General features: G+C 37.2%; 2 long non-coding RNA genes across 2 annotated transcripts; both read right to left on the bottom strand.

Moving 5' to 3' along the window:
* Positions 1-34,975: 34,975 nt before the first annotated feature.
* LOC142057904 (uncharacterized) lies at positions 34,976-48,773 on the bottom strand. The gene is made up of 3 exons (XR_012660800.1): positions 48,699-48,773; positions 47,515-47,578; positions 34,976-37,628 (listed from the first exon to the last, which is right to left on the bottom strand). It is a non-coding gene; the product is annotated as an uncharacterized LOC142057904 (long non-coding RNA).
* Positions 48,774-51,689: 2,916 nt separating this feature from the next.
* LOC142057127 (uncharacterized) lies at positions 51,690-61,633 on the bottom strand. Its single transcript, XR_012660553.1, has 3 exons — positions 61,569-61,633; positions 55,300-55,466; positions 51,690-52,365 (listed from the first exon to the last, which is right to left on the bottom strand). It is a non-coding gene; the product is annotated as an uncharacterized LOC142057127 (long non-coding RNA).
* Between the last annotated feature and the right edge of the window lie 10,456 nt (positions 61,634-72,089).

The following is a 72,089-nucleotide window of genomic DNA, read 5'->3' as shown; positions in this document are numbered from 1 at the left end:
AGGTTTTTTACCTACTTGTGAGGCTGCTTATTCATCCCACCTACCTAACTTTAGTCATTTAACTAAAGCACCAATGTTAGGGATGCAGTCCGAGTTAGACTATCTTCTGCAAGATGTATTTGCAATGCTACAAACACCAAAAGTGCTAAAAGAAAGCATATCTTTAAGCCTGTTCCACTGGACGGTGTACACTTACAACTCTCACTGAAACTAAATGTCTGAGATAAGCCATGCAAATTATAATGCAGCTTCCTCTTTCCATCCCGTGAAAAAAAATTACTATTTTCATTTTGCAGGTCTTGTGATTAAAAGCCATGCTTGAATCTTCTTCCTTGCAGACAGGGCAGACATGTAGAATGCCTGGGGGAATGCAGAGGTCTTCTCTGCATGCTGGGTTATTCCTGGAGGTAAAAGAAATATTTCTGCCTTCGGATATCCATGCATAGCTCGGCCTCTTCTGTGCTTCTGCTTGAGTCTCCTCATATATCAGACTCCTACTATTTCTGGACTCTGCTTGGTTTGACTGAGCCCCTTTTTGATTGTCTCTATAGGCCACAGTGAGCATAGTTCATACATTACTCTTGTAAATTAATTATATTAACAGACAAAGGGTGGAACCAGATCAAAAAGTGTGCATGTACCTCTCTGAAATCACCTAAGCCAAAAGACTCTTTCCTTATACAAATAGGGTCTCTGTTTCTGAGAAAGCCTGAGGCAAGACCTGCAAGACTGCTGCAGATACATCCCATTGGCTTCCTTGTTCATTAAGTCAGTCGAGAAATAGTGGCAGCTCTGTAGCGTTGGGAACACCCCATATAGTCTTTTTTTTTTTTACCCTGCAGCTTCTGGTTCTGCTGTCAGTGTTAATGTTGTTGTTCTCTGTTCCTGCTTTTTTCCTGCTCCCTCTTCTCTACTGACATCACTAATCAGTACAGGCCAGAGCAGAGCATTTATTTCAAAATCCTTTCAAACCCTACTCACCTTGTAACAAATAATCCTGCTCTAGTCATTGAATAGCCACACTGTTCCTTGTCTATATGTGACCAGGCAAAGTGACTGGATTACCTCAGCCATCAGATGCTCAGCTGTGCTAAATCTGTGAGATTGCATCTGGTCAATCCATTTCTGCCAACCCCAGCATTTGCCATATGTAACTACTGTTTTAAGGGGCACTCCACAACATAGCTCCTGAAATTTAGTATTCTACTTTTTCCAGATACAAGGGTTTCCTTCATAAAATGTACCATTTCAAATGCACTTCACTTTCAAGCCAGACTCCTGTGTAGCTTACCTCTGAAACAGCACTTTTTCTGCATGCCAGGGAAATAAAGCAGAAAGGATAAGAAAGCTTGTGTAACTAATAAAAGAAGTAACAATAGTGTAGCCTAATTTATCTCCTTTGATAGGAGAAAGCATCAGGAGAGATTTAATTCTTGGTGAGTGGTGACTGTTTTGCCTCCATCCTAAGGTTTTTCTTACATTGCAAGAGATTTTTACAAGATTAGAATGAATCTTTAGTTGAACATTAACTACAGGGCATCAAACTACAAGCTGAGGGAAATGGAGAAACAACATGACAACACTGCCAATTCTTCTTGCAAGAGACCTGCAGCATCCCACTGTAAATGAGATGTCAATCCTGTAATTAGCAATTCAGTCAGTATTAATTGTGTGTATGTTACTTCACATCAATCACTGTCATTTCCATGTAGTCAGGATGTTTTACAGAACCTAATTTGTAAACAATATGCAAAAGTTTAACCTACTTTAAATTAAAATTGTCAAACATCTAGCATAACCTTCAGCGAATACAGATAACTCTGTGCTATTGTGTTTTGGTTCCTAAGTAGGAAAAGGGAACGTTTTAGCTATTTGTTTCTATAAATAGACTTTTAAAATCCTAGTAGGTCCTAAGGGAAAAGCAAGCATGCATTAAAGGTCATTAGTCCACATCTGAAACCATTGTAACCAACCTGTAACACTTACTTTCTCATCAAGAGTAACACAAAAATGAAAAAGCAGGGGTACAAACTTGAGAGTCAAAGGCAAAAATCACCCAACAATTCATATTTTATGAAGCAATATCTATTCTTGATTTAAGATGTGTCCAGGGAAGCATAATCCATGGCTTCCCTGGCAAATGGGGGTCAAATTGTTAAAAAAATATTTACTCTCCTGATTCTTAATTTCAAACATCAAAACTTGTTTTATTTTCATCTCATAGATGTCAGAAATCCCTCTATAGGAAAATAATATTTCTCTTATATTATGAGAACACTCACATACCATGAGAACATATAAATTACATTTCTCATATAATGACTACTTTCACCTTAAATTTAATAGATTAAGTAGACTGAGCTCCTGGAACTCTTCCTCTTTAATACAATTTTTCCTATGCTTTAATTATTCCACTGGCTTTTCTCTCTGGTGATCAACAATCTTCCTGAATTGTGAACATTAGTATTCCACTGGGAGACCCCTGAAAGTGCCAAATAAAACAAAACTTCTACTTAATATTCTCAGGATTACATTAAAACCTTTACTTCAAATGACATTCTTTCTCTCCCACAGCATAACTACTTCTGACTCAAAATTAATTGCTCATCCATTGCTTCTGAGCCATTCTAGATCTTGTGCTTAATATGGGCAGTAGGTTCCTTAGCTATGTTTCTCACTGTGAGATTCATAAATACTGAAGCACAACAAGCATCAGAAAATTTTTCATGTGGCTAAAGGAATGTCATGAAATTAAATGAATCACAAACTGTGACCCTGTCTTCGGTCTGTCTCCTCTGGAGAGCTCAGCCCAGACCACGAACTGTAACTCTTGTGTGAAGCTGCCAAAAATGCAAATTCCAAACTGGCTACCAGCTTTCCTTTCACTTAAAACCAAACTTAATCTAAAAAGCATATATGTTGTACATCTTAGACATGGTTTGCACAGTTTTCAGGTCGACTACCTATTTACAAGTCAAACTTTTTAAAAATCTGTTACTTTTGTGACAGAAAATATCTACATATAGAAGTTGCCAGAAACAGAGGGGCATCTTTTCATATGTGGTATCACTTTTCAATACCTTGTGCCCTTTCCTTACCCCCAGTTTGGGACCCACAAGCCATCAGGCCAGAAACACTGCCTAGAAATACCCACACCTCATTGTCTTCAAAGACAGAATGAAGTTGATACGATTTGCTGGTCCTTTAAAACTTGGGACTTGTGTATTAGCAGGTATGCATTTCCTTTTGAAAAGCTAGCAGATATGCAAAGACTGCAAGATGAGCTCTATCTGCTTAAAGAATAATGGATGTACAGTATTCACGAACATGATTGGCATTATGGCTAATAGGAAGGAGACTACATACCCCAAGGATGTAGTTCAGTGTTCAGAAGTTTTCAGCACAGGCCTAAACTCTGAATTCTTTATGTGCAAATACAATGTTCTCTTGATTAAATTATTAGCACTGTACAAATGAAATTAATGTAAATCTGAAATTAGGAAACAGATCGAGGCACATGGCACAAAGTTAGAATAAAGGTACACTGAATATGCTTGTAAAAACAAAGCTAAGATTTGAAGGCGGGTGACAACAATCAAAGTATCCAGCTCCCACTATGACTGATGACTTTCTCTGTTTCCTGCATCTGGAATATATATGCATTTCACATCTACACAAGTGGTTCTGTGGTGTTTCTGCAAAGAAGTTGTTCTTTACAGAGCAAAGCATCTACTCAATCATGCACATAACTAATGGATGAAAAGGGATAGGAAGAGCCTTCTGCCAAAGGATACAAACAAACCACTCTGACATCTTAAGTTATATTCACATACATTCTAGGACAAAAGATACAGAAAATAAAACTTAGTATGAGGTGAATAAAAGGTTTACTTACCTTCCCAACTAACTGATAGGGACATATTCATTTTACTTATGTCTTCTGTATTCTAATAGGCATATATATTTTACACCATTTTTTACAGTTACCTATAAATAACATGATTTATCTATAAAACACCCTTATAAGCTTTGAAATCTACTTTAAAATATCAATAAAATATGGAGGAGATGGCTGTACAGAGGAATAAAGTCAAAAAGGCTAACAAAGTTTCAATGTTTAGGGGACTTGTGGACAGCATTCATGGGAAGCAACAAGATTTACAAGATTAGTAATTTACTGTCCGTATGCTTTTCCACTGGAGGCACTACAGCAAAACAAAAGGGCCCCAAGGAAGCCTGAGCCAATGTTGTTCTAGGTTCTAGAGTTGCTGTTTAGGAAGATACTTAATCATGTTGGTGGCTTCCAGCATGATTAATCTTATGACTTTCAGCTGAACTTTTCACATGCTTCAATTAGACTTCCTGAGAGTAGGTTTACACAAAGTAATAGGAGAAAAAAAAATCACAGCCTTCCAGAGCACCAATTGTTCACAAAACTAGTATTTTGCAGTTACAGCTTCTGCAATTGGCTGGCCAATACAGCAATCTCATCCCCCAAGCTTAAAGCAAACTATCATCAGTCCTTTTATTTTTCACAAAACTTTTTGGATCCATTATGACTGAATTACTTGCATATACCCTACTTTTCACTTTGCCTTCTTTCATTTAGAGGATATATTTCCCCTGAGACTTAGCCTTCTCACAATTCTGATGCAGTAGGAGACATTTTACAGGGACACAGGACAGCCTTTTCAGAAAATACAATATTTATTAACTGCTTAGAATACAGTACCTTAAGGTCCCTAGGTCAGACTGGAAAAGCAAAGAGTACACTCATGTCAGTACCTGGAAGCATTAATTGCTCTTTTGCTGAAGAACAGTTTGAGATTTGGTGTCTCAGTGTGCTTGCCAGTCAACTCAGCTTGGCATTTCTGCCTGCTCTTGTAGAGTTTTCTTTTGTTTTGTGTCCCTTATAAGCAAACATCCAGTCATGGCGTATCTGTTGTACCTTCATGGTAACATTGCTCATTTCAACATAGTTCTTGGAAGTTCCACTCAGATTTGCCTTTCTAACATCTCAAGAGAGAAATTACTACCTTCGGTCCTACTGAGACACAATGCAAAACTAAATGAGTAATATTTACTCAGGTACATTTTACATAAAAAAGAATACAGAGATTGACTGTTCCCTGTACAGCTGTCATTTCCCCTTCAAGTAATTTCAATTTATTTGAAAATATAGCAGAATTCTGCCCCTCTGAAATTATGGGCACTTTAAAGCAGTCAAAACTTTACGCAGATTTGTTCCCTCCACCCCCATACATTGACGCCTGGCCATGCATATGTTACTAAGTGAAAAGTCTGGTACACACCTGGTTTTTGCTCTGGTACACCATGATCCACCAGCAGAACTGTGATATCACCTCCGGATATCACCTCTATGCTTCCACCTCCTCCTCCCAAATTAGGAAAGCAGTTTTTCTTCTTTTGTGGTTTAGAACTCATGCTATTCCACAAGTGACAAAAATAATGCCTCCAAATTGCTCATCTCAGAAAGGAATATTAGAAATCCACTGGGCCAAATTCTTCCTTGAGTTCAGATTAAATTCGACAAGATAGAAATATTGACATTCTGCTCAAAGTGTAAAGACAGCTTTCCAACGAACTAGAGGACTCACCGAGAACATAATAAAGTGGACAATAAGCTATGAAAATGCCCCCAAAATTTGTAGCAACTACTTCACATGGATGCTGTGAAATTAATAATCCAGTCTTGCATATTCAGTTGAGCAATGTTCCAGACTGCTTTGCAACATTTCTGCTTCAACAACTTCGTCTGCATAAGCTAATGTTGACATGGGAGCTAACAAAAAACTCCTTTAAAGCAGAGGTTTGTGATTAGCTTCTGTATCCAGTTGCACACACGAATACAATAACAGATGGAAGATTACTAAAGAGTAGAAGAGAATGAATTTTTGATGTCATTATCTTTCAGACATGAGAAGTACAAAACAACACCTATTCTATTACGTCTGGCACAATGGGCTTCTGTCTTTGGGACAGATGTGATCTGCTTTTTAAAGGAAAGTGGAAATCTAATTAGAACATACTGTGAAGAGACTAACCTTACACTCATCTGTGTTTTCATTAAAGTAGCTATATAAAGCACTTGATATGTTGCAGGCTGCAGCTGTCAGCTTCAAGAGCTACTTCTTAAAGCCCTGAAGAAGAATTAATTGCGAGGTAATGATTGCGGCAGTATGGCTAGCACAGCTTGCAGTTCCATTGCAAGAATAACCATTTAATTACCAACAGTTAAAAGAGGCTACTCCTACAGAGTCTGGGTCAAATTCTAGGAAGTGTTAAATACTCACAATTCCTATTAATTTCAGAGGACCTTGCCAGAATTTATCACCACCCAGGATTTCACCCAGTAAGAGTAATTGGATTTTTTAAAACAATACTATCTTCTGAAGTTTCAGAGATCCAGCCATACCTGTGGTACGGCATCTGATAAGGTCATTTAAAAAAAAAAAATTAAAAAAGCATTTGCTTTTTAAAAATGTTTAGTTTAAATAGCCTGCAAGTCTTTGTTTACAAATGCACTATATTTTTGGACAATGACATCAACATATCTCGTCTGATGGTTTTGCCCTTCATTATGCAAAGTGACTCGAAAGGATGTCACAAAAAGAACTGAGTACAGAGTATTTGCCCGTTCATCTCTTCTCCCAATTAAATTCATAGCTTTAAGAATACAGACCTTCTTCTTGATCTGACAGGTTGCAGAACAAAGTACTTGTATTTTAGGTGTTGCCTGTCATGTTTTATCTGAGGAAGACATTTACTTACTTCAACAGTGCCAAGAACACAGGCTTCCAAATTAATATACAAAATGGTAGCTTTCATTAATCACCGATTAACTAGGCAGCAATCCAGAAGAGCAGCTTGCTCCAAGAGCTTGATACCAACTGAACATCCATCAATAGATTTCTAATATATCTGAGAACATTTTGTACTTCCACTAAAAATTTCATCAGCGGAAACATCAAGAAGAGATTGCAATAATGAATAATTATTTTTTACTGCCAATGAGTTAATATACTAATGGATCTCTACTTTATTCCCCACTTGTAAGCTAACTGATTGTTAATGCATGCTTTTATGTGGTAACGTTACTCAAACTCCAAAACATGACATCAGTCTTAGCAAGGAGGTTCTGATACTTTGCTAAGTAAAAACACTGTAATATAGAATGAATGCTACGCATTGTTTTATTGCAACATTGCAGTTCTGCAGATAGCTGTGTTAAAAGCTGGTGTCTCTTGAATACTGAGTTTCTAAATTAAGATGTAAACTGTAAGTGAATGCAGAAACATGAGAAAAACATGCAACAAGAATTTATTTGTTCTATTTTCCTCAAAAAAAGGCTCAAAAGAGATGGAGTAACCACCATTGTCACTGTAAGACCTTTAGCATCAATTACAGTAGCCCATAGTGGAGGCAGATGAGCCTAACAATGAAATACAAGATTGTCCATGTAGGTATGAGTGACATAAAACTTTTGACAGGTGCACATTGACATTCACCTCTTGAGTAGGTCTGTGGCTTCATTCTTCACCAAATTCTCGGACAAAACAATCCACTGACATTGAAAAAGGTTTATTGTGCTGTCTCTAACACTGGCACTTCGCTGTTGCCTATTGGTAGCTATGAGTGCAAAACATTAACCGGAAGTTTGCCCTCAATCTCTTCACTGGGTAAAAAGCTGGCTGGATGGCTGGGCCCAAAGTGTGGTGGTGAATGGATTTAAATCCAGCTGGTGGATGGTCACAAGTGATGTTCCCCAGGGCTCAGTGTTGGGGCTGGTTCTGTTTAATATCTTTATCAATGATCTGGATGAGGGGATCGAGTGCACCCTCAGTAAGTTTGCAGATGACACCAAGTTGGGCAAGAATGTTGATCTGCTTGAGGGAAGGAAGGCTCTGCAGAGGGACCTGGACAGGCTGGATCGATGGGCTGAGGCCAATTGTATGAGGTTCAACAAGGCTCAGTGCCAGGTCCTGCACTTGGGTCACAACAACCCCATGCAACGCTACAGGCTTGGGGAAGAGTGGCTGCAGAGCTACCTGGTGGAAAAGGAACTGGGAGTGTTGGTCAACAGATGGCTGAATAAGAGCCAGCAGTGTGCCCAGGTGGCCAAGAAGGCCAACAGCATCCTGGCTTGTATCAGGAATAGTGTGGCCAGCAGGAGCAGGGCAGTGATCGTGCCCCTGTACTCGAATGCTGTGTTCAGTTTTGGGCCCCTCACTACAGGAAAGATATTAAGGTGCTGAAGCACATCCAGAGAAGGGTCACGAAGCTGGTGAAGGGCTTAGAGCACAAGTCAGCTGAGGAACAGCTGAGGGAAGTGGGGTGGATTAGCTTGGAGAAGAGGAGGCTGAGGGGAGACCTTATCGCTCTCTACAGCTACCTGAAAGGAGGGTGTAGTGAGGTGGGTGTTGGCCTCTTCTCCCAAGTAACAAGTGGTAGGACAAGAGGAAATGCCCTCAAGCTGTGCCAGGGCGGGTTCAGATTGGGTATTAGAAAAAATTTCTTTACTGAAAGGGTTATCTAACATCGAAACAAGCAGCCCAGGGAAGTGGTTGAGTCACCATCCCTGTCAGTATTTAAAGGACATGTAGATGTGGCACTTGGGGACATGATTTAGTGGTGTTAGGTTGACAGTTGGATTCAATGATTTTAAAAGTGTTTTCCAAGCTAAATGATTCTATGATTCTATGAATCAGAACTGCCTTCAGTGTTATCCTTGAAGTACTCTTTTTGATAACTATGCTGCCTTTTTTCATATCCATAAAGCATAGCTGATTGCACCTTTATGTGCTAGCACATTTTTTATACATCATACTCTTCACTTCCATCAACCCCAGGAACTGAACTTCAATTACCTGAAATAAAACAAAAACCATTTGTGTCTCAGAGCAATTACGATAAGTACTTCCAAGTAGCCACCAATCCAGCCAGCATGGCTAGTTTGGCTCAGGTGATGTAGGATCTGAGTCTGGCTTAGTGATGATGTGAAACACCTCACAAAGGTCATACAAAAGTTTTATAAATAAAAGAATGAGTAAGTGCAAGCCTGTCTAGCACAGCCAACAGCAGGAATTCCAGGAACACAATATTTCACTTGGGTGGTAATTTTCTCCATTACTAAGAGGTGACAGATATTTGCAAATCACTTTGGCTCTGATTATAACCTGGTCTATCTCTTGATGGACAAAAGCAGAAACTCTCCCCCCACCCCAGACAAGGACGTGGAACTTGTGTATGACTGCAGGAATGATTAGATATGAACTGCTACTTAACTCTCCCCCAAGAAAAGACCAGGAAAGGGAAAAGACTAGAACCTTAACTTCATCTTCCCATTGCACAGACTAGTACAGAAATATCCTAATTTGCTGATGTTACAGACCAGGAATGAATGGGTCATGTAGGGAGCCAGCCAGGAGTGATTCTTCAGAGAACACAGTTTGTCTGGCAGACCTGCTCTATAGACCAGCTCATGCATCACACACCTCTTGCTTTGGTTCAAGCCTCACAGGACAATCCAGCCCATCAAATAGTGATGAAAAACAACTTTTTCCTCCAATGAGCAGCAAAAATTATTCTAACTCCCAGCAAAATAAACCAGTAAGTTTTTCAGCCCTGCTACACCTTCCTAATGAAATCACAGACAGTTCTGCAGAGGCAACTTTGTTTGTCTTCAAAGCTTTTTAGAAACATTGAATAATCTTCATATTCCTCCTGTGGGCAGGAAAGTATTAGTATCTGCCAATTAAAACCATTACAGAGATAGAGGCACAGAGCAGCTGTAAGAGCACAGTTCAGATGTTCTGAGTGAGTAAGACTGCCCACACATTCTTGAGCTAGAGAACATATTGTTTCATTTGAAGTTCTGCTTTTTTCCTTTGCTTTGCTAAGAGCCAACATAATTGGTATAAAGATGGGGTTCTTACTCTTCCTCTCTTCCCAATGCAGTTGATGGTAATAAATAGGTAGGGAGATAAAACAAAAGGCTTTTAACAGCATTTGGAGCATCAGCTCTGTTTTGCCATCTTTTAAAACTCACAGATAAAGGTTGCCTGGCCAAACATCAAAGAGAAACTCAGCTGTGCCTTCTCTAGGAACACAGTGAGTCCATTGCAGCTCAAAAACAAAAAATAAAAAGAAATGGGGCATGGTGACCTCTGAAAATTATATCCACAAAGATGGTCCAAATCCTACTGCTTCCTGAAATAAAGGACTTTATCCTATTCCTTCTCACCTTCCACAGAGATAATTCAAAATGCATTTTAATAATTCAAAGTGCATCAGTACTGAGGAAATACATGAGAATCCTTAAATATTTCCTGGCTGCAATATTTTGAAAGATACAAAATGAAGATAAATGCATGCAATTCACAGTTCTGAGAATCTATGGTCCATCAGGCTAACCTGTTGTTCAGAAAAAGGCAGTTGTTACACACACATGTGAAACCTGGCCTGTCAGTTGTAAGGGAAGAAGAGGAACAGGGAGAAGGTAATAATTTTTCACTGTTCTATCCTGGATCACAGTCTTTGCACAAATGGAAAAAAATTGCTGCATGTGGAAGCCAATTTTGCCTACCTAAACTACAACTTCTGCCTCACAGCAGGAAGAAAAGAGTAAGAGCTGAGATTCACCTTCCTCAGGCATACAGATGCTCAGTCAGAACTTCCGTCACAGGCACTCAGCCCTCCACTAGGAGGTTGTGAAAAGGCACCTGAGAGCGTTGAAGGGTTTATCAAACCAGTTGTGGTTTATTGTATTGCCCAAACAGACAAAAGCGTGATCACTTTTTCACGGCTTTCACTTGTCTTTAACAAGAAATAGTTGTTCTAGTTGTCCAGTTTATAGACAGAACAACTATTTTCCCACTCGTGAAGGTGAGATCCTCATGATCATGAAGGTTAGATCCAGGCTTGCTTCCACCTAACATGATGAGAGGTAATAGTAACAATCACTGAAGGGAAACACCCAAAAAACCTTATCCTTAATCTCATTACAAATTTATTTTCCAAATGCTTTTCTAAAATACCAACAAGTAGGTTGAAAACCTGTAGTCTGAAGACATTTGATGATCCATGGACTACTTTTCATGTCTACAAGACATACCAACAAAGGAAACAAGCTTATGCCAATAAGGTTTAACTAATTAGGACCCAGACCACCACTGAAAAATGTTCAGAGGTATGTACACTAAAAAATGTTTGAAACTATTGTGTTAGGGTAGGTTTTTTTGTCAAAGAATGCTATTAGATTACAAATCACTGTATTTAAAGATGTATCAGGTCTTGCTATTTTCATGCTAAATTTCATACTTAAATTTTTCTTTCTTGCTGTGTTACCACAATTTTCCATGCTGTATTTTAACATCCAAATGCATTCAGAATGCATAGCAGACCCAGGTATCATATACAATTTCATAGATCACTGAAAAATTAAGTGTATGATACTAAAATCAGAGGAACAGCTGGGAGTTCCAACACTTGCATGAACATACAGCTGAGTTGGAAAGAAACTAGACAGGTTCCTAACTTGAGAAGAATGATATTTTACCTAATAGTGAGAGGCAATACCTTCCGAAAGAGATTCGCATCATATACCAACCAGCACTGACTGCACAGGATACACAGCATTGGTTAGTTAAAACTCGGGCATGAAGTAGATATCTGCCAGCTAAAAATTGCTTTGGCATGCCCTTATTTTCAGTATTTTTTTCCAGCCTTTACCATCGTCATGCTATAATGAAAAAATGGTACATTCCATTCAGTTTTACTGTCTGTGTGCTCTCTGTGCTTTCCTTTATCTTGATAACTCTATGCTGGCCTGAAAGAAAGAATGAATATTCCATCTTTCTTCCAAAATGAGAATGGAAGAAGGTAGGCACTGAGGGGGTGTCTATCACAGGTTTCTAATATTCTCTGCCTTCTACATTTTGGGATATGTGTAACTGCATGTCAGGTTTTTGCACCTCTTCATGAAACTAGTCCTCAGTAGATTCAAACCGAGGCCACTTACACCAACCAACTCTCCTGACCAGATGCGGTGCATGTTCCAAGGACATCCTTACATCCTAATGTATTCTTGTAGAGTCTACCAAGTACAGAAATCACACACTGATAAATAGAACTATGACCTAAGACTTTAAGAAAGTATTTCTCACTTTCTTTTGTACAGCTAGATACCCAGTCACCAGCCAGGTAGGACGTGGTCCTAAGTTTGCTTTCTACTGTACTTGGCTAAACTCTTTGTGGTCTGGTCTTAAAATCAGCTAGAAAATAAATGTATTTGAAACTGCATAGGCAGAACTGGAACAATTCCATCAAGAATTCTTGAAGCAGGAAGTTTCATAGGGCATTCTGCCCTAATGCACACCTGTCAGATTCTGAGAAATGGAAAACAATAAGGTGTAAAAACAGAATAATTTAGCATAAACTGTAATCTATATTTTAAAATAGAGTTCACAGTGGCTCATCTTCAGCCTTAATGGAAATGCTTGTATTCACTGTGCAAAGAATTCTACCTCAGATTAAATTTGTGGTATCACCTAGTTCTCACAGATAGTAGAGTCTACTGAACAGTGGCAACACTGCATTTACTTTTATGATTACTACAATAATTATCATAGTTTTTACAGAGACGCAGCATGACACAATATTAGGCTATATTAGATTTTTACTCAATTACTACACTAGCTAAGGTCTGTGGGTTTTCTGTCTGAAGTCACAAATTATAAAATAACATTCTCCTGTCTGGTATCCCCATTTTCCTTCCCTGCATGTTTATTTTAAGGTGAAGACACATTCAAGTATCTACATTATATATGTCATAGACCATTAGAATGATAAACTTTTAAACAGAAGCCAGGATGGTCCAACAATCTGCAAGTCAAAGTTCTAACTTAGACTTCCGTGCTTATCAGCCTTACTATAGTTAAGCATCTAACTAGTCAGAACAACGATAGTCTGCCAAGTTTTACAGTAAGATAATGACTAGAAAAAAGAAGCATTAGCTGGTCATTCTCTACTTTAGTTAACTGGTAAATGGACTGATTACTGATCATTTTTTATTTCATTGCACTAAGGTCACAACCAAGATGAGTGTTGCCCTGTAGTAGATATGTAGTATATTAACACTTCATAGAAGACAGTCCTCAGTCTCCTTAATTAGCAAAACCAGGCACAATGTAGAAAACAGAAGGGATGTACTGGAGCCAAACAGCATAGGAATGATTAAAAAGATTCCAAGACTCCTATACTCTGAACAGATAAACTGCTACAATTCTCTTAAGAATAAACATTCATCAGTGCAGTCTCTGGACGACAAGGTACTCAAGATATATTTCTGTGACAATAAACTACCATCTCCATTCCCAGTACTAACATTAATCAGTAAAAACAAACAAACAAAACCAAGCGCCTTCTAGAAATAAACTCTGAAAATGCATTGGGGAAATCTAGCAACATTTAGTTACAATCAGCCAAAGTAAATGCTTTGTTTAGTTCAGTCTGCAGCAAGATTGTATTGTCTTTCTCTGCATAATAGTTTGCACAGCTACAATAGCACTTACAAAGTGAAATGTGAATTGCCTATGTACATTTAGGCTGATTTATTGCTGAGAAATGTGTGCTCTGTTTACTATGAATTCCATGCTAGCCTTTGGATTGCCAAATGCGTTTCTTCTCAGGGAACTGTTTGTTTGATACTGTGCTTTTTTTGTTTGGTTAACAGACATGTCCTTATCCTCTTTCTTTTGGTAAGAGGGATAGATCACAACGTAATTAGTGGATAAATACACAGTGAGTTTGCAGACCTGTCTCAGGATGCCATAATGTAGAGATGCCAAAAGTTTTACCATATAATTACTTTGAACACTACTGGAATCTTAAGAATACACTTCACTGATCCTCTCTTTGAACCTCTCTGAACAGATAAACTGCTACAATTCTCTTAAGAATAAAGATTTAAAAAAAAAATAAATTTAAATAAATGTTTTCCTTCCTTAAAATTGGGATGATCCCTCTGAAACCATCCCAATATACTTAATGGGAAGGGCTTGATTCCTCCAGTCATTCTCATCTGAATACCTGCCAGTGCCCTGCAGCTTTGACAACAGAAGCATCTGTCAGTCCTTTCTGAAGCACCAGTTTAGTAGCCTGTCATGAGGTACAACGACCTTTGAAATCTCAACATATACCCTCAATTATCACACAGTAGTATCTAAGATAACATGGGAAAAGGTACACTACTGTGTACTGGCTGCAATCACAGCAGGTTTTTATGGTGATAAAGCTAGTGAAAAATGCCTATATAAGCAAATCCATACATGAGAAAGAAAAACAGATGATGTGAGAGAGGGAGATTAGAGGAAGATTTGTAAGAAAAAAGTAGAGAAACTGGCAGCTGGAATAAATCTTGGAATGACAAGAGGAAGATAAAAACGAAATATAGAAAAAAGAAAGAAGGGGATTATGACAGATAACTGGAGAAAGAGGCAGAGTCTGACAGAGGTTTAAGGGCTGCTCTGCAGATGGAGTATGTTACAGGAAGGAGGTTTTCTGTAGCCATACACGGTCATTGTCAACAGGTTCAGAGTGGTAAACTCCCTAAAGTTTACCTAGCTCTGCTGATTTTTTTTTTTTTAAAAAAAAGGCTTGTTCTCTTTCCTGGGTGGAAGTAACCCTAGTGGGAAAAAGAACCTTTATACTGGCTGCTGTGACGGTCATGGGAAGTAAAGCTTTTGAGGGTGTACAAGACTTTGCATGTCATTTATCTCATACTATTAGGGCTAAGTAATCTTGGTTTCTTCAGAGAGATATCTAACTGCTCATTTTCAGAAGTGAAAAGGAATCAGCAGAAGGATTTTCACAATATGTGAGCTTTTATTGAGCATTTTCACCTATCGTCAGCAGAATTCCTTCTTCTAAACAAAAATTAATCTTTATACAGTTTTCCAGGAAGAAGAATATTAATTCCCAACATATTTTTAGCTGTGTAGTAGCAAGGCATACACTCACAACAGCCATATTGTGCAGTTACAAGCTTTTTATGTGTGTGTTTGTGCTATTGGCACCTGGTTGTTCTGCTCCTCCTCCCTATTTCCTTTCTCTCATCCTGTAATTACCATTTCTTCTTTACTTTGACAAATCCATTACACAAAATGTCACTCAAAACAACAGAGGACAGACTTCTACTATCTTCTGTTAAATATCTGAACAACTAGCTCTGACCATACTTGAAACTTTGAAAAGAACATTAGAACTGAAACTTTCTTCACCATTTCATTTTAGGCATGTTGACTGTAGTCACTTTCCTCAAAAATATATTAACTCTACAGTAGCTTATTGTGTTTACTGCAGGCTTTTAATTGATTCAATTTTATTTTATTTATTACTTAATTCTGTGCTGTAAACTACTGTCTTCATTAACAGGCTTATTGGACTAAATTCAAAAACTTATCAGGATAATGTTTAGAAATGGATACTTGTTTATGCTGTTTATCCTCCCCTGATACTGGACTCTGCTACATTAACGCCTCTCTTATCAACCATGGAGTGTTTTAGAGTAGTCAGTAATGGCCATCAAGGTATTTAAATATCACATAAGGTACATCCACATAACTGAGTGAGGCATCCAAAAAGGGAAGGATCAGAGTTCATTTTGCTGCAACCTATCACAATTCCAGGACAAAGTGTCCACATTACGTCTTTACTAGCAATGAGTTTAGACTGGATGCAGCATGCCTGAGTGCACATCATGCATGACAGCTAACTGCTGGAGACCCCACATCCACATTTCAAGTGGGTACCCCACATGGCAGCCAGATACACAATTTCAATCTCAGTTCTACCAGGAATGAAATCACTTTAAGCAGACCACTGACACAGCTGAATGCGTACCCCAGTACTGACACAATACAAAGCTGTACCAAAAAATACCCCTACTTCACCCTAAATTGCTAATATAGATGTACATGTAGACTGCACATACTCTCAGGTGTACACTTAAGCCTGTGTAAAGCCTTCTTCTAAAAGCTATGGCATACATAGAATCATTACATTATTTGCTAGCTCTACATTGAAAACAGAGGTACTAAGTGGGATTACTCACAAATTCTCTCTCAAGAATTCTGCAGGACTGCCTGATTTCTGCAAAACAGAACATAAATGTGTTTCAGTTATGTGATAAAAATGCCAATAAATTATCACAGGTTCATTGAGGAGGGAAGGTGGGACACTTTCCTTCCTTCTGACTAGCTTTTAGACCAACACATATAAACTTGGGATTCAGTAAGGAATTCTGGAAGAGTCTATTAGGAACGTTATCTTCTATATAGGGTACATATCACTAATGTACATTAATCATACTCTTTCAGTCTGTGCTGACTCAGCTGACATTCTGAATCAATTTCAGAAAATAGAAAGGATGCATTTTGCATTTATATATGTATGTATGCATACACAAGCACCTACCAGATTTTATTGACCTTCTACCAGAAAGAAATAAAAACGTTTTAAAAAATCAGGTTTTGTGTATAGTGTTACAAAAGTTAATCTGCTAGTAGTAATTTCTTTAAGCACCATATATATTTCCATTTGGATATACTAATTCACTGTTGTCTCCAACTATTTCCTCTGCCAGTTCACTTTTTTAAAAAAAAAACAACTCCAGAATAGTAAGAGATATCCTTCGTATGCCAAAAGGATTAAACTAGGATCTTCAGAAAGATGCTTATATCAAGGACCTGGAATTTCAGTATAACTAAGCTCCCCTTGAAGAAACAAAGCAAAAGCAGGCAGATCACCACATAAATTCACTGTCAAGAGTCTGAGTACCTTGTAAGAACATCAAATGGTGAAAGATGGACTAGATTATATTTAGCCTTTGAAAATCTGACCCTTTGGCCATAACATTGTTTGCTGTAGTGCAGGGTTTCCAAAGAGTTCTATATATGCCACCCACTGTCTCTGAGCTACAGCAAAAGTTATATGCTGCCTAAGTATCCAAAGCCGGCCTCAACAGCCGACAGCTTTTTCCTGAGACTGCTCAGTAGCTAAGGGGAATCTGAAAACCAGGATCTCAAAAGAGGGTGGGTAAAGGCTCACATACCTTTTCTTGCTCCTGCTCATCATTCTTCCCAGTCACAACATTGAGGAGCTTATGTTAGAGCACACAAATGCAGAAACCCTAATGAAATATGTTCTTAGAAAGTTTGCTACTAAACAGCTGAAAACACACTGGATTTTAATTTGTAACATGCCCAACAGAACTCTTAAATACACTAGTCTTCTACCTTATACAAACCAAAAATTCCAGGCATATCACAGTCAATCCACCTATCATTAGCCTCATACACAGTACACATCAGGGCAAAAACTGCTTCAAAGTTCATCAAAACACAAAGTAATTCTTTATCAGTTTAGCTGTAAATGGGTTTTCCAAAATAGCATACATTTCGAAATGCATGAATATACTTTAAGTAAAATTACTCAAAAGTTTTCTGGGTGTCCAGTCTGTGGCACCTGAAAAGGGCCTAGTTAATACTGAGGTCGATCACAATACTCAAAACTTGAAGTACCAGTTTTGGAATCCAGTGATTGGAAGCTTATATTACTTAAGGCCACCCCACATCTTGCAAAGATGCAAGAATCAGGATCATTATCACTTCTGTTACAGATATCTCTAGCTCTACTTTTTTCATTGCTATGATAGCTCACAGAATACCAGATCAGAACTTCTTGAAAAACATCTGATCTCCTAATAAGAAGTGGCAGCAAATATGCATTTCTGCAATTGCAGGGAAGACAAGGCGGCAATGGATCATGAAAAAAAACAGTCTGGAATAGATTTCAAGTCATCATCTAGACCATCTCTCTGCCTAAAGGCAAGGTCAGCTACGCAGAAGCCATTTCTGACATACTAGAATAACAGTAGTGAATGCTACTGGTTTGAACACTTCAGCTGATAATAGATTGCTTTTATAATTTTAACCATCAACAGCTGTTGAGGATATAGATGTTTATTTTTATCATAAATATTTACCAAACTGCCTCTCTCAAGTTCAAAATAAAAAAATACTGAAAGTGAAGTCAAATATCTCCACTAAAAATTTCATGCCAGATTTATGACCCAAACTGTGATTTTAGTCAAAATTAACTCCAGTAGAATTATTCTGGATACATGCTGGTTACTGCAGGCCAGAACATATTTCTGAAGCTTGGGTTGTATCTCCATTTAAAAATGCAATGGAATATACACTAGTATGTGTAGCCTAGAGTATGGGTTTCCGAGCAAGTTCTCATTCTGCACACCAGTCTGTAAAACAAAAAGCATGGAAAATACAGCTGTACAACCTCTGTAAGCTATACCAGCTGCATCAGAAGAGAGGTGAAAAAGTATAGAACTATTACAGCCTATTACTGTTCTATAAGATGTATGACATAGTTTAGGTTCTTTGTAACTGGAGTTCTGTAAGACTCTTTTTTTTTTGTCAGGGAAAAAATTTCATCACCATCTGGTCTCTGCAAAAACCAAAATAACTCACTCTAAGCACATGGATTTGTCTGGCTCTCAGTTTATAAACTTTTCTGCCTTACAATTTGTCATTGTCACTGCACTATTATTGTAATAGTGTAAAATTGTATAACTATAATATTACTTCTGTAGGCACATTTCAAAGTAACATTCACCTCTTTTTTTCAGTGGTCATTTAGTGGCCACAAGTTGTGAGTCTTACAGTTCAGAAACTGAGGATTTAGTTTAAGCATAACGCAAGAAATAACATTTCTGGTTTTGCACAATAGGTTCTTGAGCAAAGGGCCAGATGCTGCCAGCCTTGGTAGCAGCCTTTTTGCTCTGTGCAGCTGTCCTTTATTGCTTAACTGACAACATGAATTTACACAAGCAGCCAGTGATTACTAAACGACTCCTATTGAATAGTTTTGTATGCCAGAAGCACACCTGTTACACTAACTTACAAACTAGTGGCCTTCAGTGCTGTTTTAGGACACTGCCATGTAGACATACAGCGTAATAAAAGACAAATCTTAGCATGAAAAACAACTTTTCTATATTAAAAAGGGATGCAAGTACAAACATACTCAACATATGTTACACTGTTCTCTTGTCTTTTTATTACTTCCATGTAGGCATATTTAATTTTAGGTGAGAACATTTTAATTGTAAGAGCAATAAATATGTTTGCCTCACTAAAGAAGTCTTTTATTCCTATGCACAATGCAATTTACATATACTAATTGCTAAAACAAGAATAGAATAATAGAATATGGTGCTTGTCTTTCTTGCACAATTAATTACAGATTATGTGAGGATGCTATGCGTTCACAGTTAGGAATGAACAATAAAGCTCATAAAGGAAGAAACAGCAAGTCTTTCAATAAACATTCTCCATGTTGTGATAATGGAGATAAGTAGAGATGCAGATTGCATACCCAGAGAATGAAATTGCTAACACATAAGCAAAATTAAGGAGTGGCAATTACTTGACCAAATTTAGATTAAATTCTTGCTGTATGTATCAGAGGAACTGTAAGTTGTATGGTGGGATGTTCCTTCTCCCTGGCAATGATGATTCAGAAGTGATTCAGTTTGTCCAGCACCTAAGAATTGACAATAACAGCATGCAGTGCCAGCGTAGTCAGCTGTGTTTCAAAACATATGACATATTTTTATGTTGCCATTCTGAACTTTTATACCTTTGGGCAGGTTTAACTGTTGAGGAACACCTGGCACCTTTTAAAAGTCAATATCCTTTCAGATTAAAAACCCTGGGTAAACCAACAAAATGTGGAATAAAAATCTGGCTTCAACCTTGTAACGCTGTGAAATACAATCACCTGAATGGGCCCTGCATCACAAAAAGTGTGATCTATGTCACAAAAAGGCTCCTACATTATTAAACTGATGCTTCAGATTTGGTGCAAGAAATGTGTCTGAGAATAACTTTCTTGCCATTTTGCAGGTTGGTGAACATCTACTATATGAGAATTTGACCCACAGTGGAACAATATAATAAGAGAAGCTTTTCTTTCCCACCGCAGCAGAGAAACAAGGTCATAGATGTTTTTTATTTCTGGTCCACCATGTAACTCATAATGTGCTCCAATAACAATTGAGTCTATGGTTACAATATTGTCAGTGAGCCAGCATGAAATCATCTCAGTGGAAAGCGATAATTTGCTGACCTATCATTCTCTTCTTAACATGATTCATGTCACTGACATTGCATACTATCTTTGGGCAAGTAATATTTCTGCTTTTATGACAATTTTGCCAAAAAAGTTCATGTTCGATTTTTTGTTTATTAGAATACCTACTTAGTTAGGCAAGAGTCATTAGATGAGGCAGTATCTTTTCTTATACTGATTGATAACTGCTGGTAAAAAGCAACCAGTTTTTCAGATGCACACACTTTCTCAGATTTGCTTCCTCATGTTCTGTCATTTCATCATGCCACTTAGGAAAGCACTTTTGACTCCTGGCTATCATTAAAAACAAGAAGTTTGATATATAGTGTCATATTTGCCCAGAGCTTGCTGACCAAATCAGGCTGGGAGGAACACAAAGAAAGTAAGAACACAGATGTGCTGATCCCTCCATACATACGTTTATGTGGGAAAACTGCATGGAAGACCGATCCTTAGTAAGAGTCTATGGAGACCTATTGGAAAGCTCAATGAAGATTTTCCATCTAAAACATTATTAGAGAATTGTCTTTGGGATTTAAGTGGATGCAGGGGCCTTTTGTCTCACAAAATGGAGTATCATTGTGCCAAATGCTACACATATGGAAGAGGCAGCCCCTACACTGAAAAGCTTACAATGGATATGTGTGGAACCAACAATTTTTAAGAGAATTATCATATCCCTTTCATGGAAGGACATTGAGGCACACACACATATTAAAAGTCTTGCCCGAGGTTACATGAGAAATTTCTACTCTGGTTGGTAATTTAACCTGAAACATTGTGAATCCTAAGCTCGTACTTTAATCACCATACTGTTATTCTGCTATACATTAGCGTGCAAAGCTCAAAATCCAGTGGTGAAGAGCTTCAGGACTGGTATTTATTTTTGGCATATTTTGACTCCTGCTTTTTGCTGTAGAATTTTAAGGGCTTAGTAACGCAGGTGATACTCTTTGTGTAGAATACATTTATGATTCCTGAAGTTAGATTATTTCATTGTTACACAAACAATATTGTAATTGCATTTACCACTACACAGAAGTGGGTGCTCAGTACCCTTGTGGTAAATACTTAATTCACTTTAAGCTACCCACTGGCCTTATCTAGTGTATATACTTGTGTAATTGTCCATATTTTATCATTTTCTCATTATTTTTGCACTCTGAGCACTTTATCTACATACTTCTACTTTAATTTCTAGAAAAATAACTAAAATATTGACTAAAAATAAGACCATTTATTACTTGCATGTTCAAAAAAAAATCTATCAAAGGAATCTTGAGATATGTCCCTACATCCTTGCAGCAGATATTTAAATGTATTTTTAGATCAATACAGTCAAATGCTTCTTACAATTCACTGATTAAAATAATCACTGTCTCTAACCAATGCAGAAAATTCAAATTATTCACAATCTAAAGATTTTATTGTTTAGCATAATCATCTTTGAACTATTCCAGAAAATCAGAAGCCTACTGCATGCTTATGTATAATTTGACTCAAACCAGGTGTCCTGCTGAAAAAAAATCAACATAAGAAGCTGACATAGAAAATAAGTTCCAACAAAATATCCATAACAATAAAATAGATAACATCTGGGGGAAAAAGTTGTGTCTGGAAAAATAGAGGAAGCTTCTAGCAAAGTCAAACACATGCAGGGGCAGGCCCAGTAGTCTCAGTCAATACTCATGCAGCAAGAACAGATACAGGATAGGCAAGACAGTTTTTTATCTAGCATATTTGGGCCAAAAGCAAATGTGAAAATTTTGAGCCTCTGAAATAATATACTGGTGGTAAAAAGTAATCAGTAAGGTTTAAGAGGAACAACGTATTTCAAATATGTATTTCTCTTACTTAAAAAAGAGGAACCCAGAGATGCGTATGCTTAACTGTTACATTAGTCTTTAACCTTCAAATACTCCTTCACCTCCTAGTTTCTAGTGGCACACTAGAAACCTGGTACACCAAGGTTATGTCCCAACTGAAGCACGCAGATTGTCCCACTGAAATAAACAATCATCTCTCAGCAACACAGTTATGTATTATAACCAGTTAGAAAATGGCACTACCAGTCAGTTGTTATGTTTTCTACATACAAATAATGTTACAAGACTGTATCTCTCAAAGATGCTTGAGTTGAATGTTATTCATTGCTTAGTACCAACAACTCTACTAAAGCTTACCTGTCAGTAAGGTTTATGACATTCAGAAGAGCAAAGGGTTTGGAAATCATAGTTGTTAGCTTGCATACGTCTCAGTTATAAAAATATTTGAGGAATAAAATTTGAGTGAAATATTATTTGACACTGATGCATTTTAATTAAGATTATAATTTGCCATATTGCACAAAACAACTAATACAGCATGATTTCTGTATAATTAGGTAATATCTATTCACTTTGAAACCATATAACTCCCGCATATTAAGCAGATATATTTTAGTGTTAAGTATAAAAAAAAGTAGTGTTACACCATAGTCTTATAGATAAAGCTAATTACACAGAAAATTCATTCAACTGAGTTTGCATCACTTGATTCAGCATTAGAAAGAATTGGCTTCATGTTTAGTTTTCTAACTCAAACGAACAAGAGATGCACACACACATAATTTTTCTCTAAACATCTGAATCAAAGAAGTCTCTAGAGCTTGAGATGGTTGCTGTTCAATACATACAGAATCTCAATGACCTCCATGAACCTGGGTGCAGGTATAAGGATCTCTGTGTGAAGATGCAGCTGCAGAAATGGGGTGTTACTTCCCCATCCTGGCTTTTACTTATCTGGCTGTATTTCTAATTGAATTGCCCTATTTTTATATGGGCCGTAATTACAGTATATGAACTTTTGGAAGCCCTGACATTACATATTTTCTCTGTCCTTGAGTATATTCCTGATACTTGTAAGCATGAAAACTGGTATACATTTGGTGTTTTCAGAGGATCTCTCAAGAAACTGGTTTTGTCCTCTCCTTACTTAAAGAGGTGGATATGGATATTTTCTTTCATAAATGAAAGAACACAGGAAAAATTATAGAGAAAGGTAGTCTCTCCCCCACTTTAGGAATTGAGGCTGGTTATTTTATGAAAAGCATAACTGTTAAGAAATGTTCAAGCAAGCTTCAGAAAAGAATATATGATAATTAGGATATTTGTATCAATGTTTTGATTCCTCCAAAGTTTGAAGGCAACACCCAAAAAGGAAAAAAAAAGCAATATTTTGGAGAATTGAGCCTTGCAAAATTTCAAATTAGCAAATTTAGACTCTTTTACTAGTGAGGAAAGACTAGGGGGCATAAGCTGTATAGTGAAAGATATTATGCTACCAGAAGTTGTCAGCTATCCATTAAGAAGATGAGATAACATAAATATGTTTACAAGGAAGGAGCAAGAGATGACATATTATCCATATGTTACAATGCTTTGTAGAAAACTTGAATGAATGTAGTGAACATGCCCAGGATACATCATAAAAATTACTCCAAGTGACCACATTGCAAAAGAATAAAGGAAGGTTTGTTTGTGGAAGTGAAATTTAGGGAATGTGGTCCTTCATGATGCACTTAAGTAAAACACGGTAAGATTAGTTTCACTATATCTGAAGTTACACTTCTGAAAAATGTCATAATCCCCAATTAAAAATTGCACAAGCATGCACAGGTACCCATAAAAATCACACAATAAATAATTATTGACTCAGGATACAAATGCACTGCCCAGAACCTTTAAAGAGAACAGAAAGGCAGCTTTGATTCCTGCCATTTCTCACAAGAACAATGGAAACCACAGACAGTGTGAATTCCTGAGGAAGCCAACACAAAGGTATGAATTCCAGGCAGCAGTAAAGAACAGCTCTGAAGATTAGAAACATGGTAACACGGGAAATATAATGAAATTGTTGGAATAGAATCCGTGATATAGTCAGAAGAACCACAGGAGACTAATGCAAGAATTTCAAGGAAAAAAAAAAAAAAGAAATGGGTATGGTTCAAGACTGACAAGAGAGTGGAGTGTGAGCATGCAGTCAGGCTGGCATGCTGGCCTCAGAATAGAATTAGCCATGATCTGTTGTTGCAGGCATCCAGCTACACAAAACAACAGTACAAAGTAACACACAAAATCCAGAATTTTCATTACTTGTTGGAAATAATTAAGTGTAACAGAAGGAAAAATACTGTAAAGCATTATATAAGGTACTAATATATAAAGGAAATTACACTGACTGAAAGGAAGACAGGTAGAGAATGGGGAGAAAAATTCAGTTTCAGAAAACACATGCCTAGAAAGCTCAATGAGTTCTCAATGCTGAAATTGCTGCAGGGCAAGTACAAATGTCTGCTTTTCAATTAATTATCTACAGAAAATGCAGAGATTCAAAAAAGATTCTAGAATGACCAGAAAAAACCAAAAGCATCCATTGTTGACAGTGTTTCCACTGAATTATTAAAAGCAATAATAAGTAGGAATAATATGTAGCAATAATGAGTAGTAATAGGTTAAAAAAAATTAATTCTGGTGCCCTACATTTCAGAAATCAGGCCCAATTAATGTAAATCTACAAAGGCATCCTGTCCTTACAGCAGCTTTTAAAATCCTAACTGAATTAAATAGGCTATGCGGTAAAGACAGAGGTAATCTTGGTCTGGACTACAAAGATATTAGTCCGGTGCTGAAAAAAAATGTTATAAAGTCATGATGATTCAGGAAGGAAAGGAACACATCAGAATATACAGTTTTTCAGGAGGAAAAAAACCCCTAATAATATTGAGAAATAGTCCTTATATCATGGCAGGATATTAAAGAATCATTATTAAGACAGCACAACTGCTTGTTTATAAAAATTGGTGTGTGAGAAAGTAAAAATTTGGCTCATTTAATACCAGTATGAAAATAATGAGACATTCTCTACCCTTGATGGTCTTTAACATGACTGTGGTAAAAGTAATGCCTTCATTGTCATTTTCAGAATGGGGTAAATTCAAGATTGAGCCAATATTGCTGATGAACTGCCTGCTTCAGGAGTCAGAAAATGCTATGCAGGCTCCAGGAAAGGGGAAAGGAAGTATGACTTAAGATCAAGAGTGTAGTTGTTGGCATGACAGAATAGAATAGAGTATTTCAGTTGGAAGGGACCTACCACGATCATCTAGCCCAAATGCCTGACCAATTCAGGGCTGACCAAAAGTTCAAGCACGTTATTAAGGCCATTGTCCAAATGCCTCTTAAACACTGACAGGTTTGGGGCATCAACCACCTCTCTAGGAAGCCTGTTCCACTGTTTGACCACCCCCTCGGTAAGGAAATGCTTCCTCATGCCCAGTCTAAACCTCCCCTGGCACAGCTTTGAGCCATTCCCACGCATCCTATCACTGGATACCAGGGAGAAGAGATCAGCACCTCTCTCTCCACGTCCCCTCCTCAGGAAGCTGTAGAGAGCAAGTCCTTAGCCACTCCCCATAGGACATTCCTCCCAGCCCTTCCACCAGCTTTGTTGCCCTCCTCTGGATGCATTCAACAACCTTAACATGCTTCTTAAACTGTGGGGCCCAGAACTGCACACAGTACGCAAGGTGAGACTGCACCAGCACTGAATACAGCAGGATAATCACCTCTTTTGACCAGCTGGTTATGCTGTGTTTGATGCACCCCAGGACACGGTTTGCCCTCTTGGCCACCAGGGCACCCGCTGACTCATACTGAGCCTGCTGGTGACCAGCACCCCCAGATCCCTTTCTGCAGGGCTGCTCTCCAGCCACTCCTCTACCAACTTATATTTGTGCTTGGCATTACTCCATCTCAGCTGCAGAATCCGGCATTTGGACTTGTTAAATTTCACCCCATTAATCATTGCCCAATGCTCCAATCTATCTAGATCCCTCTGCAAGGCAACTTGTCCTTCAAGAGAGTCAACAGCACCTCCCAGTTTGGTATCATCAGCAAACTTGCTAATGGTGCATTCATCTCCTCCATCCAGATCGCTAACTGATAAATATATTGAACAAGACTGGCCCTCGAACTGAACCCTGAGGAACCCCACTGGAGACTAGTCACCGGCCAGACATAGCCCCATTCACTACAACCCTCTGAGCCCTGCTGTTCAGCCAGTTCTTCACCCAGTGCACCATCAACCCGCTCACCCCACAGTTGGACAACTTGTCCAGAAGGATGCTGTGAGGGACAGTACCAAAAGCCTTACTAAAATCCAGAAAAACTACAACCACTGCCTTCCCTTCATCCACTAGGCGGGTGAGATGAAGAGATATTAAACAGGTTAGTAATCAATCAACAACTAAAAATACCAGCATGTTAGTTGAAAGACAGAGAAGGAACAATTATTCATAACAGCTTGGAAAGGAAACTAAGGCAAGGGTTCAGACCAAGAAGGCCAATTATTTTCCTTTATATACAGGATGCAAGACACAGACACTTACTAAAATGGGAAGAAATACAAGAACCTTTATAAAGAGGGTGCAAGTGTGATAGGTTGAACAGAAGTTCCAAGAGGACATGGCATAAAAATATATGAAGAACTATGCCTAGAAAATGCATACAATCCTATTGACTTCATAGGCAAGACTTACAATCAGGATAACAGCAGGCCGGTGTACTTGGAATCCTATGTGCCTGTTGCAAAAGCTGTAAAAATGAACCAATCAAACACAAATTGCTCTTGAAAGCAAGAGCTTGAAACAGGAATATCTACTTCCTAGGTAGGTTTATATTCTTCATGATTTCAAAGGCAAGCCTAATAGACCAAAGCTCATTGGACTACTTAGATTCTGCTTCAGATTGAGTATATTGATAAAACGATCACAGAATATATGAGGATTTGACATTTTTTGCTTCATTACACTTAAATTCAATTTAGGCGTTCAGCTGAAGATAATTCCTGATATCCTTATATTTTAACTATAAAGTTTAAATGAGGAATTCATTTGACCAGTCTTCTGACACCTAGAATTTAGACATCTAGCCTAAGCTGGATGGTCCTGCTTAGGGAGGGAGATCTCCTTCTCTAGTCAACAGAGAGGAAAAAAGGCACTTCTGCAGCACGTCTAATGCCAGCTTTCTCTGACATTATTGTGGCTAGTTAAATACTCAAAAATAATCTAAGACTACATACAAGTAAAACCTAGCTTCTATATTTAAGCACAGCATGCTTATAAAACAGTGTGCCTATCCAGTCTTTCGTTCATTAGAACAGTATTCTATACCTCCAGAATTTCTTCAATGCAATCACTCCCTAAGTTGGGTTATTGCATACTGTTACAATACATTGGCTCAACACTGAAATATCTGTCATTCTAACGTGTTCCTATTTATCAGACAATGATTTACATCTCTCTGGTCATCTTAAATAACAATACATTCAATAACAAAGTATTGTCAGTGGTTCAGGTCTTTTTTTTTAAGAAACCTTTAACTTTGGCATGAATCCAGTAACCTGTGACAATATCTTACTACATTGAAAGCAGAACTGCAGATTCAGCTGGAAACAGACAGTTAGTCTCCCTTCCTGAACAGAAGCTGACATTTTTCAGGTAAATCAAAAGCTAGTGCTAAAAATCTCTACAATTATTACTTTTTACATTCAAAAGTCAGCAGCTTGTGTTGGCACTGAGGACAAAGCAACATCTTACAATGTAAAACTAAAGGATGCTATTCAGCAAAAGATGCCACGTGAACTTTGGTTTGGTGGCTGAAGAGATGCTAACTAATTACCTACATTGAACATGCAGTGCTGTTGTTGTCACAGACAGTGATATGTCAAGAGCAGAAAATCCAATTTGTTTATGCTAAAACATGTAGCTATTTCTGTTACTTGTTCTTTTCCCACACTTCCTTCCATCTGTTGGTTTCATTTATCTGCTTTGTCTAGTTGTTTAGACTGTATCTACTGAAGACTGAAAACTCTTCCTTATATATGCGTAGCACATAACCATGCAGGTCCCTGACCTGGATGGAGTTGTGAGATATCCAGCTAAAAAAATACCAGTTAAAGGGTTAAAATGACTTCCCCTTCTTGCAGCCTCTCTTTAGTCTTCAGAGCCAATTGGCATGTGCAACTCTTTACAACTTCCCCCTAGGGCACAGGCTGCTTCCAAAAGAACTACCTTCTTTCAGTTCTAAAGGTATTCCTATTAAAGCTTCAATCTTTTTAGAAATTAAAATAACTGAATCACAAATATCTTTAAACAAGTTCTTAAAACTTTGGATCAAACCAGCCTATGTGTTCAGCAGATACAGCACATGTAAAAAACCGTGTAACTAGAAAGCCAACAGCATTTGTCACAAACACTCAATATAATACTTGCCACAATGGCCATGGAAATTTGAAAGGTTATAAAACCAAGTCAACATAGACATGGAAAAGAAAATGTATGGTCATCTGGTTTATTTAGGCACTCATGAAGATTTTAGATTGAGCAACGGACTGCTTCTCTCAGTGCTACTAAATCCAATAGATAAATTTCACTCCATTAGATCCAATAGACTCCATTTCTACAGTGTTTCTTGTAATATCAAATTACCAGTTTCCCTTCCTCATCTGAAAGATCTCAGCAGGAGTTGACTCATATAATCCATTTCTAAAGTAGGCCAGAGAGTATATATTACTTTTGTAAAAACTGGGCTATTGTTCTACTCTCAGAACACATACATGCTTCTAAAAGGACGCTACTTTCAATTACCTAGACCTGTGGGTTAACAAAAAAAATGCATTTTATTAAGCCTCCGTTGGAAAACATTTACTGTAATTTTAAGCCAATTCTTTCTGTTGATCAATCAAGTCTCAAATCTTGGAAATTAAGAGGGACAAACAACTAAATAAGCACTTATGTCCAGAAGTACCTTATTTTATGGGATTAGCTACTGGGGGGGGGGGGGGGGGGAACCAAACAAAAAAAAACCCAACCAAAACCCAAACCATATAGATCCAACATCAGGCATAACATAATTTATAGTATCTGATGAAAAAGTAGTTACTTACTGCTCTAGCTGCATTTTTTTTGCTTTAAATCACAAAGTCACTTTGATGATTAACATTAATGAGTAACATTAAATATCTATTCAGAACAGAGCCTGTCTTTGATACTAGAATACAATGTGCTACCAATCAAGAAAAACAAGATTGTTTTACTGTGAAGAGGAAGAGGAATTTCTTGAGTATTATCTATTGGGTACCTTTTTTGTTAGTTCCGTCATCCAGATAAATTCCAGAAACATTTGACACCTCCATCAGTATCTGCTGAAAAATCAAAGGAAAATGGAGTAAAATAACACAGACAAGGAGTGAAATATATACTGTTCTCTTCCATCCTCTTCCAGCCTGTTAACATTTCCAATTTTCCTTTAATTCCAGGGTGACTGAAACAAAGATTAAAAATCAAGGAGGGAAGAATATGTAATTTCTGCCTTCCAAAAACTTGCAATTTCTGAAATGCTATTCATCAGAAAAACAACTGTCCCCTACACCTGAAGTTTGTTTTTCATGAACTCGTAAAAGCTTCCTTTGGAAGTAGCAAAGTATTCAAAGGTGCAAGCATTAGTACACACTGCTTGGCTTATTTTTAAGCAGTTAAAGACAATGCCAATACAAAACATACTGACCTGCTGGGCTCTGAATGTGAAGGGCGTTTTATTTCTTTTTCACTGTTCTGTTGTAAAAGAGTAAAGCGCTGCACTGCAGTTAGCTCTTGGGAAAACCTGTCCTTCGAACATTCTCCAGAGTGCAATGCCAACAGACCCACAAACACAACAGGCTGAATTAATTCCTGACACAGTGCTGCTAGCTCTTTTTCTGGCTGAATGTGGTTTATAGATTCTATTATGAATTTTGCCCACGTAAAAATTAATAAGAAGGTCTCTACTTTGTTACAGCACTGCCATCAAGATAGAGTATACCCTGAATATGACACTGCAGAAAATAGTTTCGCATTTTATGAAAATCTGCTGAAGTTACCAGACGTCTCAATGTTCACTCTCAGTTTCATTGTTTCTGCATGTTGTCAGAACTATACAGAAGTGCTAACTTTATAGAAGTGCTTATTTTTGTAGTGATGTCAACCTGCAAGCTATCTTAAAGATTTGGGGGGAAGGAGGGGGTTTACCTCCTTTGATATATGGTTATTTGTCAAATACTTCAGCACGTTTGCACTTTGTTTCTCCAGGTAATCTCATATACTTGTTTGTTAAGTGCAAACCTGGGAAAAAGCAAATACATTTCAATGAGGAGATTCTGTGAAACAATATGCAAGCTAAGTGGAGGCATATTGGCTCTGAAGCATTGAGAGGACCTATCAAATCGATCTTTAATATCAAATACTCTGGCTTGGGAGACATTACACAGTAAAAATTCTTCCATCTATTTGGGAAGAAAGATATGAGATTAAGAGAGATTAAAAGGGACTAAAAAGAGATTTTTTTTAATACAAAGAACAAGGAGTTAATAATATTTAGAGTATTACATCAATAGGCACTTTTATACAGAAATAAAGGCAAAATGTGTTGTTAAAACTGAGTATTTGGAGTATCTAAAATAAAAGTCACATTTCCAGTTTTTAAAAATTGAAATTTCAAAACAATAGACAAAACAAAATAGCATAAAAATGTGGAAAAGAATCCAATAAAGGACACGGCCACTTCAGGCACATTTCCTCACTAATCATTGCCCCAGCTATTGAGTATACCCATGTAGTTTTGAGCTGATCTTTATTGGAACAGTAAACACAGCCAGCTAAGTCCAGCTGGCTGTTCATGGTAATGGAGATTTGGTAATGTTCATTTGGAGAACCAGACCTCAGAAAAAGTACAAATGGATGTGAGCACTGGAATCCTCAGAAGGCGACAATGTGTGCCACAAGGAAAGACTGAGTGCACTGGGCTTTCTATAGTCTAGACAGGAAAGAATGAGAGAAGACAAGACTCTTCATATGAAAAGGAATTAACAAATCTCCATGTCCTGCTTAGACAGACAGGAAAGAATGTGTTTCAAACACAAGAAGGGGGATGGGGTGTGTTTAAAATCAGGCTATATAAAAAGCTTAGTAATAGAAAGAATAGGGAAGTACAAGACAATACTGCCCAGCAAGGTTGCACTTCTCTCTAGCTGCAAGGTTTTTACGGAGCAGGCCAGACAGATTCCTGTCACAAATTCTGTAAGAATAGCTCATCTTGCCCTAGAGAAAAGGAATAGTCTATATGACATCTTAATTTCTTTTCTAGACATATTTAATTTAAGACCATATGACACAGGGAATCTTACCATCTTTTACTACACTTATGCATAAATTTCGTAAGTTGGGGTCTGACAGATTCTGCCAACATAGGCCTGAGATGGGATTGGCATTAAGGCTATATTAAATTATCCAAAATATTTAGTAAATTACTTAACTTTCCACTTCCAGTCCCCTTGTAAGGGACATGAACACTGAAATCCTCCCATTAACCTCCGAAGCATAGATTATACGACAGCACTCTTTGAACATCGAAAATACAACATGTGCTGTCAAGGCAATGCCCCCGTGCAGTAAATATTTACTATTTCCTTTTGATTCAGGCAGTTGTGAAAAAAGAAAACCAGCCAGACCAAAATCTAGTTTCTCCTTAGATCCTTAAGAAAATATAATCACTTCTAGTTACTCTTCATTATGTTAATTTTGTAAAGTGGTTTCTTTACAAAGGGAGTTCCATGTAACCCCATGTTTTATATACTTAAGATAACACCAAATGTGCTAGGTCTGTGCTATGTTCCATCTCCTGTCTCTACCAATATCACCCTTTATTAGAGCAAAAAATTGTCTAAACTCTGACTAAAGCTCTCCTCGCATATGGTAAGCATCCCACTTATAAATTTCTGTTTCCTGAGTCTGTCATTAGAACAGAAGTTTTCTCATCAGAATGGCATCTTACTTATCAATCCAGTTAGAAGAAATTTTCCTATCTTATTTATTCTGTCCTTCCTCTCTCCCATCCTATGCAACCCTTTCTTCAGTACCACAGTGTACAGTAGCAGAATTCAAGCTTGTTGTTAACCTAGTCTTTGTAATGATTTTGGAATTTATTTAATCAAATTAGAAATGTATGAACATTCGTGCATAACAAAGATCACACATGGAGAGCAATATTGTTGTTTCATTGAGAATATAAAAATTTGAGCTAGTTTAATTACAACCAGATTTGATTATAGCATGTGTGTTGAAATTTTTGATGCAGTCAAATTCAGATCATTTGATCAGGTCAAGTGGAATGCATCTACAATGAAGGGGAAATATAAGTCACCGTACTGCAGCACTAGGCAACATAAGCTATTAATATGGCAGCTAAAAAGCTGAGAACATTTAAGAGACTTAAGGTTGGTTCAATGGATGTTCATGTTTGGAATCAGTATTGCTGAATCCAGAACCTTACATGCCCTTCCCCTCCTCCTCCTCCAATAGTCTAGATGCAATTTAGGTTTTTGCAGCCTCCTCCCTGTAATTCCATGCATGTATACTTCCATTCAGGACGCTATGTCTGAGCAGCTATAGTATCATTTCTTCTGCAGAGCAGATTCCAGGGCAAGATTTTAAAATGCAGACCATTACATTCTCTTGGGATCCCAAGAAATTTAATCCCTTTTTTTAAAAAATCCATGCTGAAAGTAAAATGTCCACTAATTTCAATGAGAACCACACTACAAAGACTTCATTGAGGGCTGATCGAAGTCATCCAAAGACTTTTATAGAAGCCAAATAGTCTGACTAATGTAATGGTCCCACTGTACCAAACAGAACTACTTAAATATATAAAGTTGTATACGTGCATAATGACTTTCAGGATTACATATGCTTCTACTAGTACACACAGAAGGCAGCAGCTATTACAGTAAGATTCAAAATGTAAGTATGTATAAGTATTTTTCATCTTAAGCTTTTGTCACATATTGCTTAAAAAATTGTTCAGCATATTTCCTAGAAGTAATTAATAAAGTAATGCATGTTTTCAACAATTAATTGAGGTAGAAAATTTGAGCATTTGTGACTATAAATAATATATTTTTGAATAAATAATGGCTATGACTTCAGATTACTAAAATGACAGACAACTGCAAAGCAGAAATCTGCCCTGAAAACTACTTCTTCAGAAGAGAAGTTCCCTCAAAAATTCAGAAAAAAATGGTGTTGACTTTATAAGACTGAAAATTGTTTTCCCACTGAATTCTTATAGTACTTTGCTAAGAATGTCAAATAGCACATGTAGTTAAGTGAAACAGCAAGCTGAAAAAGTATCATAAGGCAAGTATGTGCAAAAGAGTTAAATAAAGCCTTACTCTTAGCCAGTGAGTATTATCATTACTTCTGTGCTACTTCATCTACATTAGTGTCATCATTCTCCTTTGGACCAAGAGAGAATATTTCAAGGTTTTAATTCAAACCATTTACATCAAGAAATCCTATGGGAATTTTAGTTTACTGCTCCTTATAACAACATTTTCTCCCAAAAAAGTACTCTTTAAGTTCAAAGACTTTTCACTTTTCTAAAGTAGATTGCACACATTTTTTTGAAGCAAAAAGGGACAAAGTAAAAATATGCTTTCTTATCCATGCATGCCATTCCTACATTACTCTGGCATATGCCTTGTGAACATCTCAGAAGAGTGCACAGTGTTTTTCCTCACCTCCACTCTGAGAACTATGTTTAATATGAAATTTATCGTTCTCTCTCTCATCTGCTTCAACCGGAATGACAGCCAAGAACCGCAGAATGACAGTGCAAAGCACAACATAAATGTAAGATGCAGCTGTGCATGCCCAGCCATGGTCTTCCTGCACCTGCAAGGCAGTTATTAGGAGATAGCAGTTTTCAAGAGTTTTGCCCGCCTCAGCAACAGAATGTGACTCCAACTTTTAATCATATCTTCTCTCTGTTCAGCTATAAGGGTATCTTAAATATAGAAGTCTACACAGATCCCACAGAGTACATTCATCCAGGATGAATGGTATTTAACATCCCTCTAGTAATATAACAAGATTTTGATTTACAGGAAAATCAGGTCCTGATCACACTTCACATCAAGGAGTTAAACAAATGTAACATGAATATAATGCACAGGGCTCTAGCTGCACTAAAAGCATTATTTAATCATAAAGCCTTGAAGCTGATATCAGAGAGTAAGGGATGTTTTTCGTCCCACTGTCAAATTGACCAGTAAGACTGAAATATTGAAAATAAAATCCTGCCTTATATTATCTGCCTTCTCTCAGCTGAAAATAAATTACAGCATAAATTCCATGCTAGAGTGGCTAATAACACGGACATTTCTACCACGGAAAGAAGTTACAGAGACACCTTATCCACCTACAGTTTATAAATATATTGGGAAATATTTAGTGAAAGCATAATTAAGAGGTCATTTTTGTCTTAATTCTCTGGATGTTTACACAATAGATGATTATGCCATTTTAAAAAAAAAAAAACCATTTTAAAAATATGTGGATCTACTGTTGCGTTAATGGTAGGAGTCTGAGGAGTGGCTAGGGAGAGACCCTACCGTTGAGTCACAGAGTTCAGACAGGACCCCCTTGCTTTCTAAACCTCTTCTCCAAGAGGAGTCTAGGTGCAGCTAAGTCCAGTCTTAGTCTCAGACTTGGTCAACGGTCTATTTTCTAAGGGTTGTAGAAGTAACCACTCATCAGAGTATTTGTTGTTAGTAACTAATTTGGCAGATGCCCAGGTTGGTCTTGTTCAATGAGAATGATCATGGCTAGCTTAATGAATAGTAAAATGTATTAAAGCAACAGATACACAGGTTCTTTGGATTACTGGTGATAAGATTGCTGGTTACAAGACACTGAAATAACAAAGATATGAGTACACTGCTAGGCTACAAGTATGCTAAACAAATATGAAGCGACTCTAATATGAAGCAAAGCAACTCTAATACATTAGGGATTTAAAGTGCCTCTATAGAGGTTTCCAATCTTACTCAAAGGCATCTTGGTGGGGGGGGAAGAGAGGCTCAGCCCATCGACTGGTCTCAGAAGTCAGAGTGGTACATGATGGTATCTTCCCTAACACCCTCTTTCTCTTCACACATTTCATACTTTTTTTTTTATCTTTCAGGTGGAGCTTGAGTGACTCTAGTCATACATACCTTTATTACCAATAGTGTAGAATTTCCTCGTTTTACTTTTAAAAGCATAGACTACAAGAAATTAAAAGCGAATGGCCAGTGAGGAGTCGTTGCACCTTAAGAGAAGGGTAGCTTTTGGGATGGAGGTGTGTTTTGGTACTATAATGATATTATAATGAGCAAAGTTCACCAAAAGGACAGCATTTTTTCAAAAGTATGATGGACTGTTGGCCCAGGGTGGCAAATATGCAGCGTACCAGCTCCATGGTACCTCGAGTTCCTATTTATCACAGAGCCTGGCCGTGATGCCTCCACACCACTCCACCCTCTGGACAACTCCTCTTAGAGTCAGTATGCCAAGTTCTCCTGGCATTGTCAACATCTAAGGTTACTAGGGAAATTCTGTGGAATGGATTGCTCATATATCAGCTGCACTTCACCCTGAAAGCTTCTTCAATGCTGTACCTTTTCAAAAACATAAGTTTAATTTCTAAGTCAGCTCCAGCGATTATTCCACACGATTCACCCCGTGACTATAGTCACTCAAGGTTCACGCTCAAGCTTCATGGGATTTGGGATGTATAAGGTGTGTCACGTGCATTCTTGTGGTGGGGAATATCAATGACATATATATCTTGTGGGGACATTTGGTGATACAAATGTTTCATCGTAATCCAAAATTTAACATACAAGGTAACCGTTAAAATACAACATGATATGGTAAGTATTAGTAAAACTACGACAGGATGAAACATCTTCTTGAAGATTCCTGTTGTGGTTGGTGACCATCCAAATAAAGTGTCCCACCAGTGGTGCTCTCCATCCTTCTTCACTCTTTCTAAGACGCAGTGTATCTCCTCTGCATCACGATGGACAGTAATTAGAGTTCCTTTTCCGTTTTTCCGAATTTTTTCCAGCAACTGGTTCAGATCATCATGTCGCAACAGTTTTTTCACCAATGTGAGATTCATTCCAATGGGGGTACGTAACAAGTCTTGATATGATATGTAGTTAGGTTGTAGCAATTGATAGGATGTGACAGGAGCCAAATAATTAAAGTCACATCCCATTATGTTAGTAAGGTTACAAACACAAATATTAGAGTGATTACAAGTATCTGCAAGTATAGAGTCACAAAGGCTTCTCATACAAGCACATCCTTTCCCAATATATACAAGTACAGTTTCAGGGGTTTCATCGGGTTGCATTTCAAAATGGCAAATGTTTTGTTCAGTGTCGAGACAAATGTCTTGGGCTTTGATGGCATTTGCTTTCACAAATAAATCCTTGTTGCTCCTGCACAACACATGCAGCAACATCAAGGGTTTCCCATTTGTCTTCTCTTTGTTGGGCCCATGCTCAATGTTCTAATGGGTAGAGTACGGCCCCAATGTGATTTAATCCCAGTGGAATGACTGGGCATACGGTATACACCGAAGCATTGCGTATTGTGAACACAAAAGCTGTGGCTTTGCCCATCAGTAGGGTTATAGGTGAAATTAACTGGATACCACCAGAACTGGAATTCTTTCTCAAATTTAGTTGCATTATCCCAAATTATCTTTTGAATTTCAGTGGGCAGGGTGCCTCCCTCACCTTCTTGTACAACTTCAGCAACTATAGATTGTATCCATATTTGAGCTTGGATACAACTAGGAGCTAGAGAAGAATTATTTTGGGTGGTACCAAGTGCATCTGTAATCAACTGGTAGTCTTTCTGGTCTTTCTCTGATTTTTTAGTGATCCAGCACTTTCAGTATAATTTAGAAGTGCATGGTCCCAAAGATTGTGTGTCTGGACCAGAAGGAATGTACTAATTTCAATTAGAAGGAAACCAGTCCCGGTGGAGTCTTTCCCAGACAGGTTATGCCATAACAAAGGGTGATTCCGGTAAATATAAAAAGAAAGGAAGCATGCTCGGCTGAGTATATAACTGGCAGGGTGGTTATTATCTTGTTTTCCAGTGTAAAATCCCATAGGATATTCTCTCGGCTCATTATGAACTTTTAGGGTGATGGTATTAGCAGATACACAAGAGACTTTCATTTTGGGGCAGCTCACTGTATCAGTGTCACAATCTTGGCAATGTTTGGAACTGAAGCAGTTAAAGGTGCAGTATTAGCATTTAACTGTTGATAATCCATTGTGAAACACCATTGCCCAGTTGGTTTCTTTACTGGCCACCCTGGTGAATTATAAGGTGAATGAGTCCTTTTGATGATGTCTCTTTCCTCTAATTCTGTTACCATCCCGTCAGTCCCCGTAACTGCTGCTGTTGGTAACGGGTATTGCTGGACCTTGGTGGTATGAGAGGCAGGTAAGGGTACAGATGTAAAGACAGTTAACGATTTACTTTACACTTCATCTTGCAAAGCACAAATGTCATCCATTACAGTATCTTTCATACCATAGGCACTTTTCAAAGGAAGACAAGACATACACTCTGCTTGTTGTTTTGGGTCTAAACATACATAAATAATCTGTCAAATAACCACATGGGTAAGAGAGAAACCATTTTTTATGCACAAAGCACCAGACTAGGGTTAAGAATATATATGTGTACACACACAGATCCAAATCTACTGTTTCAACTGGTTGCACAAAACTGATAACGATTTGATAATGACAAGTTCTGTCACATAGTAAAACTATTAGGTGAAAATAAACACAGTACATGTTGTTCACTGTTACCTTGCCCAATTTGAACCTTTAAGACCCACAACAGAGAACAATGCAGAGACACTGATATTTAAATACATTTTAAAAAGAAAGAAATGACTTTGCTGAAATTGATTGGAATTCAACCAAGAACTGTATGTTTCTTAACAGTTGCTTAAGATTCAACTTTGGAAGATGACAATGAAGGTTGGATTGGGTGCATGCGTCTGCACTCAGGCTGTTGAAGGATTCAGTCTGTCTCTCTGGAGAGTCAGAAGAGTAAAGACAAGTACACACAGCATTTTGTTGCTCTGATATTTTTAAAGCTACCAAATTTTTTTTATGCAAAAGACCTCACACTCTACCTCTTCCCACCCCCACCACACACAAAGCTCCAGAGTCATTGTATAATTTTCACAGCAACAAATCCTGATACTTTTAAGCCAATGGCAAAACTCTCACTAATTTGCACAGGGACAAAATTTGGTCCATTAACAAACTACAACCATAAACAAATCAAGTCAACATATCCTCAAAACCAGAAACAGGACTCAGCTAACAAATCTCTTGGAGAAGATGAGTCAGTGGCAAATACTGTCATACCAGTGTAAGGCTCTTGAATGCCCCACAACTTGTTATTTTTCATTTCAGCAGGCAGCCATCTGTAGAAACTAAACCGGATTGTCACAGTCTGCTAAGTAAACAAACAAAAAGTTTTAAAGCAGTAATACCAAAATAGCCCTGCGCCCTTCAAGTTTGGCAATTCAGAAGATTCTGTCCTGTAGCAAAGTGCTACTCAGCACCAGCTGAGACCAGAACATCTTTGACAGGAGGACACTTATGGTGTATAGCCCAGCCCCAGCCAAGGTTAAAACAGCTCTCAATTGCTTTTAACCTAGTATCAGTAGAGGCACAAGTTCCAAATATACATTGCCCTTGACACCCACCTAGGGAAAGCTAGGATTTCAACTGACAGCACATCAACAACTTGACAGTAACAGTCGATGTTCATATTCTAGTACCATAGAAAATGTGAAGTGGATCAGCCACAGTGATAGTAGCATCACATTTACCCAGAGGTCAGAGTATATATGCACGTAGTTATCAAGGACTAACTGACGCAGTATACATTTTATCTATTGTATTGAAAGCTAAGGTACATTCATGTGCACGAGTGTTAAATCCTGAGGGAAACATTCAGAGAAAGTTCTTATTAACCCATTTCCTACCATTCTCAAAATCAGAATATCTGCTCTTTATCCAACTTGGTCCATATGTAGAGATAGCAGCCTCACAGAAAAGAATTGGCTCACAAGCAAAGGGAAGCTGACTACCTCCAAAGGTAACACAACATAAACAAAATACTCTGAAGAACCCAGTCCCACCACAGCAAGACTGAATGAAACAAACTTCAACCCATCCCGGTTTTCTTTGCCTAACCTGTAGATTGCATATTGCTAAAGGGTATCTGCTGTTTAAAACTTCTTAGAGTTGCTAGGCACAAGAACGAAGAGTTACAACAGCGTCTGAAGCCTTATTTCAAAGGTCTTGCTTTTGTAAGTACTTAGTGCTGACAAATCTATTGTCTGCTTAGACCTTAGTGGGTCTACTTTTGGATAGCATAAAGGTGATTCAGTGCTTTTCTAGAGGAAACAATAAGTCAATGAAGATCCTAAAATGGCATAAAGTAAAGAAATTGGAATACTGAAATAATTATTCATTAAAAGCAGCACTGGATCCTATCATGATCATCAGATACCTAAATGTCATAACAGTCTACAGTAAATTTCTAAAAGTTAGAACAAGCAGATGCCTATAAAACAATTAAAAGTTATAAAGACCAGATGACTAAATTATCTGATATATGTATCTTTAAAATAAGTGCTTTGCATAGATTTCATTGCAGAAGCTATTACAGAAAAAATGATCTCTAACATTATGTTGTGTCAGTATGCAGAGCAGTTTGAGGAGAACAAACAGAAGTTTGTTTCACAGAGGTGTTTTGCCTTATCTTGGTTGCATTTATATAATTTTCAAGGCATATTCTTTATATCTGAGTATGTTCTGTTGTCATACTAGCCATGTAAAAGGAAAAGGGAAGTAAATATGAGGCAATGCTTACAGCTTTCTCTTCCAACTCTTCACCCTTTTACAGTACACACACACACACACACAAAAATCCAGTCTTGGAATAAATTTGCAAGCCTCTTGGAATAAATTATACTGCCTCTTCCAATATTCTCCAGGAAACAACACTTTTTGGTAGGCATTTCACACTGTACTGGGTTTATAATTATTCATCCTGTGAGCATTCAGAATGTGAACTAATAAAATGTCTATTTTGGCCCATCAGATATCACAGGGTGCTTGCTCTACTGAAGAAATTAAATGCAGTTGAGCTGAATACCTGACGGTTGATTAGGCTCTCATTTTGCTATTCATTGAAACAAACAGAATCAGAAGGAAAGTATAAACAAATTAATTTTACTTCTAAGACCAACAAGTCTATACTGATAAAGCAGTAAAGCTATGGTAATATTAATAGCATAACTAAACTGCAGTTGCAAAGTCTGATATTATTTTAAATTATTTGAAGATATAACAAGCCTGGAATAGAGACTGTGATTTTGACAAGCTTTGATAGCAGTCGTTTTCATTTATTATTCAATAGCAAGCTTCATTAGGCTTTCTAGAAAGTTGACCACTGTGTGTTTCTTTTTTTTCTAATTTTAAGAATGTTCTGGAAGAAAAAAAAAAGGAAAAAGAAAAAAGTTATTTACACGAAATAAAATTTTGCTTTTTGGGGTGAGATAGCTATGCTGTATCACTCTCTACCTTTTGTGATGGTAGATTACAATGATCCTGCATTTAAAGTCATTAAACTTTATCACTAATTTTCAGTGAGCGTGGGATTAATTCCCCAAGCAATAAACCCTGAAGCTCTTCACAGACAAGAATGAAATTTGCAAGGCTGGGACTGGTCTTTCACAGCAGGAAGCTTCTAAACTCTTTATCAAAGAGCCACAAGCTTTACTGCATTCAGAACAAGATAGAAGGTACATTTCAATAAAAGCAAACAAAAAATAAAAACAGGAAACAGAAGGAAAATGATGGGTACACAAAAAAAAAAAAAAAACTGAGACAGAAAGAGATGGACAAATCAAAGAAGGGGAAAACCCAAAACCTTAAATGGCCAGTGAAAAGCAGAGGGATCAGCATGTACTTAGGCATTGCTACTTTGAGTACTCTGAAACCATCCTGACCAAATAATTTTTACAGAATCACTGAATGGCTGAGGTAGAATGTGACCTCTGGAAGTCAGTCATCTTGTCACCTGCTTGCTCAAGCAGGATCACCTAGAAAAGGCTGCCCAGGACCATGTCCAGACAGCTTTTTAATATCTCCAAGGATGGAGACTCCACAGCCTCTCTGGGAAAACTGTGTCAGTTCTCAGTCACCCACTGTCTTTTCAAAAGAAATGTTTCTTTTCAAATTAAAACAGTCTTCCTTAATAGAGTAGAATCTTCCTTAATGAAAGTAATAATGAAAGAAATTGCTTCATGTGAATAAACAAGAAAAGTTTATTTTCAAAAGAAATTATTTTCAAAAAAAGGCATGTTTTGAAACATTACCACTGTAATCAAATTATTTTGTGTTTATATGAAAATTCATGTCATAACTATGTCCTGAATTATTACTGTAAAATCAGAAATTACATTTTAAAAAGCTCTGACTGTCATTGAATCATAGAATATCCATGACTGTTGGGGTAATGAATATGAATTTTCAACTAATATTACATGAAAAAAGAAAATGGTTAAAATGTTAAATATTAACAGTTTTCATGAAGAGGCCACAGGCAAAGACGAAAAAACATTCACAGGAAACATTCTGATAACCTCTACAGCAAATCAAGGAATCGCTTTCTTTACAACTCAGGTCCATGTTGTTCATTTTCAGCCTGAAATGCACCTCTTCTCCAGGAAGTGTACTACTGCCCTTGTTCTACCAAAAGAACTTTTCAAGAGGTGAGCGTTGTTATGTGTTCATTCTGGTTTTGTTTGTTTCCTTATTTTTTCATGGTCATAGAGTCACTTCCACCATCTGAGCCCTCCCTAACATCTCATTTCTGTCACCATATTGGAAACAGTCTAATTCAATTGGTTTAGTCTCTTCATAGACAGCCTCCAGAAATTTTGCAAACTACTAGAAGAATATAGGGGGGCCTCCTATCCCCACAGCTATAGAGAATATTTCATTTGTTGTTCATATTATCCTTTAGGTTAGCACACTGCATATATTAGCTTACGTTAATTAAAATCCAAAACAGTAAGTGACAAACTCGTAGTCAGCTCTATTAGTATTTATGGCAAGCCACAGAATTATAAGCAATTGTTGAAAACTAAGCATACTTATCACATTGCTATTTCACAGTCTATCTTTTTCAGCTTTGTTGGTCCTTACCACATCTGAGTTCTTCCTAAAGAATATTTGCTGAACTTCATACAAGATGGGTGTGACAGGCATGAATTACAAGATTAGTCAAACTGCACAATAATCTGGCCAGAAGAGGATGGGAGATAAATGCCACTTCCTTAATGCAAGTGTTGTTGAAATTGCTTGATGCAAATGAACAAATTAAAGAAAGCTCCTAAGAAAGTTCATTTTCAGGCAATTCTGCAAATTACTCATATGTAAATTACTCATATGTAAATTGCTCATGGCTGCACATTTAGCTAACAGCAACGTGCATGATAAATTGGGTGTGGTATCACAAGACATCAAAGTTCAAACAAGGCTACATGGCAAGACGACATACAATTCTTTTTCCTCTTTCTCATTTACATATCAATAGCTTTAATTTTAGGGCAATGTTACATTTTTGTTAGATGGTTAGGTGTTAATATTAAATAGTTGGATTCAGAAAATAAATTATATGGTTCTCCTACTGAATCCTTTTGACTGAAACGAATGAATACATTTTTTACTATGATTTGTCTCAAAATTTAGAGAAAAGACCAGTGTGAAAACCTAGACCCCTCCATACAAAAATCTCTGTAAAGGAAAAGATTAAATCTCTGGCTGATGTTAATAAGTCTGACTGTCACTCTGTTACACCATCTTTTTGCAGATTTCACAAAACTAATATGCAATTCCATACCACAAATATGTTGATTTAAACATAAGTTTTAAGAAGGTACTGCTAAAACACTGAACTCTTTGGGTCACAAACTGTCTATAGCCAACAGCAAATCTGTGAAATAAAACTTCAGCATGGTATTAGAAATAGGTGCTATGTTGATTACTCATGTAATTAATCAGCAAACAGAAAGAAGGCTACACTGATGTAATGAAGATAGTTAAATATATATTTAAGGCTCTAAATCTAACATTCATAACCTGTCCTGCCTTTTTAAAAATACAGTCATATAAGCTCAGGGCCAAATACCATTCATCTGCGCTCTTACACGCAGTCCCTTTTCTCCCCATAGCTTTGGTTTGCATGAGGTCCCACTTTTCACATAACATCATGTCTATGCCACTCAGGAACCATTTAATGAGATGTTCGATATTATTTGTTAGAAAATACTGGATTATGCAGATTTTTAAGGAATATTTTTTTCCATTTACTAAATGCTAAAGTGAGTGAATGACCTATGTGTGGTCATATAGAAAGTTACCTATCTGCAGGAGTGAGAAGAAGAGAAAAACGCCTGGTTGGTACAACCAAGGCTGATTTTAAGGTTGGAAAAAGCAGGTGCTTACCTGGTGCTACAGATTGATGGGAGCAATACAACACCCGCGACCCATGGCCTAAGACCCATCCACCACAGCCCTAGCTGACTCCCTTCTCACTCCTGCCTTTGCCACCAGAGAAGGGAAAACTATGATGGGTGAAACAGGAGCTCACCAAGGAGGTGGGATTGAATGAAAGGACATCTTCCACTAGTAAAAGCTACTCTCCCATCCCTCAGCACTTGCATGAATATGTCAGGCCCTATCTTTCCCCTTGTCCCTCTGCTTCTTTCAGGACAGCCAGGAAAAAAAAGTATTTAATGGACTACCTTAGAGCAATCCCCCTTGAACGGTGGAGTTCAAATTCTTACTGCAGCACATTCTGACTAATCCCTCTCTACTCTTATGTTGAACATCTCAACCCAATATAGTATAAGAAATATTTTAACACCTTGAAAATATTCAAAGCATATGAAAAATATTTTTGTATGTTTTATTTACCAGTGGTCCTGCATCTTTCATCTTACTTATTTCAGTGCATGTTTAATTTAACACAGCAAAGCTTGTTACAAGTTGGAATACACTAGCCATTTTAAACAAATATTCAATTACAAAAGCTAAAAATTGCATTCTCACAAGTCTTCCATTTAAGATTAAGCATTTGCATGCTTATTAATTCAAAATTCATGTTTGATTTTAAATGCATAAGTTTGTGGAAGAAAAAAAATTTCCAACTATGATAAGGGATGGCTTCTTCACTGACAATAAAGTAAATTAAAAAAAAGCTTAATATTTTTCCACTATTTCTCTGGCCTACTTCTCAAATTCAGAGTAACTGTCAAAAAAATATTTCACCACATGCAAAATCCCACTTGCATTGCAGTCATCATCTTACTTTACAGTACTGCTTATCTGCTTACCTGCTGCTAAAAGAAAGGTTTGTTTAACCTAATCCTCTCATCTTTGAATCACGACAGACTCTCAAGCCTCAAACCAGTCAGTTGAAAACCTGGAATAATTTATAATTGGAAATGCTTCTCTGCATACATCACTTTTTCCTCAGAGATCAAGGGAAGACAGGCAGAAAACCAGCCTTGTTTCTAACAAATTATGTCCAAACTAACAGAACTCAAATGATCTCTATGGACCACATAGGTAGCTGTGTTGGTTCCCTTATAAACATTTCTGGAGTGGAGTAGACAGAAGACTTGGTAATACAGAACCTACATTTCCTAAAACAGGTGCATGTTTTTGCAAAACAAACAAAAATTGCATAAAGATATCAACAGAAACAATATTTGTTAAAACAAGCTTATATTTAGTCGATGTGTCATTTTCTAAGTATAGGTGTGACAAAGAAGTTGTCCAAAATAACAGAAGTTGAAAATGGCAGCAGGAATCAACTGGGAAGTGCAATTAGTCCAGTTATGAGAGATTTTCCCATAAAATTGGAACTGAAATAAAGGGTTTTCCTTTAAGGGAGGAAAAAAAAGCAAAACACATGAAACAGACCAACTTTAAAATCTACCACAACACATTTATATAAGCACATTTATTAAAATTATGCTTAACATTTGCCAAATATCTATCATCCTAGATAAATGTTCTCCTTGTTCTGTTAAAATTCATAGAGGCTCCAGAGAAGACTGAGTTCCCAATTTGTTCTAAGCACACAGTGAAAGAAACCCCTTCTCTAAGGAGATTACTGTCTGTAGGAAAGAGGGCAGGATATGGGTCAAGATCCTTACCCTGCTTCACTTACATATATTAAGGAAAAGAGATGTGCTGCCAAATCAAGCGACTCAACAAAATGTGACAGCTGTGGTGTCCTGAGACATTGACTCCAGTGTCTGGAGTTTGGTTTAACAAGCCCCTGATGTTCCTGTGCCTGAGCACTCGTTCTTCCCATTGCATTTGAATTCCCGTCTCTTAGTTGCAGTGATGTAGCTGTTTCTGAAGTCAGGCAGTAAATCAGATGACTGAAATGAACCAGACTAAACATAACGTGGTTTGTGTTTGGAAAAGGTCTGAAAGGACTTTATAGCTTTAATGGTAGTGGAAGGGGAAGAAAAAGTAAGAGAGGGAACTGCAAGCTTTGACTGGAAATGGTACCTATCTAAATTTTAACTGGACAATTCATAGCTAGAATATTTCTGCATGTCACTGTTGTATTACAGTTCCCCTCCAGCCCTAAGCCTTTTCGTAAAACAGAGGAAGGGTAACTAATTCAACTGATCGTCACTTCTGTATTCTGAACAGCCTAAACTGGTCTGATACAGCTACAACATATTTCCTTAGACAAGTGTCAGTCTAGTCAATCCCATTTTTAGTATTCTTTCTGATAGTAATATCATTTTCATACCTCTAAGGGCTACAGTAATGTCACATATTTTAAGCATAAAACATACTAGAGAGATACCTATATTTTAGGCCAACAATCAGTTCTGCAGATCTCTTAGGGCAGAACTGACATTACCCAGAAGTTTTGGGTGTTGACCAGCAAGACGAGCAGGTCCCAATGGAATTCTGAAAATGTAAAATAGGAACACAGAAAAAAACCCTGAATCTACAATATTAGCAGTTATGTCACTGGGAAGGGAGATTTGTTACATTCTTTGTCCAAAATGCAAAATCTCAGAAAAATTATTCAACTACTTATCTAACTGGAATTCCAAACTTAAAAGCCTCCTTTTCTAACCTAGGGATGATTTCATAGCCACCTGCTTCATTGGGTTTAAGATTCCCTTGGTTGTAAAGATTTCTCTAAGCTGCTTCCCTTCATGAGCAATAGATTGCAGAGGAATAATTTCTCTGCAGTATTTTCTTTGTGAAAAGGTCTGCAAATTGATTTTTCACATATCACCCTCCCTTTCACGATACAAATTCAAAATAAACAAGCCAAACTGTCACTGGACGTATGTATGTCTTGTTCCTCAAGTGGCTTTATAACAAGGCAACATAAATAAAGTATTAGACTTGCATTAATAATAAAACCTACTTGAAGAGCTCACAGAAGCACTGGGGGAGTTTCATAAAATTTCGAAGAAAAACCCTCAAAAATTCAAAAAAATAATACACTTTACCAAACTAGGAAACCTGAAATCGAAAGTATTTCCTCCCTCTTAGACTAAAGGAAAGAGTTAGATCTCTTGTCCTATGGGAATCCCAAACAACAAAACATTTTGCTATGATATTCTTAACATTGTAATGTTTTCACAAATCTGCTTGCGCTATGTATGGTCCGTATTTAAAATATTTCATCCTACCACTATACCATAGGAAAGAGTGCAATCTCAGAGGAAACCAGGACTCAAACTGTTAAAACATTTCATACATTTCAAGAAATTTCGTAAATGACACCTTGAAATGAGGCCCACAGGTAGAATACATTCCCTCAAGAAAAGTACCTATAACTGTCTGTTGCATTCTGCTGAACTTCCTGACTGCAGCCTGGAAGGTTGGTAAAATCTGTTAACAAAATGCCTATTTTCAAGCTAAACAGCTATGACAACAAAATGCTTGGAGATATTTTCAATACACATGACATCTTTCTTCACAAACAGATCTATTCATACTCAAAAGCAAAAAAACATCTAGTACTGGATGACTTTGCATTCAGATAGCTTATTTTAAAAAAAATGTAAAGTGCAAATTAAATTTCTAAGTTATTATGCATAGGATTTTCATAGTGTGAATGACATCCCAATTTTATATAGCTCTGAGCATCATTCTAGAGAAAGCACATTGAAAATTGGCACTCTGTGCTACTGCCCACTAACCTACCTCTTGCTGTGATTTCGGCCAAGTCGGTCTCCCTTTTTCTCTCTTGAAGAGTGATTGAACCTTCCTACTTGCAAAAATGAGATTATAATAAACAAATATTTAACATCACAGAGAACTGGTGTGACTTCGTGTAGCATTTGAAAAGCTATTTGTAGTCCTAGAGCACTAGCAAATGCTAAATCCTGTTCTTTTTCTTGTACAGAACATGAAGTAGTGACCTGCAGTACTTGAGAAGAGAAATATGTGAGGCCACAGCTGTAGGCACCCACTGCTTCAAAAATATTGTATGCCATAAATAACTGGCAATTTACATCTTTACAACCTACTTTGTTTCACCTGATATTCAGAATGGTTCCTTGTCTCAAAAAGAGCATGTGTATGGAACTTGTAGTTTGCTGAAATATCTTCCAATTGTAACAGCCTGTAAGTGGTTCAAATTTGACAAATTTTACAATTTGACAACTTAAGTTGGAATACACTAGTCATTTCAAACAAACATTCAATTACATAAATTAAGGATTGGATTCTTACAAGTCTTCTATTTAAGACTGAGTATTCGCATGTTTATTAATCTTAGATTAGAACTTAGAGTTCTGTCTGAACACCAAGCTGTCAACCCTTTGACACACAATGAAAAGCTCGTTAGTCTCTTCACTATGAACTGCAACAGCAAAACTGAAGATTTTGCTGGGGTTATTCCTTCACCTTTTTTTTTTTTTTTTTTTTTTTTGAGATTAGAAAGTTATTTCAAAACTTGTTGGTTTTTTTTAAAAAAATATTCTTAGTCCTCCTTAAAGCTAACATACACTTCATTAAGAGTATGTTGATTTTGTTTGAATGTTAATTTCACGTGAAATATCTCTCCCAGTAGAGAGTGATCCCTCTCTTGTCAGACAAATTCTATACTAATAACATTTTACAGGTTTTTTATTATTAGTTAGGGGAATTATTGCAATTTATCAACTGTCTTATGACAAAAAAAAAAGTTCTATAGCTTGAGGGGATACATATCCTTTCTGGCATATTCCAACCTATTCTGGACTCAAAGTACTACAAAGTCATCCCACCCAAGCCCTCTTAAGGACACTGAGGTTTATGCATCCCTTTTTGCCAGCCAGGAAAGCAGATACCTCAGTACTAGAGGCTACTTTTGTCAATAAACATTTATCATTTTTTATACTTACAGCTGTACAGACTGAATTCTGTTCCCAGGCCAGCATAAAGAGGAGTCAAACCCCAATTTAACACGGTTCACAAACTGCAGACCATCACAAGAAGCTGAATCCTGGCTGCATTTACACAGGGAAATTTAAACATACTTGACACATTAACTTGTTGGTACAGAATTAGCCCTAGTTTGTGACACTAAGAGTTTTAAGCCATGAGGAGAGTCTGAGTCCATGGAAAGATGACTGTGTTCTGGATCAGTTTAAACAGATTGCCAGGAATGCATTTCTTCTAGCTAGATAAACTCATAAATAAATATAGAATTGCAGTATGCAAAGATTATATAGTTCTCATTTCATGGAATATCAAAGTAAGGGAGAAATTAACATCCTGCTACTTACTTGCCTACCACCAAATTCTATTTTCACATATTTCCTGGTTATGAAAATCTTGCAAATAATCTAGATAGCAATCCAAATTCCTACAACTGCTTTCAAAAGTTTAAGGACTCTATACAATACTGCGAGGAGTTCCTCAAAAGGCTGTCTGAGTTCTACACTTCAAGCCTTCTGGAACAGCAATGTAATCCTTGACAATATTTAGTATTCTCTTAGTTTTGCCCCAAGGTTCTGAAGGGTGTAGCAAATAGAGACGTGGAAGGGCCTTTGACCCACTTTCCTTCACCTTGCTAGTGAACTGCCTCATTTAGATTTCTCTTTTATTGACAACCCCCAGTAATCAACCCTATAACCTATAAATAAATTCGCTACCATTTCAGCAATATCATTAGATGCCAGTAATTGCCCAATTTATAGCAGTACGTACCCTAAAATACTATGAACCTTACTGGTGTCTAATTATTTACCTGAAGCCAAATTCTACTGTTAAACCCATGAAAACATTTTTCTAATATTAATCTTCACTGTAGGTATTTGCTATGGCAAATAACCAAGCTGCTGATCTTTAGTTCCTCTCCCCACTATCAATTATTTTGACTCTGTAGGACATCAAAGGCTGTGATTTAGAGGCAAGGGGAGCATATTAAACATATGCAGAATGCCTGTTTTTAAAGCATGTACTCCCACCAGTCCTCTATCCCCAAGCTTTATTTTGATCAGGTGAGAAAAGTGGATGAAGAATGAGGTTTGTGTGACCAGTTAGAACTAACCAACGCTATTCAGATATTGAATGACTAAGTTATTATGTACTGACAAGTTTGCAAACCAGAACTACTTCTTAGGTATTGGTAATTATTATTGAAAGATAGCTAATTTCAAGAGAATACTGCACTCCTACACAAACTGCAAAAAAAGAAAAATTATGTTAAATTAGTTAGCTATAGGATAAGGTATGAACTATTTACTAAGCTTGATTCATGTGCATAATTTCTCATAGTCAAGCATGCAAATCAGATCAAGTAATTTCACACAATCATGTGATTACTAATTTCATATGCAATTACTTCATCGGTGTCTGTAGTTGCAGTATTTAGAAGTACAAATTTGATATATTCTCGTTTACATATTTTACAGACAGGTAATACATTTTTAGAGTCTACTTAGATACTTAATATAGAGTTTTAATGCCCAATTTTTATACTTCAGCTGTTAAGATAAGGCCATGTGCTCATAACAAAAGTTTTCATCTAACTGTAGAAGAGTTGCAACTTCTATCTTTGGTTTGTAGGGCATAAATGGGGAGGGTGTTATAAATCAGAGGAATTTTTGTTAATGTCAGATAACATATTTCAATATTTGTTTGAGAGAGGGTGGACAGCAAATGCAGAGTAGCCTTTTACTTAAGTCCTAACCATTAAGACTTATGCAAAAATCAAATTGCTGCTGCTGCTGCTGTATTTGACAGATTGCTAATAAAATTTTCTTCTGAAATGTTCTTGTAGCCTCCTATGTAGGTAGGAACTTAAGAAAACTCTATTCAATATTCAGAATTTCTGACAATGGTTATATTTATTCAACAGTCTGTTCTTCTTTGCCGTTTCTATGACTACTGGAGCAGCACTAATTTCTTTAAATTGAAAGAAAATAGAATCCAATTTGTATATTTAAACAAGAACATGCACAATTTTCTTTGAAAGCTATTCCAGCACAAAGAGCATATACATATATATATATATCTCCATTTTAATGCAAAAACACAGGCATGAATTCAATTTCAAAGATTTAACAAAGCAGAGAAAAGCACAATGAATTTTAACTACATATTTTTAATGTAATATTAGGAAATTCTAGTTCTCTCTATTGAGAGAACTTTACATTTACCTTTTGCAAAAGTTCACTACAAGCTATGTAAATTTTAGTGGGACAAAATAATACAATAAAAAGAACAGCATAAATACTGTGTTTCTTTCTCAGACACTTTCCTATACATCCTATATGCTTTCAGCTTACAAGGCTTTGGGTAATTTTTTTCCTGTATCACTTACACCTGTTATTTAATTTGAATTCCCTGAATCTAACACAAAGAAGCACTAATACATATGCAGATGTTGTCAGATTATGACTCATTATATTTATTTCAATGGTACTAGTCACACATTTGTGAAATGTCTTTTCTAGTAACGCCAGTCCTTTAAGTGTATTGTGGTCTTAGCCACAAGAAGTCTGACACCAGAAAAGCAGTGCCAGAAAAAGCAAAATTCATTGTACCTACTGAAGGTATTTCTAATTGAAGAAACTAGTTGGTTTTTATGCTGTTCCTATATTTTTATTTGGCTTTATCAGCTTTAAAAAAAAGAAAAGATTTAATTTTACTGCACTTTAAGCATGCACTTACTGGTTTCACATTCAAAAGGATCCTTCAGACAAAGAAAATTTTAGGTAGAAAAAAGTATCCCTTTGATAAGCCTCATTGCCATGTAACTGGGCAGCTGCGCAGCCCCTGACAGCCAGGCAGCCAGCACACAAGGCAACCTGCAGCACTGGACAGCCTGCACAGGTGGCAGTTAGGGAACTCTGAGTTCTGGATAATCACAGAGCCTCCCAGCCAATTAGCTTGACATCCTTGTTTCATGCCAGCTGGCTCACCTGTCCAGTTTCCCTTCAAATACTGATGAATTGACATAAAATATGTCTGTTGAATCAAGATTTTTCACGGCACTGCTGATCAGCCAGAAGAATCATAACTGAATTTAAAATCAAGTACTAGAAAATGAATTAGGGTTTAATTTTCTGATTTAAACCAAAACAGTGAATCCATCCTTTTTCCTGTAGTAATTCTCTCATCTTAGTTTTCCTTTGTGTCAAATTACTTCTGTTCTGGGAAAAGCCTTTCAGAGGGATCAGATGTCTTCTAGGGCACAGTGGAGTAATGTTTTCTAGTTTTCACTTCTTTCAGTGAACACCCTATATTAAACATCATTCTGCAACCGAGCCTGACATGGTACTTGCACATATATCTTAAGACATACAAAAAGCTTTCCTGGCTAACAGTGAAAGATATTTTATTCTTTATCAACCCCTGAACTATCAGTTTCATGCATCAGTTGGGTAGCTATGTGGAGACAGCCTTTATTACCTTTTGGTTGTCCTGAGGAAGAGAAATGTGAAGGCCAGTCATCTCAAGAAAATACAGTCATACCACATTTGGAATCACTGCTTGACAGAATGGAACGCTTCAGGTTCAGTCAGTTGTTCTGAAATTACTCTTAACACAGGTCTGGGCAAGCTAAAAGCAAAACAACAAAAAAGGTATCTTTAATTTTTAAGAACAGATAACAATCATTACCTTAGCTGGGAAACAAAGAAAGGGGAAAACCACATATTTTAGAAGCACTTATATGTGTGCTTAAGTTAGACCACTAGGCTTCACTTACCCCACAAAATTTAGGTAACATGCTAACAGATACTTCACATCTTTCCTAGCTTAAGGCTGTCATACACAACGGTCCTATGCCTTCCACTGACATTAATGGAAAACAGTTCAGATGAAGCCGCCTAAATTTTATCTATTTCTGGTAGAATTACAATGAAATTCCTCTGCCTTCCATCCTTCTCCCTCTCCCATCTCCCCACCATTTAGTATCCAGAAACCTGAGCAGCCTTTATGATTGCAGTCCATTTTTGTCTCCCATGTGCTACCTTCTGCTTTGGGGATGGTGAGATAACGTTGGTCTGAACTATATTTTTCCTCTGTCTGCTCTGATGGACAGAACACTTGGTGAGTTGGGAGAATCCAGTGATCTTTTCACTTCATGATGTCCATCCATCTGTCTTATTCCAACTAAGATGGAAAAGCAGTATTTGGTAAGAACTATCCATATACAATCTTGCCGTTTCTGTAAGAAGTGCTCTGTAAGACTTCTGTAAGAATGTCTCTATAGTTGGCATTTGTAACCACAGTGTAGTTCACTACAACCTCTATAGACGCTGAAGTATTTTTTCTGACAAAAACAGAAATAAAAGCTTAAGCAATGAAGTTTCCCTTTTTTACAGATTAAGTAGCAATATATTTTTATGCTGTTATCAAGAACAATCAAAATAGGTAAGTTTAGTATCTGCACATGATGACCAAGTAAATATGGCCATTAAAACTTAAATAGTAGTATTTTCCCTGTATTATTCATACAAGTCAGAGTAAAATCCACACCTCACAAATATTTAGCTTAAGTTTTTGAGCCTCAATCCAACAAACATGTTTACAACATAGGAAACACCCCTTGGACATCCCTTGGAAGCTTGGACTTGTAACTTACTTTGGTCATCAAAATTCCTTTAACTGGTTATCAAATAGCTCTTTAATCTGGCAATTCTTTGGAGAATTAATCAGATAAAGATAATCACTTGCTTTGGGGAAGAATAAGTCTGCTGGGTTTGCCTGTATCACATGTAATACATGAACCCAGTTAACACTGTTCTGCTATTACGTTTCCAAGATACACACAAATATTTTGCTAGCACAGGCTTATCTCTGGCTCAAGGCCTAAATGTAATTATGGTTCTAGGGTAGAAATGGAAGAGCTTTCTTTAAGCATTGCAATGGTAACACAGGCTGCCAGCTGAAAAGGAAGGTAGTAACCTTGACAGATATGAAATCACAGAATGAAATACCACAACTTATCAGGCAATAATGGGATACTCTAAGCATGTCATGCAGTTTGCTTGTATAACAGCTAATAGAAGTTTTTACATAGCAAAAGTCCCTCCCTCAGGAGTCAAAGAAGAATAAAACTGACTACTGGTTAGAATTTGCCATCTTCAAAATCTAAATAATAACTAATGTGAAAAACACATATCTCATTAATTACAGTTAAAAATAAGTATGCAATTTGCTTTTGAGATGCATCTGTTTAAGGTGATGTTATGCTTTACTCTCAGAAAATGTAAAAATTTCACCATTTCCTTAAAAAAACCTTAATATTGGAATTTCACAGGCAGGGAAACCTAGGATTGTCCAGAAGAGGCAAAGAAAGAAAATGAAATGCAAAGAAAGAAACAGTAAAAGGAGTTGTGAAATTAATCAGCTGATAACCACATATAGCTTTGCAAGTCATCCATTATGCCACCACGTAGCTTTTACACAGCTATGGATGAGTTCTGAGTCTCAGTGAAAGACAATGGGATACAAGGTCATTGCCAATGTCACTTTGGCAAATGAGTTTTAAACTATGTTACTTCAACACTTTAACATAACACCTGACAGTCATAGTGTTATAACATGTTTGTGTACACTACTATGAATCTTAAAATTAAGACAGAATTTTATTGTAGACAGTTGACTCAAGACAGCTTATTGTAAACGTTGTGAAAGGGGTAGAGAGGAAAACAAAGCATCCTCAGAATTCCAGCACTCTAATCTTATTAGGCTTTTCTGATATAGCAAGTTTGTTTTAATGTATTTACTTAAAAATAGTCTAACAAAGAAAAATTGGATTAAAACTATATTATATCAAATCTGGCTCCAGACAAATCCATCCAGATTATCTAGTCCTACTGACACTTTTACTATTGCTCTGAACACGAAAAAAGGAATTCCTGATTAAGGAAACTGCCAGGTTAAAGTGGTACATACAGCCGAAAGATCTTGAAAATCCAAAATACAGGTTATAACCCTGCACAGTAAATTCATAAATTGACAGGATACATTGATAGGGCCCATTCCCACATGACAGTGTATTTCATGAGTCCAGAGAGGTTGTCATCTACTGTCTCTGAATAATTCAGCATGCAAAACTAACTCATGAATGACAGTGGTGGGATTATGCTATTTTGAATTATTGGGTTGGAGAATCCATTAATTTACCCAACTGCAGTGGAGAAGAATTATTCCTAGTCCATTTAGAACAAAATCTAAAAGTCACAAGTCTTTACAGCCACTACATCTGACCTAATTTCCATAATCTCCTGAGTTCCGTATACTGAGTAAACCTAGGCACAAGGAAGTTTCTTGCAAGTAATTTTTGATATTTCAGTAGCTAGGTTACAATCTGTTACAACCTTTTTATACTGTTTGTTTTTATGCTCTGATTATGCTTGCTACTTGTGCTATTGTCTGTATACTGAACTCTGTGTCCTTTATATGTTTTTAGAGAGGAATGATTCAGTATTATTCACCTTATGAGATACAGAATAGAATGGTCACCAAATCATGCAAGCTACTTACCGTTTGAGGCCAACAGGTCCCTCTTTAATGAATTATTCCAACTCCAGTAATATGCAAAGACCAATCTGTTTGCTCTTTTTGGTTAAAAAGACACCCTGCCTCAGCTATCACAGCTACAGAGTGACTGAAGTGGAGCATGTTTGATGTTTTGATGAAGATGATGAAAACTGCAGGCAGGAAAACAGAAAACAAAAATGGAACTTCAGTTAAAATGCTAGCTTTTGTTTCCATTTCATACTATGATTATACTACTGGCCCTGAATGTGTCTTTTCCACTTTCTTCTTTTTTTTTTTTCTTTTTCGGTGGGTGGGTGGGTGGGTGGGTGTGTCTGATTGCCCAAAGAGCTATTTTTAACAAGACTTGTTCTAGCTTCTCTTTTCAGGAGTCTCTTTTACAACATTAACAATAACAAGTAAAGAAGCAGTGGAGTGTAGTAATTGTAATACACACAGGGTGAGACTGAGATGAAGTCTGAAAGATAAACCCTTGAACTGAAGAAATCCACAAGCCCCTGTCTGGGTTTCCTTGCTGGTATCATTACACACTGAATTTACTAATAAAAATGAATGACCAGCAAATCTCTTTAAGTAACCAAGAAAATTTCAATCCTACCCAAAAGCGCTCTTCATTAGGATATGAATGAGACATCTGTAAGGTTTTGAAGGATTTCTTATTCCAAATCACAACACATTTCATGAATCCATGTCTTCAAACCATAAGACTTAGGATAGGACCAAATTAAATTTCTTTTGTCTTCTTTTGTCATGAATAAGCATATTTCAAAATGCACTGCTTTTTCTAAATTAAGAATGAGCATGAGTGTTCTTATTTTTGTCCAAAACCCTACAGTTCGTGTCTAATAAATGCGACAAGAACTAAGCAATTTGTATTTTCTAGGCTCCCGGAGGATTTTCCTAACATGGGCCACATGTAATTAATCATAATCAGGTAGTTTTAACACTGAAAGCCATTTCAGTTTAGTTAATATATATAGAGAGAGTATATACAGTTAGGTGGTTAAACTGAACAAAGAAATGCTGAATTTCTGTTATTTTAAATATTGCTTGTTGTTGTTCAGTGCTGAGCTACCACCCATCTTTTGCAGGCATTTGTTAGCATGCCTATAAACTCAACTTCTGCTGTGATGCAGTTTGGATCCTAGATGACAGCAATGTTTGTCAGATTGAATCAGGTAAGAAACAGTTTGATGTTCCAAAGGCCCTCTAACATGTAAGATGGTAAAGAATAACCTGCATGAAAAACAAAAGAAATTGTTTTCTTGTAACACTATAGTCAAGAAAATCCAAATTGTCCCCTTAAGAAGTTCAGCACTATCACTGAGTTCAAGAGAGACAAATACTTTTAGAATAATGCCTTGTCTCTGGCTCTATTACAGATGGCAGAATGGCAAACTGCCTCACCCAAAAAGGAAGCCAGGACCACTGTTAGTGACAAATTAACTGAGCACTTCCAGGTTACTTAGAACAGATTAGCCTTCTTAATAAAAGTGGTACTTAAAAATAAGAGTGGAACTTCATGGATCTAAAAAAGATGTTTGCAACAACTCCTTAACAATTTATTTTACTCTCTCAGAGGAATTTCTGAAGTTTACTTGATTTTATATTCTCTACTATTAATCATGAAAGGATCTCCATCAGACTGGTCCAGATACCAGGTCCAGATAATGCAATTCATAGAAAGATCATGATTGACACACCAGAATTGGTCTCCTCATCTCAAAATAAGTATTTTGAATAATCTCTGGTTTTACCCAATCTTTTTAAGAACACTGAGGAAAGCTCTCTGTTTATGTAAGCGTACCAGATGTGAATGGAATCTTTTTCATTTACACCATCATCCTCAGACAATGGCCCGCTAATTAGCAAGTTATTAATTTTAGCAATCATACTGCATCTTACAGGTTCAGAACAAGGTTCAGAACAAGGTTGCCTCGGTCAAAATCACTGCATGGAAAGCCACTGATGATTACTGAAATTATATAAATCTGGCAAATTGCTGAAGACAGGGAAAGGAGTCAGAGGTTTTACTAGAGCTTATCGTAGTAAAACTTATTCTTACAGCCTTCACTTTTGGTCACAGGTGCTCACGTACATTAACTTTCAGTCTGGCACAACAGAGTCATTCCTATTTTCTTAGATGACATGGAGAAAGAATGAAAACACCACCCCAGAGCTCACCACTGAATCTCCGATTCAATAATCTTCAGTGTCTTACACCCAGATCTCCCAAAATTCCAGTTTCAGTTCAATTCTTAAAAAGGTTGACACTAAGTCAGGGTAAAAGAGATTCTAAAAAATTTTACCATTTAAGCTTAAAGCATTTCAAGTTTGCCTTATTGCTGCTTTTCATGCTTTGTTTTCAGCTGGTGACCACTCGTAATTAAAATATTCAGGCCCATCATGATTAAGTTAAATAACTTTATTCTCAGACTACTGGCAGTTGCAAAGTATGCAGCAAGATTTTTTTTAAAATTTCTAATTAAGTTTCTTAGTATGAGTCGTATTTGTAGAATCAGAAAAGGAAACACTTAAGAATGCATTTCTCAGCCTCCCTCTCCCCAAAGCAGATATGCTGGTGAAGGGTCTAGGGAGCAAGTCTTATGAGGAGAGGCTGAGGGAACTGGGGTTGTTTAGCCTGAAGAAGAGGAGGCTGAGGGGAGACCATATCGCTCTCTACAACTACCTGAAAGGAGGTTGTAGTGAGGTGGGTGCTGGTCTCTTCTCCCAGATCACTAGCGATAGAATGAGAGGAAACAGGTTCAAGCTGTGTCAGGAGATGGTTAGATTGGATATTAGGAAAAATTTCTTTACTGACAGAGTGGTCAGGCACTGGAAAAGGCTTCCCAGAGAGTCGCCATCCCTGCAGGTATTTAAACGACATGTAGAAATGGCACTTTGGGACATGGTTTAGGAGACATGGAGACATGGTAGTGTTGGATTGACGGTTGGACCTGATGATCCTAGAGGTCTTTTCCAACCTTAATGATTCTATGATTCTATGTATGTATGATGAAGCTATGTATCTGCCCATGTCCTAAATATTTACTTTAGTTCTCAGTGGCAAGATCAGTTGGAAAATGTCTGCAGGGGAAAAAAAATGGGGTTTTTGTCACACAAATGTTCAAGTTCTTTATTTTAAGAATCTGCAGTTCAGTAGGCTGTGCTTTTAAAATCCTTTGCTGACAGTTCATAGAAGTTTATAAGAGCATTCACATTATTTTTTTCCATTTGTTGCTAATTGCTATACTTCAGTTTTATACAGAAGTGCTTGACATAATGATGCTATTATTCAGAGTAAGGATTTAGTTTCCAGAAAAAGTTGTATTTATTGAGGAAGAGGCACATTGCCAAAGCCTAGATAAAATGAAATATGAATTTCATTGTTGAGATCCATTTTTCTACACTCCAAAATATTATTGTATCTGCAATTCTCAAATTATTTCAGGAAGAGTGCCAACATCATAAAATATAGGAAACAATAATGAGAAGCCCTCTTGCTTCTGTGGTGGCACCTTAAATTATTTTTGATGAATGAGGCAGGCTTCCAAAATTTCCATTTCAGAAATCCAAGCCAATACTGAGATTGAATAAAATCAAGCTTGGCTCAGTGGCAGGCAGTTGCAGTCTGGGGAAAAGAGCCTTCAGTTTCCCTTCCCTTTCCCAGGACACTTTTGCTTAACAGCACAAACCCACAGGACCCATATTGTTAGCTCACAAAGCCATATGCTTTTTAATAATCTGTGGGAACCGTATGAGTATTTAGCTAAGTACTATTCTCCTTTAGTCAGCTTCCTAGTCCCAGATTTCTTTAGCTTTTCCTTCATGAATATATTTAAATCTAAGAAGCTTTCTCTTGTTTTTCTTGTCTGTACTTAGCAGTTTAGTAGTTTGAAGGACAGACAGCTGAATTTTTTAAAACAAATTTTTTCTTTTAAAAAGAGCCACCAATAAGTATATGTTTAGCAGGTGAGAATGAAATAAGCTTGTGTTGTTCATGTCAAACAAATGAGAACAAGAAAGGGCACAGTGTACATTTTTTTGTATCTTTGCCACAAGAAAGAGGAGCCAGCATTTTAGTGCCTCATCTACCTCTGAAAGATGGCAGTAAACTTTATTACTGTGACCTTTAGTATGTTCCTTAACTTGAGTTGCTGGTCATTCCCTGTTCTTCCCATTTACAGTATCAGTAATCAGCACAGAGGCATGTGAGCCAAAGAAATCTGAAATAGCCACTCAAAATACAGAATACTAATTTTTTAAAATTTATATTTACTGTTTTTTAAAACTTCATAGCTCTCCACTGGCTTTGTTAGACAGCAGCTTTCTTCTACATAATTTTTTAAGCAAATCACCAGCAGGAACAGTATCTAAGCTATTTTGCTGTATCTCTGCCCTGCAACATTCTGCTTCATAAGAGCACAGGTTTCCAGTGCAGATCAACCACATCAATGGGACAGCAAGGGACGTATATTTTGTGACATGCACGAGGAACATACATAAATAAATGATATGATTTTCCTCAATCCTTATTGTTCCCCGACCATTGTGACCTCGGTGCAATCATTAGATAATGAATTACGTCCTTGCATTCACTTTGTTTTGCATCTTACTTTCTGGTGGCATTCAAATAAATTACATTTTCCATTGTTACAATTCATGTCACAAAGATTATATACTGCCTTTGTCCTTCTTTCCACATTAGTAAACTTTTAACATATTTGGAAACAGACTATTTGCTCAGCCGCACATACCTTTAAAAACAAAACAAAACAGCCTGTGGTTTTGTCTACAAATAAGCATGTATACACTGATCTACAGCAATCTATGTATGAAATAAGAAGCTGATGTTCAGCTTCTCAGAAGTGCATCAGGCCCAATGATTCCCAAGTCAACAGATGATGGTAAATATGTACAGCTTTTGAAAAATCTATAAACTGGTTCAATTCTGAACATCCAGCTACAGTTTCAGTTTTATGCCATTCTATGGATTTGATCACAGAGTAGAAATAGATCAATTTTAAAGAGCTTAGGGAAATGGTTAAAAAATATCTTAGAATTATTTGGAATTTTAGTTTGTGAAGGAGAAAAACGTCGGAACAGTATATGGCTAAACTGCTTTCTTCGGTAAAACAGCACACCCATTTGTAGCATTAGCAAGGTTTAAACATAAATAATGTTACTTTGAACGATATACTGAGTTACAGCAAGCAGTGGCAAATAACACTACTTACTCCTCCAGAACTCTTTAGATGTGCACTCCACACACCTATGTTTTCTCCCCTGTATTATCTTCAGTGATCAGGCAGGCCTATGGGCTATATCCTAAGATTTCAGCAACATGTAGGTAGCTAAGCTGCCACATCAAATTTGAATATCTGCATTTCTCAGCACTGCCAGGAGCATAATGAAAGGTGCCTGATTAGAGTAATACAGAGTAACTACACCAAGGGAAGACTGAAGGGACATTAACATTAACAGGTGTACACGCAAGAAGGCATAATCTGTCTCAGAAAAGGGCATGTTCCATCACTATCAACAAAATCGCATGTAACCAGATGATGCCTTTCCACTTCCAAAATAACACAGAACATCCTTAGCAGGAACAACCATGTAAATTACTTCCTGCTGTATGGCTGTGAAGGAAATGCATGCTTTCTATGCCATATACAGACTTTGGGACAGAAGTATTTCTTAAACCAATACGAGGATTAAGATATATACTGTTTCAAGAATCAAGTTTGGAGATATATACTGTTTTCAAAAATCAAGTTTCTGTTATCAGTAAAGTATCTGTTATAAAACCTTATCTGCTCCCACAGAATTAATTCAATGATAATTGTATTTGATTCTCATCCAAATCTATAAGATTTGTCCAGAGGCATTTAAAAGAAATGTAATTATAACTTTAGGATTGAGCATATATTGTAAGGAGAGGAGGGAAGGAGAATTCATGTTACCATGAAATAAAATGGAAATGTTATACAAAGAAAGTAAAATGAGTCTGAAATAATGCAGATAGAAAAGGCACACGTGCTTTTCCATTTTTGTCTGGTAATTGGTTGGAAACTTTCTTCATTTCATTCATGCCAGTTTTTCTAAAATTTCTGCTGCCATTACTTGCCATGAGCAGGGAGCTGGTAGGTCCAGACTGTCAACAGCTCACAGCAGTAAGTTTCTAGAAAATAATTTCCAGTTCCTAATTTAAGTCTGGCTGTTACTTAGTTTGACAAAGAAATCTTTCCACATACCTTGTTCTTGTTTCACCCTCTCTGAGGAGCTAGGCATATGTGAATCTCTCTGGGTCTTGTATCTTCTTTAATAAAGAATAAGTCTCTATGGGGGAAAGAAACAACATGAATTAGACTGGGACAAGGACAGGAAGAAATCCAAAGCTAGAAATTTGAAATTCAGAATAAAAATCTCTCATTCTGTGTAGCTATAGATCAAAAGTGCATGTTCTATTATTTGAAAGTCAGCTCATCATTAGATCTGTATTATATAAGGAAGCATAACCTTATTTTTTTATAAAGCACAGGGTATTGGATCCTTTGCTCACAGATCACCAGAACTAAAAGATGTCTGGTTCAATTATTTCTCTGATATTTTCTGCAGATATTTCATAACCCATAATGTCACTTATCAAAGTGCAATTACATCACCTCTTTGCCAACATCAGCATTTGTCCTAATCAGCATTCTACTTTCTATCCTGCTCCAATCCTTTTCTACCCCTCCCCTGACCTTCTCCCTCATTCCTTATTAACCCACAAGACAGCAATAGTGAACACACAAGAAACACTGTGATATATTGTAACTTGAATAAATATTTTGCAAAGAGCTTTCCTGCTAAGCAATTGAAGTGGTTAAGTACCACTTTCAAAAGACATTAGGTTCCCAGGTGCCCACCTCACCCTTTAGCAGGAAATTACTGCCCCCACACTAGAGTGTAGCAGGGTACATGCACGCAACCCTGCTCCCCAGGCTCACCGCATAGCATATTAGTACCAACTTAGCATCAGCTGAAGTGCTAAGCTGTGAATGAGACTGGCAGAAGCACTGGTACACAGCTCACTCTTCTGGGGCAGGAACTTCTGGCAAGGATAGGAAAGCAGAAGGGCAACAGCAGAACTACTAAATTCTCCCACTAAATCACTGAAGTCCACCTGTCAAATCCCCAAATTATCTGGTATGTCTCCAAAATTCTAGTCCGGGCTTTGGAAGCAGAAGAGTCAACAACCGTGACACCCAAAGGAAGCTTCTCTTTAGAGTAGTTAGCTCAAAGCTGACACCATGACCGCTACCGGCACAAAAGGCAGCTTTGAGCTAACTCTGGTGCCTCTATAGGACAGTGCACTAAAAGCCTGAATACCACTGTCTACTGAGACTCGGTTCTTCACTGCCTACCTGAAAAACACAACAAGTTCCTAAAAATGACCATGTGCTTTTGGAAAAAGAAAATAGCCCTAGTGTGTTAGGAAACACAACTTTTAAGCAGTCAACACTTCTTAATGGTGAAGTGTCCTAATGTGCATTGTGGAGGCAAGGGGGATAGATAATGGAGAGGAACAGATCTATAAAAATCCTTACCCTCTTTTCCCCATCTCTCCACTAATTTTAGACTGCCCTCGCAGCCCTGTCCTCACGCACCCTTTGGGACAGGCAACATTGACTACGCTACTTGAAAAACAAGTCATGTAGAGACCACATGCCTGCAGGCTGGTAGATGTAATGTGAAAGGGGAGAAAGCTTCCATTTCCATAGGACAGGGAAGATACCAAGAATTTCAGGAGACAGACTCATCCCAAAATGACTGCTCTGTCTGTATAAACACCTTTGAACTTCTGCAGAGTAGAGAAAAAGATATTTCAAACAATAGGAATCTGCTTAGCTTTCAATATAGACAGTTCCTTTGTATCCCAGGAGAATATGCTGATCTAAACAATCTTTTAAGGATTTTTGGATTTGGTCACATATACAGTAGGTATAGACAAACCGCCATTAAGACATTTTTATTCTGCAATATAATCTGAGTATTTAATAAGAATTAGAACATTTTATGGCTGATTGACTATATAAAATCTTTTCAATGTTACTCTAGCACACCTCTAATGTGCAGATACTTCTTAAAATATTCAAAAGCAACATTAAACCATGTCAGTCACTAACAAAAGCTTTTATAATAGACTCAGTTCCCAAGCATTTACAAAACAGACATTTGTACAAAAGTTCCACTTCTCAGGTCTGCCTCCTAGCAGTCTAACTTTAAAAATGCAGTTATGCTATTCATACTTAAATGTTCTCAAGTGCCCAGAGAAAGAAGCAGAGAAGATGGAGAACACTAGCTGGATACTGGAGATGCTGATGCTCTGTTAGTATGGGAAAAGCCATTTTCAAGACAGGTGAAGTACAAGAGGACAGTCAGACCAGTTGCTCTATATTTGCAATCTACAATTAGACTCAATCGTATATATCTAAATACTTATAGATGTTTATTTTTACTGCACAGTACTAGCCAGTTTTATTGAATGGAGACAGATCATCTTCAGAGCACCTAAAAAAGAAATATGGCTAGGAAAAAATCTCTGATCCTATGCTGCAGTTACAACACGGTAGATCTGACTTATACCTCAATAAGGCCATAGAAAAATGTTAACACTTTACTTTCTTGAAAACCTTTTCATCAAATGTCTAGCTTTCATTAGCACAAAGCTAGCATTTGGTAACATTTTAGAAAAGAAAAACTATTTTAAAAGACTTGATTCAGCAAAGTACTCAAACCTGAAATCCCAATTCGCTGGTACCATAGCAAACTATACAAACAAATAAACTTTTCTTTCCATCAATCCCTACATATAATTAGAAGCAGAAGATACACATCTAAATACCTAAAAACCCATTTGAAATACTGATAACAATAATATGAACCCTTCTGCAGCAATTTTTACGTATAGTCAAGTGAAAATATTTTGACAGATTTATTTAGAATGTTATTCAATTTTAGAATAGCTTGGTTTTGAAGTACAGCAGATGCTGGAATTTTAATAGCGTATCCCTGTACACATTTAACCTTCTTTATAGTCTCAATGTCCATTCCTAAAAGGAGAGATTTACAGGAGAATTAATTATGAAAATGTTTTGTTTCAGTCTTGTGGATTAAAAAATTTTTCGGAAACACAGCATTACCAGAATGGGCTTGAAATGCATTTATTTAAAGATTATTTTTCTCCATACGTACATCCATATGCATACACACAAGCACAAACATTTATGTTTTATAAAGGCCCAGTCGTCTACTGAGCTTGCTGTTGCTGCCTCTCAGAGAACCACATATAATCATAGCTCTATACCTGACAACTAAATCAGTATCATGATTTAGTTATCCCTCTTACAACAGCTTTGACAGAAAGTAGAATCAATGTAAAAAATTAGAAGCAGACTTAATCTTTCCTTCTCCTTCTGATATTTGTTCACATAATAACAGGCTATCTAGAAAGTATTGTTTCTCTTTCTTGGAGGTAGCTCAGCAGATAAGCAAAGCTACAAGAGCTCTAAAATGCTAAAAGAGGATAACCACTAAAACACAAGTTCTGTCTCCTGGTGCACAAATACTTTTGGAATTTTTTCTTTTAAGAGCTTAAACCCAGAGCTTATCAAATTGTTGCTTTGAGTAGATCCCAAATCTCTGACATGTCCAAGTATGTGCTGTATTTCAACAGTGCTATAAAAATTCAAGGTAGAGTTTAAATCCTAAAAAATAAAATAACACAGCAATTCCCAAATCATGTAGATTTGAATGAAGAGGTTTGAAGATGAACCATCACTAGGTCTTCCTATCTTTACTTTGCTGACCAGCTCTGACTGGTAGTAAGATGTCACTAGAAATATCCTGAAGTACACAGAATAGGATGCCATGAAAAGGCAGCAACCCAGCATTTTCCAAGAACTAGGCCTCTAAAGAGCTTCTCAGATGGCGCTGAAGATGTTCGGCATCCAAAAATCTCCAATATCTCAATAATCCTGGCCCACTACAGCACAGTCCACAGGGCAAAGGAAATAGCTGTAATTCCTACCCTCCTAGGACTCAACAGCCTTGTTAGTGGTCTAAGCAGATACACTGGAAATACTGCCCTTCTCCACTCTCTTCTTTCATAGATAGAATTTGTTCATGGGCTGGCTTCTTCAGCCTTTTATCAAGGAATACCAAGGACATAGAAACAGAAAACCACTCTGCCATGATGCTCCTGTTCTGTGAATAAACAAAGAATGAAGATTATGGAGTTTTCTGACCTGGCATACCTCTATGGCTTTGTACTCACTGCAAGGATTTTAATAATGAGAAACAAATGATATCCTATCCTTTGTCTACATTATCGTTAACCTGCTTTCTTTTCAAATTAAAGGCACTGAAGCAGAATTTTATTTCTTAAATGATGTTATTAATCTCATTCTCTTGGATGTTTTACCTTTCTTGCACAGATTACTTGCCTGCGTTACTTTTAGACTCATCTCTCCTGAGAGGTGATCCATTAGGTGAGTTATTTTTAGTAATGCTGCTGGCTGTCAAATGCTTGGGTGTGAAATTTCTTCTAAAGCTTCTGCAGTGCTCAAAATCCCTACCACAAGATAAAAAGTCGGCACATCTGGAATGGTGTTCAAAAGGATGCTATCAACTTAAAATTCATACTGAGCCACACCCAGGAAGTACAAGTTTCTGTCTTCTCAAAGCATACAAAAAAACAGAAGTAAAAGACTGAAAAAGAATGACCACAGAAGAAACCAGAGGAATAGTACCAGGGAGGAGGGAACGTGCAAGATTAAATTATTAGTTGAATGGAGATGAGCTGAGAACATATGACGAGAATAAGAAAATGGAACATAATGCAGCAGGATTGTGGAAAATATTTAAGGCAATTAAAAATTTTTAAAAATACAGGAAGAAATGTTAATGTTGAAACACAAGGCAATGCTACAAAGTATTTCTTCACATTGCTGATTGACTGTAGGTAGTGATTTTTTGGTCTACTGATACTCTAAGCAGGACTAAGTTAGGGGCTGAGTTAGTCATTTGTCCTTCAGAAGTCATGTATACTATATAGGGAAATGATCCCATTAGATTCTGTTACCTTCCCTATACCCTATCAGATCTCTGTTCTCTGAATGCCCTTCCCCAAACTATGTTGAATGCCCCACAGTAGAAAATGCTCTGGCAAATCACCATATGGTAGTTTAGACAAATGTGCCTGATACCAAGCAGTGTTATTTCACTTCTGTGATGGTCATGCAGAGGCATGAACTGAAGAAGTGCTAACAGGTTGTTCAAGATGGATCTGACATAGGAACAGCTACAAAGACTGCATGCAAATATTTGTTTGCCTGCTGCAGGTATTTTTTAAATTTTCTGTTGGAACAGATCAAAATACAGAGTAATCGTATTTTAATCAAAATGTATGGGAGAAAGATGCATATCTGTGTCCCATGGGCTGGGACTAGATGCATATACATTGACATACTTGAGCAAAACCTGTACTATGGAGTGTCTCAATACCATGTCACATTGATTAGTATTGTTACCACAGTGTTGAAAAGCTAAGGGATTTTTTTTCCTAATTTGTCCTAAAGAACATTACTGTGCATGTTTGATCAAAGCTATTTCAAAACTCAGTCTCAGTTTCTTCTACTTCAGGTTCTTGGAAGAAAACATGTAAACTTAGAGCGTTCGAAGTCCTAAAGTAATTCAGTTGCAACATGAAAAACAGAAACAAAGTATCTAAATAATTTGAATGAAGGAACTTTTCAAATAGTTACAATTCATTTTAAGAATACACTTGTGTTCACGTATGCGTAAGCTGAAATTAACACCTTCCAGAAATTCCAGGATATTGGGTCCATTTACAGTATCGAGTAGTGAAGCACAAAGAAGGAGGGATGGGGTTTGATGTGCTGCACTCACTCCATTATGGTTCCAGGACCACACGTCCACACTGTATCTTTACCCATGATAAAGGTCATGGCACCTGCCAATCCTAGGCTCACACTGTGCTTGCACAGAGAGAGATCGCTGCTAGAAAACCTTCATTTACCCCACAGGCAGAGTAGCCTGCATGTCATCCCAGTACCTGACTTCAGACTTGGTTCCAGCAGGACGGAAAACGTGATGTGCCCCAGTGCATACAGCAAGTCTTTTACAGGCACAATGTGAACTCGCACAAAAAAGAACCCCTCTAGCTCACCTGACTCACCCCTAGTGATCTGCAGTTCTTATCCCAGTGCTCATCATCACAGACAATGACGTCAAAGACAGAGGATGTGCCATTTTGACAACTTCCAGTCTGATTTCTGTGAGAAGAGGTGGCATCTGTCAGTCTGAGTGACAAGTCATCAAAATTTCAAGCACTGCTTTGACACCAATCCCTTCTAAGAGGTTTAACAAATAACTGCTTCAGCTTTCTCCTGGTAAAAAGTGAGGAATTATCCTGCAAGAAGGAATGTGGGCCAGTAGGAAGTACATGCCAAAGTAATTATGTTACCTAATAGATCCTGTGAAAACAGTAACTCTCTTTGAGCAGTTTTGTAACACTTCACACATTCAGAAGTCTCTCTGTATTCAGAAGGACCCAGGGGCATCACTGCTTGTAGTATTTTCTTGTTGTGGCAAAAACATATACACAACAACCATGAAGGAGTTAAAACAAGATACAACTTCCAAAATAACCCTACAGTTTAACAAATTAGGACCCCCAGACACACAAGCCAGTAAGAGCTACAAACTTCTGGGGTCCTGAAAGTCTCAAAGATGAGCAAAGCACTATCAAGTCTAAGTCCTGCTGTTACATACTGAAGATTTCCTAGGAAAAGCATTTGGCTGGTTTCCTGAGTTTCTACTTTTCAGTGCATATTACAAGATACTAAATGCATATCCAACCTAGATCAGCTACCTTCTTTGTTTTCCCTCTGGGATTATTAAGGATATGCCAGTGGCTACAAAATGTTCCTTAAAAGACTTAAAGTAAATTCCTGGTCAAATATTAAGCTTCATTCATCTTCTTCCTGTGGTACCTCAGCAAAAGAGGGTTCCTGAAAAATCTTTTGGGAGGCATTATGAAGACCATGCATGCAATAACAGAACTGATAGATCATTCAGGAAGAAGTAAAGGGAGAACATTCCCAAATGCAAGAAGCATTTCCACGAATATAAGAAGCATAATAAATGCACTCCATTTTAAAACAGACAATTAGATAACTGCCATACCCAACCACGCACTACAGTGGGAAGATGTAAATTATAACTGCCAGAAAGCAAGCAATCCAGTGGTCATTCAGCCAGTTTCCTTAAGAGGCAAATTTCCCAGTAACAAAATAGGAGTCTACCTATCTAATGTGATACAGCTCAGTGGATGAATTCAAGCTTCTTAAACAGCCTCAAAACTTATTGACAAAGACTATTGTGCTTTATTAAATAAAGAACCATGCACTTGTTGCCTTTCATCAAATGAGTAGACTAATGTTCGTCTACTAATACTGTCCACCCATAGCAATCAAGAGACATAAGTTGCTATTTTTATTTTTGGAGTTTTCTTTATCAATAAAGCATTTTTTCCTCAAGGATTAAACAGAGTAATGACAGCTTCATAAGAATCTCATTCTTATGAAGCTCAGGTCTTGCAGTCTCAGATGGTATGCTTTAGAACATGCATCAATCTCAACAGTCTTGCCAGTTCACTCCTATAAAGGATCCAGCCCATGTATTATGAGGTCACATTAACTCCAGACAAAAGAATCGGCCTTTAAAAAGTTTTGGCTGCTTTCAAATACAAAATGAAGCTTTTGGGATTAAAAAAGTTACCAGAGTAATTGATATGTGGTTACCATCTTTGAAACTTCTTATGCTCAGTGGATATTCAGCAGTTAATTATTTGCAGCCTCAGCATCAATTGCTGTCACAACTAATGAAAGACTTCATATTAATAACATTGTCAACATGTAGTAACATTTACCTGATTTCTATAGACAGTGTCACATGAATGGAACCCTTCCAGCCTTTGCATAAGTGCTAAACGGTGATTTTTACAGAACATATTCTTTGTTGGGTACATTTAGGTTTGCATGTTTAAGAATTATTAAAATTCACTGAACTTCACACAACTAGCCATGACATTCAATAATTATTTCCCCTTTGTCTTACTCCATTAGCCATTCTGATTTTGCACACATTAAAACATTCAAATAAATCACAAACTTAAAGCAATTAAAGAGATTTTGTTCAACTTTCAATACTTAGTGAGTAAACCAAGTTATTTCACCTAGAAAAACCACAGGAATCAGATGACAATCCAGAATTGGGATTAATACTTTGTCAATGTGTTCAAACTCTGAGGTGTGTTAGTAACAAGCCTGATCCAAGGTCTGCTTAAACCAAGAAAAAGAATGTCTTCTCCCTTTAGGTGGATTCTGGATCTGGCTCTATATTCTCTGTGAAGAAAGAACAAGCCCATTTCTTGCTTTAAAAACAAAAACACTATCTCTAAGCAGAACAAAATAGAGCAGTTCTCAACATTTATCAGTGAGAATTAACTTGACAGAAAGACATTAAGGATTTTATTAACAAAGCAATAAAACAAAGCAACTGTGATAGCAAGATGGAACAAGTAGTAGGGCTAGAAATCCTTCTACGATTTTTTCCTGTAATGTGCATATCTGCACCATACAACCATAAGGTCTGCAGACTGTTTGAATTATTCAAAATTGACTAAGCCTTTTTTTCAGAAGGAACCTCCCAGGAACCTAATAGAGAATCAGGGACAAGATCACACAAACAGACTTGACCTCTTTCCTGCTTACAATTCATAATTTAGCTACAGCATCAAACAGCAAACCAGACTTAAATAATATTCTTCTTATGAGGATTAAACAAATGAGTAAGTATAATTAGTAAAACTATAATTACCAGCCCAATGTTCCCATTACAGCAATAAAAAGAGAGTGCCTGTAGAATAAACTCTAGTTTCCTTCCTTCCAGGATAATCAACCACTGAAAGAAATGAGAAAACCATGAATAATTCAGGATTTTACTCGCTTTATGTAAAAAGGCCCTGCATGTAAATTTCAGATGAATCCCACAATCACTGAAAAATCAACTCATTTGCTTTCAGAATAGTAAATGGAGAAAATAATTTCCTTTTAGACTACTGCACTGGATGCCTATTTTGCATCCTGTTGAATACTCACTGAAGGATTAACCAGCGTAAACATCTCAGCCCCTTACCCCGGAGCTGTGAACAGCACTGTTAAGAGCCGCCTTCATCTCTGATTTTGCTTTTTTATTAAGTAAGCGTTCTTGCATAGACAAGATTGTAAAAAATTAGACACCAGAACATACTAAACAATAAACAAGGATGATTAGATCACATTTGAATACCACTTTTTATAACTCCAGTGAGAGGAAAGGAATAGAGTGATGAGGTCTCTGATGCTTTTGTCCCTGAATCTATTTCTGTTAAGTCATTTACTTGCTTTCAAACAGCTAACAAAAAGTAAAATGGAAAAGCATCCCACATGATGCATGATTACTAAAGTTTTAAATATGTCCTGAAATATAGTTTTACAGCATACACCAAGGAAAGCAGCAGAGAACTTGCTACCAACTTGGTGTCCTTTTACAGCAATCACCAAACTGGACCAGGTGTGAGAGTCATGATCTACTCTACATCCTGTCTCTGACAGGAGGTCTGGCCAGGTACATCAGAGACAAGTACATCAGAAGCCTGCCCAGTCAGGATACAATAGTTTTGCTGACAAATTCTTCAGTTCACATCTTTGCAGGATTTTATATAAAAACAGGGATTCTCTGATGTGCCTTAACTATTAAACCGCTATGCAAAAGGTGGATCTAACTGTCAATATGAGAGGCTGCAGAATATTAAATGCCATGAGTACAGTCCCAAGGGGTTAACCCTGATCTGACCACAGAAAGCCTTTCAGGTTTTCTTCAGGATTAAGGCTGTATCATTCTCTTAGCCACAATGGAGAACTGTTCTCTCCATGTCTACAACTCAAGGTGATTCCAGCCATGCCCAATGGCCCTTACTTCCATCCCTAAAAACAGTCTCACTTCCAAAAGCATGAGTCTTGCCTGTTAATTCTAGGTGTATTCAGGAGTATGATCTTGTTTGCAAACAGTCTGAATCAGTCTTAGAAACTCTGAAACCTAAACTTTTCTCAGAATTGTACCATTGGTAATACAACCTCATATCTGTTGCTGTAGCATTGGGTTGCACACAGGATCCGAGATAACATACATTTTAGTAGCACAGGAAGTGAGAGGCATTAGTTCAGTCACGCTCTTACTTCCTTTGGTTGCAGTCACTGTAGTTTAATTTTTTTCTTTACAACACTTGAAAATATCTGGATTTTGGACAAAACTTGAGTTTTTATAACATTATTTTAATCTGTTTTCCAAATATCTGTGCTCACATGAACATAAAGAGTCATTAAACATCTGCAATAGTTTCCCAGCTACAGGATTCCTTGTTATAAAAGTAACCACCTGCATCTTGAGACAAAAATCATATACAAACTTAATTCATGGGAGAGTTTCTGAGAAGGCATCCCATCAATGTGCTTTAACACAGGTCTCCAGCTGAGAAGGAACAAAACCTAAAATATATTCATAAGCTTCCTTACTCAGAACTAAGCCACTTTACTCTGGAATGTAAATCCGCAGGTAGTATCTCAAAGTGAGTATTTTGCTGTTTGCAAATGACCACAACGACC

Source organism: Phalacrocorax aristotelis, chromosome 5, assembly GCF_949628215.1.
Source record: "Phalacrocorax aristotelis chromosome 5, bGulAri2.1, whole genome shotgun sequence".
NCBI classification, from domain to species: Eukaryota; Metazoa; Chordata; class Aves; order Suliformes; family Phalacrocoracidae; genus Phalacrocorax; species Phalacrocorax aristotelis.
Note: the sequence above shows the minus strand (reverse complement) of the source record. Positions and strands in the feature narration are given on the sequence as shown.